The 70,846-nt window shown below is 39.6% G+C and overlaps 5 protein-coding genes across 10 annotated transcripts in view; 1 reads left to right on the forward strand and 4 right to left on the reverse strand.

Moving 5' to 3' along the window:
* Nucleotides 1-8,887: 8,887 nt before the first annotated feature.
* Nucleotides 8,888-15,818, reverse strand: tmem263 (transmembrane protein 263). Of its 2 annotated transcripts, none has more exons than XM_017305360.1 (3): nt 15,484-15,818; nt 12,771-12,837; nt 8,888-10,617 (listed from the first exon to the last, which is right to left on the reverse strand). In XM_017305360.1, the coding sequence occupies exons 2-3, from the start codon at nt 12,835-12,837 to the stop codon at nt 10,331-10,333; spliced, it is 354 nt and encodes a 117-aa protein (XP_017160849.1). In that variant the 5' UTR covers nt 15,484-15,818; the 3' UTR covers nt 8,888-10,330. The 2 variants fall into 2 exon arrangements, with proteins under 2 accessions (XP_017160849.1, XP_017160850.1); XM_017305361.1 differs by lacking the exon at nt 15,484-15,818 and adding an exon at nt 14,626-15,417.
* Nucleotides 15,819-16,772: 954 nt separating this feature from the next.
* Nucleotides 16,773-28,348, forward strand: LOC103466083 (NAD-dependent protein deacetylase sirtuin-3). 2 transcript variants are annotated; one of them, XM_008411439.2, is made up of 8 exons: nt 16,773-17,017; nt 24,301-24,523; nt 24,687-24,908; nt 25,077-25,309; nt 26,122-26,222; nt 26,303-26,464; nt 26,543-26,755; nt 27,919-28,348. In XM_008411439.2, the coding sequence occupies exons 2-8, from the start codon at nt 24,309-24,311 to the stop codon at nt 28,081-28,083; spliced, it is 1,311 nt and encodes a 436-aa protein (XP_008409661.1). In that variant the 5' UTR covers nt 16,773-17,017; nt 24,301-24,308; the 3' UTR covers nt 28,084-28,348. The 2 variants fall into 2 exon arrangements, with proteins under 2 accessions (XP_008409661.1, XP_008409660.1); XM_008411438.1 differs by having other exon boundaries at nt 16,774-17,021.
* Nucleotides 28,349-28,350: 2 nt separating this feature from the next.
* On the reverse strand, nt 28,351-38,151 carry ric8b (RIC8 guanine nucleotide exchange factor B). Its single transcript, XM_008411440.2, has 10 exons — nt 37,933-38,151; nt 36,992-37,039; nt 36,276-36,905; nt 35,892-35,986; nt 35,568-35,718; nt 34,808-34,903; nt 33,900-34,044; nt 33,621-33,765; nt 33,422-33,541; nt 28,351-30,641 (listed from the first exon to the last, which is right to left on the reverse strand). The coding sequence occupies exons 1-10, from the start codon at nt 38,014-38,016 to the stop codon at nt 30,533-30,535; spliced, it is 1,623 nt and encodes a 540-aa protein (XP_008409662.1). The 5' UTR covers nt 38,017-38,151; the 3' UTR covers nt 28,351-30,532.
* A 3,188-nt stretch (nt 38,152-41,339) lies between these two features.
* rfx4 (regulatory factor X, 4) lies at nt 41,340-62,524 on the reverse strand. 4 transcript variants are annotated; one of them, XM_008411443.2, is made up of 18 exons: nt 61,141-62,524; nt 59,572-59,658; nt 59,351-59,411; nt 55,970-56,093; nt 52,720-52,781; nt 52,341-52,554; nt 51,818-51,895; nt 51,574-51,737; nt 49,928-50,028; nt 49,783-49,841; nt 49,529-49,673; nt 49,159-49,253; nt 47,967-48,084; nt 46,462-46,581; nt 45,594-45,755; nt 45,338-45,503; nt 45,120-45,252; nt 41,340-42,438 (listed from the first exon to the last, which is right to left on the reverse strand). In XM_008411443.2, exons 1-18 carry the CDS (start codon nt 61,181-61,183, stop codon nt 42,166-42,168), a joined length of 2,205 nt encoding a protein of 734 aa, XP_008409665.1. In that variant the 5' UTR covers nt 61,184-62,524; the 3' UTR covers nt 41,340-42,165. The 4 variants fall into 4 exon arrangements, with proteins under 4 accessions (XP_008409665.1, XP_008409664.1, XP_008409666.1 ...); XM_008411442.2 differs by having other exon boundaries at nt 45,120-45,258; nt 45,594-45,752; nt 61,141-62,521; XM_008411444.2 differs by having other exon boundaries at nt 45,120-45,258; nt 45,338-45,464; nt 61,141-62,521.
* Nucleotides 62,525-64,046: 1,522 nt separating this feature from the next.
* polr3b (polymerase (RNA) III (DNA directed) polypeptide B) overlaps nt 64,047-70,846 on the reverse strand; it is a 25,058-nt gene continuing 18,258 nt past the window's right edge. Inside the window, exons 24-28 of the mRNA XM_008411447.2 lie at nt 68,822-68,925; nt 67,655-67,821; nt 67,109-67,222; nt 66,294-66,467; nt 64,047-64,372 (exon numbers count right to left, since the gene is read on the reverse strand). Coding sequence (XP_008409669.1) covers nt 64,243-64,372; nt 66,294-66,467; nt 67,109-67,222; nt 67,655-67,821; nt 68,822-68,925 — 689 coding nt within the window. The 3' untranslated portion in view covers nt 64,047-64,242. The remainder of the gene's footprint in view (nt 64,373-66,293; nt 66,468-67,108; nt 67,223-67,654; nt 67,822-68,821; nt 68,926-70,846) is intronic.

Below are 70,846 nucleotides of genomic sequence, written 5' to 3' on the forward strand. Positions count from 1 at the left end.
ATATATAGGGCCCAACTAGTAGCTATCAGTCGAAGCTGAAGTTAGCTTCCGAATCTAGCTTCTAATTCGGATAATAGCTAAACGATTACACTTTTTCACTATCTTCAGCATTTTTAATGTGTTGTATTATAAAACCTACAACACCCAGACATTTCAAACTTAACTGGATTATTCTGCACTAATAGCAGAATAAATAAAACATTTGTGAAACTTTCTAATTGATTTGTGAAATTTGTAAAATATCACATTTCAGAACGTTTTTTGCATCTGGAATGCATTAAATCTGAATTAACAAATTGGCATTATTTGTTATTTTAACTTTCTGTTTTGTTTCTTTTTTATATCTTTATTATAGCTGGAGTTGGACAGTTTTGTTTGGTGACTTCCTGGAGGGAGGGATCGGCTGTGCTAATGTTACCAACAGCTTTTCTGCCTCCTGCTATTAACTTATTTGCTTTTCTTTATATAGAAAGTATTCCTATCCGTAGCTCTGTTTCCATTTTGTATATTTGCTCTATTTTTTATTTTTACCTTAATGCTTACCTGGTCAATCGAAGTGGCAATGTACATCCTCTTGATTACTGGCAAATGGAGAAGGACCTCGCTGCAGCAATCAGAAAGGGGCGGGGACGGACCACTGGCAGTCTCATACCTTATTTGGAAATGGGACCATTGCACTCCGGAAGTGAAGGGGGTGCTATTTCCTATATTATCAACGATCTCCCGTTTTTATTTTCTTTTGATATTTGTGATATATCTTCACCTTTAGAAAGAAGTTGTACTCGCGGCATGTATATAACTTGTCCCTTTTATTTCATTTTGCGCAGTTCACAGTTTTTTAAAAAAAAACAAATTATGTAGCTTTCTGTGTACTTCTAAATCTTTTCTTAGTCGCATCTTTTCGAGCCTGCTACTGCCACTCGTGGCGTGGAGGTGGTAACACAACTAATATAATTACATTAATCAGAATAGCACAAAGTCTTTATTATTTATTCATTTTTCATTTTCTTAAGGATGTAGAGCTAATTAAATGACCTAAACAAGACATCAAAGTGGTTCCAGTTTCTCTCGATGGCCAACCTGTTGAAACTGAGGCAAATATTAAATACTTTGGGTCATTCCTGGATAGTCAGCTCAACTTTGCTAAAAACACTGACTATATTTTTAAGAAATGTTTTCAGACTCAGAGACTCTATCTTTTAAGGAGACCCAGTGATCTTGGGGTCACCCAACTAGAGCTAATGTAGAAGACAATGTTGAGTGTTTTAACTTTTCATCTCCTCAGCTGGTTTAGTCACATGAGCTGCACAATAAGTGAAACTTTTAAGAATGCTTTGAATGGCAGGTAAAACAACTCTGTCAACTGTTTGCTGAAAGAACATGGAAGACAACAAGAAATTTCAGCAGAGAACATCCATCCTCTTTATTCATCAGTTTGAACCTCTGAGCTCATGAAAGCATTACTGTTTCCCTCTGGTACCTAAGAACATTGATTACAAGTAATTTATTGACAGTGCAATAATAATTTTTAACCAAACTAAATGATAACATTTACCTGTTGCATTCTAAGTGTTTTACTCGATGCACAAATTGTTGATATTGTGATTCTATGAATATGTTTTATTTTATAGTTTTAGACTCTAAGAAAAATTTCCACCTCGATAGACTAAATAGTTTCATCTTATTTTTCTTCTATATAAGACTCTACCAATAAAAAATCTCTTAAATAATACATATAGCACCACATAAACAAAAATCCAAATTTTTGCTTATCTGTTTAACAATCCTAGTTGTTACAACCAAATTTGTCATTCTTTTATGAACCTAATTCATTTGTTTGTTATTGACTTTTGCTCAATTACGTTTCTTATGTATTGTAAATGGTATTTTTATCATAGTTGATCATGTTGATTTTCATGTCTCATTTAATTTATTTCTCCTATAACTGATGGAGATATATAGATATTATTTATAATATATAACGGTTTTGTTTATGTCATTTAATTAGCTTTACATCCTTAAGAAAATGAACAAATATGTTGTTTTATAATTTATCTTTTACGGTGCCAGTGTTGTGGAATGTTGTGTGTGGGTGAGTAAGATGTGTGGCAGCCGTCCTACGGTCGGAAGGGGGCGCTGCGTGCTGAAACCCGCATGCTTTAGGAGCGAGTGAGAGACGGTATGTGTGGCAGAGAGTTGACCATAAACATGAATACGGTGTGGACGACGACCGGAGCAGCGGCTGCTAAAAAAAAAAAGTCTGTGCAGCCTTTACCTGTTAGTCGGAGCTATTAAAGTTAACTTCCAACCACCTCCGTGCCACCGCGTGGTTTATGTACAGGGCGAGTGTTGAGCGGGCAGAGGGGGTTGTTGAAACTGATGAGCGGCGGGAGGGGTGGCCACATTTGTCTTTTGATTTTTACCCAGGAAGCACATCGTGAGTGAAACAGCCATTGGGACTGACTAGTATATATTCCATTGAGGGAAAGTAACTTTAACATTAAATACATCTTTCTTAACAGGCGAGGGCGCACTATAATCAGACATCTAAGCGACTAGAAACCATTCCTACCTCCCTGGCACCCACAGACCCGGGCCCCCAAAAAAATGCAACGAAAGACCAAATTTAGAAGTATACAGAAAGCTACAGAATTTGTTTAAAAAAAAAAAAAGTAAGCTGCGCTGAATTAAATAGCGAGAGTACAACTCCTTCCTAAATGTCAAGATAATATATCACAAATAAAAGAAAATATAAACGGGAGATCGCGGATAATATAGGAAATAGCGCCCCCTTCACTTCCGGAGTGCAATGGTCCCATTTCCAAATAAGGAATGAGACTGCCATGTGGTCCCTCATCGCCCCTTTCTGTTTGCTGCAGCGAGGTGTAGGGGGGAAAAGTTAAGACAATTCCAAGGGCCCCTGACCAACAGGGGTCTTTCCCACAATATTTTTTTCTTGTGGACATAGAGAAAAAGATGGGGCCCCTGTCAATTACAAAATTAATCATATAGTGTTTTTAAAATTGTTTTAGCAGTTAAAATTAAATGTTACCATTCCCAGACCAAAAAACGCACTATATTTGTCCTGAACACCCCCCGGATCTGTATGAAATGGTTCGTTCCTGCTTGGCGCGCTTGACCGTGACTATGTTCAGCAGCAGTCAGTAGAAGACAAGAATGACTGTGGCAGTTACTATGCTGCCAAGAAAAACAATAAAGTTAGGGTTTCAAAAAGAAAGAAAAAAGACAAGAGCCCAGTTTTTCGCCAAGAGAGGTGGGTAGACTATGCGAGATTGTCAAACATTTAGCTTAGCTACAGACTACTGTTTGCCTCCATTTCACTAACATTTAATGAACAAAGGGAAGAATTTAACAACATACTCATATATTAAACTTTCCCCTGTACCTCTTACCACGCTTAACAACAGATGAGTCGGTCAGCAGCAGCTCTAACCCGGATACCAGTATAACCTTTAACCCTGTCCCATTGAAAAAGGTGAACAATCTGTGTGGATTTTTCCTGTCTATCCTCTTTTTACAGTTACACAACAAAGACTATTTATTTATTACTCACAGAAATTCAAACAATCTTTACAAAATTTCCCATTAGCACACTAAGCAGTGAGTGAATGAGGTTGATTGACAGCACTAAGCCTGTCCTGGTTCTGATTGGTTGTTTTTGGTCAGAACCGTGCATTTCTTCAGACAAGCAATAGCAACTTAAGGAGGAGGTGGAGGAGATTGATTTTTTTAACAGATTATATGGTTTCATAGCAAAGTGTCACGACATGGTGACAGCTTTAACAAATGTGGAAAAAACATTTTTTATTAAAGTTATATTCTGCCACTTGAAAAAATACAATGTAGCATTTTTTGAGAAGTCTGGATTGCTTCATGTATATTTTGCACGTTGCTTGTGAATGTTGCTGGAGGAGAGAAGCATTTCAATGAGCTAAAATTAATTTAAAAAATTAAGCAACCTATTATTTGCATGCAGTGTGTGGACTGTTGCATGTAAAATTCACTAGCAGTGAAACGTTCGCTGGAGCTAGGTACCAGCACTCCTCCTGACCCCACTAGGGACAAGGGTGTACAGAAAATGGACGGACGGATGGATGGAATGCTCCCTTGTACAACTACCATAAGAGATTATTGAAATAAAGGCACTTTTTGAAAGTATTTTCTGTAATTTTATTATAGAAATTGAGGATGGGAGGAATTGATTAAAATCAAATTTCGTATGAAACAAATATTTTAAGTCATATCATCCAGCCTTATTCAGTATATTGAATTACACGACTAACTTCATATTCCTTAATATTCACATTTCTTTGCTGGTATTACCTAAAAGTCTATTTTAATATCTGATCTACATGCAAATACTTGCATGTCCAGGCAAACCTGAGAAAAGGGTAACAAAGGTTTGTGAAATGCAGAGTATTACAAAAGAGATTCGATTTTATTTTAAGTATAAACAGGATAACAAAATGATCAGCAGTTAGTCAGACATTAGACTTGTTTGCCTTTACTATTGATGAGAACACGTCACTCTAGAGGAGAGGGGAAGACCAGCTCAGTCCAGGATCACTGCAGTGTCAGGATAGCCAATAAAGTCTGCAGGTAGATTTTTGCATATCTGATCCTCCTCGGTTTCCAGATCCTAATTTAATCGAGTACTGTAAATAAAAAGTCGGTCCGTGATGTGATGATCCAGCTGACCGTGGACTGATGGACACCCTACCAGTCAGTAGGTCCAAGTGCTTGGATCCAAGGGAAAGGTAATTGGTAGACCGGCTACCTGTGTGGTTTGGATCTTGTTGCTCGGTGTTGGTAGGACAGAAAGATGGAATAATTTTTAGGCTGAAGCGTTGCTGCCCTCAGCTGTTCTTAAATTACCTTGCTCTCCGACTGCATGTTAAGTGTATTTTATATACATTTTCATACAAACAAAAACTAAGGAGTTGCCTAAAAATTATTTCATACTCTGTATAACACAAACGCATATCAACACACACATATTGACTGACCTTGTGCCGAATCGCTGCCTCTGTTCTCAGCCTGTTCCCGTAGCAGTGGATTTCCTCCCGCATTATTTTCCTCCAACAAATTATTCCACTGAACGAAGCAGGTACAGCTTCCTTCCAACTTACGTCTTCCCATTTCTGACACTGGATCTTCAATATCCTCAAGTTTGAACTACCAGGCAGCTACAAACCACGTGTTAGCTTTAGTGGCTAAATGAAAAAACTAAGCACTGGACTGTATCAGCTAATGACTGGACACAACAGTACAGTACAAACTCAGTTGTTGTACCAGTAAGATATTTTAACTTTTGCATCTTGTTCATGGTACAGCTTTTGCAGAGATGGCTAAAAACAGTAGGAGCAAGCGGTACCCGGAAACGATCTATGTGGCGAAAATGTAAACGGAAGTACGTCACCACTATTTGTGGCATATTGGCTATTGTTTGCCATCCAGAAGAAGAAAAGTCACATTTCTCTATTGCAGCATCCTATCCATGTCTCTGATCTTGCTTTAACAGATTTAGGCACACTGCCAAAGACTTCCTGTTTTTATGTTTGTTTTTTTTCTGTCAAGTTTTCCAGGAATAGGTCACTGAGGTAAATTCTGTAGTTTTCAGTGTAAATAACTTTATTTGATGTGCATTACTTAATATTTGTTTCATAAAGTGAACTGAACCAAACTGAATGTAATATAATTAAAAATGTTTGTACTTATTTAAAATTCAAAATTAAGCAATTCTTATCGGACTAGATTGTAAATCATGTGAATGTGTTTATTAAAATGCAAATTCATAATCTGGAAAAGTGTTCAAGAAGTTTATTTTTAAAATGATTTCTCTGCTTTTTTTTTTTTTTTTTCAAAATAAATAATTGGTCAAGTCTCTCTCTCCTTGCTCTCCTGAGCCCTTCTGTCTTCTGCTTCTCTTTGTAATCGCACATCTTCTTTTATCAGTTCAAGAAGCTCTAAACTTTCGCTTCGCCTCTTCTCTTTTAATAACACCACCTTCCTCTTCCTCTTGAATTTTGGCCACTGTGAACAAGTGGCTGTTTTGGCCCTTGAGGGAGATGACATTTCCCATCTGGTCCTTGGTCCCTAAAACAAATAGGCAAATTAGGGTAAAGTGACATGTCTTGATTAACATTGATACTGCCAATTACGTTTCTTGGCTACCAGGTTTATGTATAGATAAGGGTTTACATTTCTGTGAAAATACCAAAATATCACAAGTGATCTGTTTTATTCTGAGACTTACTTAGATTTCAGCATTAACTTTTTATTGCGTTCGGTAGAGAAAGCTGTTCAAAAATAACAATAAAAAAATAATATATAATATTATAAATTGTAGGACAGTTCTACAACAAAGAATAAAGGAGGAGATTTATTCATTGTCAAATACAATCTTCAGCTTTCAGTAAAGACATTACAGTTTTATCTTAGCTAAAAATATAACGAACACACTTTTATGGCAGTTAAGGACTATGATATGTCAACAAAAATGATTTCGTGAGGAAAAAAATCTTTCAATACAACATACATTAACCGCGCTTAATTATATATGTTTGTCTTGCATTCATCAGTGAAAAGCCAATTGGATTTTCAAAACAATGTGTGGTGAGTCATGCGTTTCCTCAATCGCCATGCCAGCTGATAAATGTCAAGCTGCGTTGGATAATAATGTAACGGTAACAAAGGTTAGGCTAACATTAGCATGTTGGCTAATTTTAGCTTATACACCAGTTTTAACCTACTGAATGGATTAAGTCCATGTTAGTCAACATGCTTGAGATTCTCCAAATGCCATTAATTTTATCTTAGCTAAGTTTAGCATTGATGCAAATGTTTAGCATCAGAACACTGGGTTCCGACCGACGGGCACAGTTTGGAAGGCCCCGGTTAAATTTCTTCAGAAATTTAATAGTTATGCTGTGCTGTTTGTCTCAACACATCCACGTTGACCCCAGTATTACTCTGTCTCCATCCAGATGTCCATATGCAGACGATCGCTACCTCTCCACACTGGTTCCAGTGGGTTCTTCATCTGGTCTGGAATTTCCAACTCACTACCGACGTTTCATTTTCAAAAAGTTTACCTTTGTGGACACCAATTCAATGGAACCCCTTAAAGAATACGTAATGAATGCAGCACTCTGACAAAAACAACCACTTTTATTACATATTGTTATTTCTAATAATGTTTTTCTTCTTCAGGTGTACATTCATTGTAGCACAGCTGTGTGCGTTCCAGAACATGGTGTAAGCTGTGAACCATTATGTCACAGTATAGGAAGTAAGTGATTCATTTAAAAACCTACAAAAATGTAATGATCAACAGACACCCAGATGTGACCACAGTTTTCATGTTGTTGTGCAGAAAGAGACACCAAGGCTGCAGAGGAGAGGAACGTTGACCCAAAGGTTGTGGTTTCATCTGGACAAGTGATTATGACTGCCCCTCAGGGGTGAGCAGAGACAACCTCAGCAATTCAACCGGGAACATTTATAAAAAAAACACTTTAAAAATTAACGCAGTTGTTGAACAGTAAAAAAAAAAAGTAACTATGTATTTCTAAGTAAATGATCGCACAATATATAACCAGCAGTTGATTCAGTTTTGAAGATAGTATGATTGGATTGGTTCATGTTAGTCCTTCATATAAAAGTTGTTAACTGTGGTGTTTGCAACTGTGATGTTTGCACGCTTATAAAGAAATACACTGAATTGGAGTTGATGTCATTTTACTAGTTGAGCCATGGTTACAATCCGTCTCTGGATGTTATCTGTTCTCTACAACACGCGTGCGCACTTGCATCTCAGTCTTTTCTCTGGTGCGTTCACTGACAGTCTGTAACATAAATATATAAGCACTACTGTATACATTACAGCAACATCTTTAAAATTGTATTTAATGGTTTCATTGTACGAATTTGAATTGTTGTATGAATTCTTCAAATATGTCAAGCATGGAAAAACCAAACTGCATCGCAGGAGCGCCCCAAGTTTAAAAAGTAATAGTTTAAAACTTGTTGACAAACTGCATGAATTAAAATGTAAAACTAATTTTAAAAAATCACCAGCTTGTAATATTGATGAATAAAAACAGGTTAATAATATTTATGCTAAAATTTGCCTTGATAAAGATATGATTTTTATCTATCTATATGCAAAACATAATAATTTGTATGTGTGTTATGAGCTCACATATACGAGATCCAGTCATAACAAACCTGAGACTTTCTGCGAAAGTCTCAGGTTAGATTAGATTTACAGAGTTTAAATTACACATGGGTGGACTCTATTTACGAATTATGTGACTTCTGAAAGAAATGAATTGCACTGGGTTTTATTTTTGAGTATACAGTTAATTGACATGAGCCCCACACTTTTCAGACTTTAATTTGAAAACCACTCTTTTTCTTTCACTTCACAATCATGCACTACTGTGAGGTGGTCCAACCCTTAAAATCTATGTATAACACATTGATATTTGTAAATCCAATAAAACAAAATGTAACAAAAGTTGAAGACAGAAGAGTTGCTACAAAATGTTTTATTTATACATTGAAATAAAACTATTTCAGATGTAAGTTAGAGGCAGGGGGATCAATATTCTTGCTACTGTGACTGAACAAAATAAACATTTAGGAGCAAACAAAACCCACGGATCTGACTTTTAAAAGGTTACTGTGACCCAAAGAGTCAACAGAAGACATTGGGGCAGATCAAGGACAGTCAGAGGTGGCTTTCTGCCCAGGTCAGAAAGTTAACTGAAAAGGCTAATGTTTCTGCTTCTTACAGATTTCATTTGGTTTACAATTTTACATTTAACCTTTCAGTGCGCTGAACAAACTTTTTAAACACAACTTGAGATTCAAAAAACATTTATTTCATTAAGGAAAACATACAAAACAGCATTTCCAAAGTAATTTGGCTTGAGAACCATCTTAGGCTAAAACAGAAGTGAAGAGCACAATATACAGACCGGTCGAACAAGAACTTAAGTAATCTACGATGATTTGGACACTTCAAATTTTCATCCACATACCCTATCCTATCTCAATTATTACCAGATTAGTTCTAAATATTTCTGAATAATTACAAATATTTTTTTTTTTTTTGATAGAATTGGATACATTGGCTGGTGGTATGCATTTGATTGTGTGGTGAAGGATGAAACGACAGAAGAAAGAGTGTGGCGCGTGTGCTTCGTATGCAGGAGCATTAACTTTGTTTTCTGCTGTTATTACCAAACTGTAAGGCTGGTAGGTGTATGGTTTTTAGCGAGCAGAAACCAAACATGCTTTATTGTGCTGCAGGAATTTTTTTTTTTTTATGTATCCAAGTATTGTTTTGGGGGGCTTCAAAAATGGTTTATAATTCACAGTTAACTAATTCTTATGCACTAACTACAAGTGAATTGCTATATTGAATCAGTATAATGCTACCAGAGTCTGAATTTACTGCAACTAATACATGAGTTCTGAATTACTGAAGAAATGAAATCTCATTCCAAATATTAAAACATACAATTTTGCAGTGAAATATCAATCATTTGAATTATATATGTGTTTTTTTAACCTAAAATAAAGAAAATTACCTCCATAATTTAATTTGAAAAACTTTGAAGCTTTATTTTACAAGAACAAAAGGAAAGCATACAAATAAGAAAAGATTTAATTACAAAAAGTCCTTTGCACAGTAATATAATGCATTTATTGTAATAATAATAACAATAATAATAAAATGTCTAAAACAACAATCTTCTACGAAGGTGAGATTACCACAAGAAAGCCATACATCTGAGAAGCATGCACATTGAAATGGAAGACACCAAAATGTTCAGGTTAAACACAATAAACCAACCCATAAAAATCTATATAAAAAAACTGGACTTTATCTGCCATGTCCTTGATCAGATTTATCTGATCATTTGTCAGTACGTGTGTTTATCTGAAGAGGAATAATCAGAAATCAGACTCGGAGTGTTTCTAATATTTACCTGCTGAAAGTGAATTATTTCCAGATGAAAGTAAACAACTCCTTATAAGGCACAGATCATCATCGATTGTCTTGAATCAGAAGGAATGAGAACAGGTGTGCTGTATTGCTTTCTTTTTATGTACAAATTTTGAAAACATAATTAAACAATTGTGGAATTTTATCTCTAGTTACATAAAAATAACACAAAAACAACAACATAACTTGCAAACTGCAGCTCTAAGTCCTTAGTTGCTTTTTTCTCCCGCTTACAAATGTAAAAACATCAACAGGAGTGTGAGCTGTGTGTCCAGTCTCCTCTGCTCCATGTCAGTCTGACTTGTCTTTCTTTTTGCTGCCTCCTAGAGGAACTTTGTTGACTACTGCAGACCCGACCGCGGTCACGCCGCCAGCCACGGCACACACTCCCCCCTTCACCAGCCCCACTCCCATTACAGGCACGGCAGCTACAGTGCAGACAGCTGTCTTGGTGAGGTCCAGGCTCTTTCCTCCTATCCAAGTCACACCACCCACTGTAGCTTTGGTGGCTCCATACAACCCCCCAGCCAACCTGCCGAACATCCCCGGTTGTGTCTGTGGGTGGTCCTTGTTGGCGTCTGATTTAAAACAACAAAACCAACATATTGTGAATTGGTTTAGTCAGCGACAAAAAGTTATAAATACTATTACTTTTACTTTAATTATCAATTTGATTTTGAAAGACGGATTGTTTACTCTGTGACTACGAGAGAATCTCCGTAAATAAAAATATCAATGAATAGTTTAGTGATTTATTCAAAAGCATAAACACAAAGTGAAATGCTTCAAGTGTTTGCTTCATTAATTTTCAGGCTAGCTAATTAAAAACTTTAAATTCTGTTTCTAAAACAATAGGAATAGATAAAGGCAATAAAATCTTTTTTTTTTTTTATTACAGAAATGTTATATTACAGCCTCCACAAACATATGGAAGACTGCTAATGTGTCAGTTGTCCAGCAGGCAGCCAATAATATGATGTACTATATATAAAGAAGGTGAGCCACAAACAGATTTTGGTAATTAGGCTGGCTGTTCACAAGAATAGAAGATGAGTGGAATAAAGAAGGGTAGTGGAGAAAGACGCAGAAGCAAGAGGGATCATTTCAGCCTTGAGACAAATGTGAATCAAAGCCCATTCAAGAGTTTGGGGAATATTCACCAGACCTGAATTGAGACTGGAGTCAGTGCTTCAAAAACTACCGCACAGGTCCAGGGGTGAAGTTCTCACAGACAACGATCATTTAGGACACCATGCCATCTGCTGGCGTTGGTGAGGTTTTTCCTCTAAACATTTAAACAGTCTGGGAAAGACCAGTTAAAGAGTTTGTGTTTTTTTTTTTTTAGTTTTTGATAACTTACCTTACAACATTTGAGCAAATTGGAGGCATTTTTGTGGCGTACTTTAAAGCAACTTCTCAAACTGCTTTCTTGTGTTACATCTTGTTTAAAAAAAAAAATCAAAAAAGCAAAATAAATCAGCAAAAGTATTAGGAAGAGAAGCGTGAACCTCCACAAGTCTGATTCATCCTTGGATACATATTCCAGACGCCTGACAGTACCACGTTCTTCTGTTTAAACATTTATATGGAAGTATAAACACTAGGGAAATATCCAGCCATTGTACCATTCAGGAAGGATGAATGTGCTTTGGTGCCAAATGTACATATCACCCTAAGGACAAACGCAAACAACCTTGTCAGGAGGCTGAAGGTGCTGAGAGTGTCAGTATCCACAATGAAACAAGTAATTCACCAACACGACCTGAAAAGCCTGTTAGAAAAGTGGCTAAAGCAGCAGCAACAACTAAATAAGATTACAGTTTTCAAATGCCTTCAGGGTTGAAGACATGCACTGCATTTCTACTCTATTCTGCTCTCGTCCATGGGAGTCCAGTTCCTTTACTCAAGGCCTGGTATCCTGAAAGTTTAGATGAGCCTCTGCTTCAACTACCTCAACACGATGTCAAAGTTCTGGAGAGGCTCGCAAATGAACCATTATTTGATCCAGGTGTGTTTGAACCCAAGAAAAAAAATTCAAACACTGATTTTGAACACCTCTGCTATTACATTTGGGGGAAAGAGAGGGAAACGTGCAAACCCTGCTGTGAAGTAGTTCATTGAGAAGTGCAATTAATGAACGTTCTAGCAAACTACTGTGATGTTTGCACAAGGACATTCTGAACAACTGACCAAAAACACACTTAAAATGCAATGCTAAAAAATATTTCATTGTCTGCTAAATTCTGGCTTGGAGGAATACGTTCATGAAAAACGTTTCCCTCGCATTATTTTAGAAAAGATAAATAATTTTGCTCATTCAAACTGAATCAAAGCGGAAAAGTTTWGTTTTATTTTATGTCTGACACGGTAAAYAAACATAGTTTCTGAAACATGATGGCGCTTTTACTTGGAGAACAGTGATAGAAAGTATGTTTCCATAACAGAAACAAGTCCTGTAGTGTTTGCATATTTTTTCAATGCTATTCATGCCTCTCCGTATCTGACTCCTTAGATATGTCAGAGAAGTTCATTAGGTTTAGGTGATTCTCAAGGCTGCATTCCTGCATTGTAATTTAGACTCAGCATGCCTTCACATTAATTTAACCAAATCCAGCCTGATTATTTTTTCCTTCATTAAATATTAAAAAGTCAGTTTAAGTCAAAACTTCAACCGTGTTCTTGCCCTYGAGTGTCTTATGAGGTGTCAAAGGAGATTTAGAGCTCAGCTTACCTGTAGCTTCTGGCTCATCTGTGTGGCATGCAGGCATGTCCTCAGGCACCTGCTCGGCCTGACTCATCTGAGAACAAAAAYAACAAAATTACCAAGGTGACTCAACTAGTTACACGTATGCAGTGACAATTACAGCTGGAGGGATTTTTTTTATCTTCTTCAATTTACAGGTTTTACTTTAAAAATGGAACTTTGTCAGAGTGCTGATTAAAGTCATGGTATAAMATAATGTAAGTGTTTTACATATTTACCCATAAAACAAGCAAATACAACTTATTCCTCAAAAACCTTAGAGGTAAAACATTTGGAACGGACTATAAGGTCATTAGAAAACAAATTATGTTTATCTATTTAAAGAAAAGTGATTTTTTTGTTTTTTACAATTAGGACCTTTCAGACTTTTCYGGGAGTTAACATCCCACTATAATCCCCCCCAAAGGTGTTTTTTAATGAAATGTCCAGAGAAATTTAATAAAAACAGACATGTTAGTATTTTGGCTTTGATTTTGCTCAATAAAGAAATCAAAGTTAATATTTAGGTATTGTCTATTCTGAATTTGTGCTAATTCTGTCAGGTTTTTACAATAACATAAAACATTAAGAGTTTGCAGGGTAGTGGAGAAAGACACAGAAGCAAGAAGGATCATTTCAGCCTTGAGACWGTCTTTCATGACTGTATGCAGTCAAAAGCCTTCACCAGAATAGACTAAATCTCCGATGTGACACTAGTATATAAAATGAAGTGAAGTTGAAYGTCAGCACTACACAACAGGCTGCTGTGAGCACACAATGTGTCAGAAAATAAAGGAGTGTGTTTTGGGTGTGTTACTAATACCAAAAACAAGGCCGACCTGTTTATAGTTTGAAACTAAGCTGAACAACATGTTGAAATGGGATGATTAAAATCAAACTGACCAAAAACTCCTTTTGGGGGTCATTTTGCTGGGATAAAATAAATTTACTAATTCATTCTGGATTTTGAAAGATGTCCAAGTTTCACTTTAGCATGATTCTATTTTTTTTATTGAAAAGTTAGGCACTGAGAAATTCAGTTTTCATTTGTGAATCTCAACAGGATTATAAACTTCTAACCATGTGCAAGTTATTTTTGTACTACTACTCAATTACTACAGTTTACATAGAACAAATTGACACAATGTCAGTCTTTCACAGCATATTAATGGCAACAAAATTAATAGACAAAATGATAATAAAATATTTAATATATTTAGACAATATCCATCCATCATCTTACATGYGTATCCCTATTAAGATTGTGAGGAGTATCTCCAGCAGTCAAAGAGGCAAGAGGCCCGGTGTGTTGTTCATTCTCACAACAACACACCATAAATTCTTTATGGGTTTAGATCAGGTGAGTTTGTTGGTCAATCAAGCACATCAAGAATGTCATGCTCCAAAATCCCTGACTTGATACAACAATAAACTAACATTAGAGGATGAAATTGTTCCTCAATTCATCATAATCTGTGGAAGCACAATACATCACCAAGCAAGTTGGGTTTTGTGCTTTTTCACTCTTCCTCCAAACTCTTGGTCTTTGATTTCCAGATGAAGAGTAAACATGGTGTTTATATGCAGAGAGGATTTTGGATGACTGAACAACATTGCAGTCTTCATTTTCCTGAGGCCAGGTAAGATGCTTCTGAAATGTGGCCTTATAACACCACAGGTTGGTCATCTTCGTGCTGCACTGAAGCAGTATTCCCAGATCGAGAACTGATTGCATGTAACGTACACTACATGGGCATGCTTCTCATTAGACTGACATTTCTGTAAATTATTATTCTTTTGTAATATGTTTTTCATACAAACTGAATTTCAGGTTTCCACTAACCTTTCAGCCATAGATATTAGAAATGAGCATATATTCTTCTTTGTGTAATAAATCCATACATGCTGGTGTCACTTTTTGGACTTAATAGACAGAAAAAGTATGACAACCCTTCTGACATTAATAACAGATAATGGAAGGGACTGCAATAATCATGCAATCTCTGTCGCATTAAGAGATGACATATTTTGCTAACCTGGACATCTAACTTCACGTATATGAAATCTGAAGGCAAAAATGAGCATTTTAAAAGGCTGCTCTACATAACTGTCGCGGTATTTAAGTCCAGGTCAAAATAAAAGTTGCGTAGTGAATTAACTGATGGACGTTAAATCACTCTTTGAGTTGATTTTAAATATATAATTGTACGAGTTTACCCCTCCAAATAAAGTACCAAACCCAGTCAAAACAATTTATGCTAGCTGCCTGCAACATTTTACGAACGTCAACTTCTACACACATTCTCCTAGAGTCGGATATGCGTTGTTAGACGGCTTCTAACGCAATTAACCCTAAATTATAGGACTTTAAAGACACGTTATCGCTCTGCGTGTGGTCGACGCCTTCAAACACTATAACTGCTCGCGCTTTAACGTAAATGTGTAGAATCTTCTAGCTGGTACGTCACGTCGCTCGAGGATTTTTCAACGGTTTTACACGATAACGTTCGACATCCAAACATCCGTTTACTCTGCTGAAACTGAAATAAACGTCCGAGTTCGCCCTGAGTCTGTGGTTATAACGTCATGGCTCTTAGTTTTCGAAAAAAAAAACCAAAAAAAAACACTGGTTGTAGTCAAGTTCTCATGGCTGACTCTCGTTAAACAAAACTGATCCCTAACGGTGCAAAATAACACTTACCTTGCTGTAACGGTGGTTAGTCGAAAAAATAAATCCAATGAGTTATAGGATGATTGTGAGACTTAAGTAAATAAAATGATGAATACAAAAAAATATGTTGTAGTCCCAAATTTAGAAATAACAAAGGTGCTGCAGGGAGTGAAGCTGGCTGGTGTTGACTGTGTTTTTAGGAGGAGGTTCTCAATCTCCACCCACAAAGCACACACAGAGGTACAGTCTGCAAACTGGATCTCTGAATCTGCTGAACTTCACATGCATGAAATGATTACATAGATGATCGTGAATGCCTTTTTAAAGTGTATTAATAAAAGTGCGTTCCTTTTTATTTAACTAATGATTCTGAACACATACTGCGGGATGTTTGGGGGTTGCAAATGAGGAGATTAAATGTCTGTAATCTTTTAAGACCACCCCCCGACCCTCACCCAAACTGTCACTCAGTGTTGGCGGGAGGGTACAAAATAAACCATTCAAATGAACTGAATCATTCATGCGTTACCAAACTGATCAAAATACAGCAGCCCCGCCTCTTCCTCAGGGAGGAAGTGACGATTAAGGTGTTTTTGCGGCCTTCAAATCAAGATCGTCTCTTACAAGGAGATGAGTCTCCACCATTCCAAGGGAACAATGTTTCTATGATAGGTTATTGGAACCTTAGACATGAATGCCATGGTTGGCACAATGTGATCGGGTTCATTAATAATCCCCAAACGAGATATAAAATACTTTTAAATTGCCCATTAGATCTTTATTTAATTATAGTAATATAGTAAAATTAAGTATGTCTTCTAAGGTATCTAAATGATGTTAGGTTATTGTAGGACTCTGTATCCCTTGGACAAACCAAGGTTTTTAGATGAGTCTACTTTCTTGCTATGTTTTTTTCTGTTCTTTAGTAGATCTGAATCTGAAGTTTATTTATTACATTCTGTATTCCTTATGTCTTATAAATATGTCAGAGTCACATAAGATACAGAAATCACCACAAATTGCATCTATTATGTATAGAAATTTTGCTTACAACATGCTGGAATTAAAAGGCAATCATTGTTCATTCATTCATTTATTCATTTATTTATTTAAGATCAACACATTGACAAAAGATCCAACATCAGTTTATCATCAAATTAGAATGACATGCACGAACAAGCATATCCACTCTTTTAGATTTGAAAAACGCTGAGAAATTGGTGTTAAAAGCGGAAACACTGCGCCATGTGACGCCATTCTCGTTTCCCGCCTGTATTAGTTCTTGATGACTTATTTAGTCCACGGAATAAACAGCGGAGTGAGACCTCTGCTCCCTAAAACTTAGACTCCATGCAGATTTCCTTTCCTGCGTGTGGCTGAGAGGAAGACAGACTAATTTAAAATAAGTAAACCCGATTCTGCTGACCTGACCGCCACAGGTGACGGAGTTCCACTGTGGATTTTAGCGTCACAGCCGCTGAGTGAGCTTCCGTTTGGTTGTTAAAGCATTCAGGCTGAAGCAGCTCAGTCTGCCTGCATCTCTCGTCGAGCAATCTGGAGACAGGCAGGTAACTCCTTGTAACACCGCAATGGGAAAAAACCCAAGCTATGATTGGTCTAGGTTTCAATCCCTGTTTACCCTTTTAAAGTATTTCAGCACCATCTTACCGAAGAATGGGGAAATATTGTATTCAATTCTCCAGTTCCTTATTGTCATTTTTTTTTTTTAGCGTTAACTTAACTTATTGTGTATCTGTAGTGCAGTTTATAGGGGCGACCMAAAACATTCTGCTGTTGCAGTTATATCCTTACAGCTAAAAGTGTTTGCTGAATCGTCAATAAATCGGTGATAAATCTGTGGACAGGACACGACATGTTTTTTTTGTATAATTTAAAGTGACTCAAAGCACAGAACGTCTGAACTGAAGCTTTCAGAAGTACTTCATTTGAAAAAAGGGTAATTATCAAACAAWCTGTATGTCTCTTCACAGACAGACAAACATAAATTAATTTGTGGGGCAGGTTTATCAGAGTAGTTTGGAAAAGAATTGAAATCCCCCCCAGAAAATATGGAGAAAACAGAAGTATGGAAAAATATTAGTGTTTTCTCGATCCCCCCCACCCCCAAATGTATAACATGTTTTTCTTTTGTCCTCGCTTTCTTGTATTCTTTTTTCTCTTCCTTATGTCTTTGCCTTTCGTTGGCTTACTTTCATTGTCTCTTGCCCTCTGTTTTTCCATCTTTGTTGGATGCATGTTTTCTTTCTCCCTCCATTTTTTCTTGTGCCTGTATTCATTCACTTTTTGTCTTCTATCCTTCCTTTTCACTTCCTTTTCCTTCCTTGTGTTTACTTCCTTTTCCCTCTTCTGCCCTTTCTTGTGTCTTTTCCATCCTTGCTTCCTTATATCCTTCCTTCCTGCCCCCAGCCGTCYCCGCCTACAATGACCCACCGAAGAAATGTAAATAATTCAAGGCACTACAACGATAAYGTTCCCTTTGGGATTAATAAAATATTTTTAAATTTAATTGTGAASATTGACCAGAATTTATCATTAGAGATGGCAAGGAAAGTTAACTGATAGTTAGCAGTAAACTCACTTATGGCTAACAATCTAATACAAGCCGACCATTGTGTGGTCAGTAAATTATTTTATGTAGTTGTTAGTTTAATTTATGTATTTGAATAAATGTTCTTTTTTTTTCATGTTAGGCTTCCTCAGAATTGAACAGTTTTTATGTAATGACCTTAAACTACCAGCAGGTGTCAGTGTGGGCTTACACTGCAGACACTCGGCATGCTTTTGTTTTTGTTCAGGATCTAGAAAAGTTTTACACATTTATAATATTGAGACATGGTTGAATATTGTAATTGGTAATAACTCATGTACTGCTTGTTTACATTTTATAAAAAAAAACTCATGTTAGTTGAGGAAATGCAGCATTTTAATTCTCCAAGTGAAGATTTTTCCCTTCACATATGTTTGTATGTAAACGGGAAAAGTGTGTGTAGTATTTTTAAAGAGTATCATCATAAACATCACTTCTACTCTTTATYTTCTGCAACAAGATCGACTGRATAATTACTCGTCAAGAGTACTTAAAGTTGGAATTTGCTAGAGAATTTTATTCTCTTGTCTTACACCTTGAGAGAATTAACATTGATTTCTGATATGTTATTAATTAAGTGCTAGTGTGTCTTTTGAGGGGCAACAAGACAAGTCATTACTTAGCCATCGACCCACTGGGCCAGTTTAACCCCGCCGCCACCCACCTTCCTCTGTGTGTGAGCAAACAACATCCTAACACAAATTAGGACTCAGCGCTTTGTGTCAATAGAGAGGCCAACAAAGATGCTACACAGAGTGATATGTCATTAGTGAGCAGGTGGGGAGGGAGAACACAGAGCCGTTGCCTCTTCAGCAAAGTAATGAAGAGCTTTCCATGGCGACCAGGCTGCTGGTCGTTGTCCCCCGGGCTGGGGGTACGGGGGGAGATCAAAGTTGGCCGTCCTCGACTCCTCTGTGAGTGGAGGGTTAAATGCTGGGGTTGCAGCAGAAAAGCACCTCATTAAACTTAGCCAAACCTGCTTTAAGATGCAGCTGAGCTRGGCTCACAGACTCCAGCTCCACATTTTAGCTGTTTCTCTTTAAACCTTTCTGCAACAAGTTGCAGAAAGTGGAATCKGAGTAAAGTTGCACTAAAATCATCCTTGTAATGACTTTACAAGGATGATTTTTTTTTTTTTCCCCCATCAAAATAATGAGGGTTCATCTGAAAATATTGTATGAGTTTATGGGGTTGGAGTTCATAAGTTTCTTTCTTCTTCCTGCTCCTTTTCGAGCAAGTTAAGATTATTGTACAAAAATATGTCTTTTGCTTTCCTTGTTCATGTGTGTAATTTTATACTTCTATCATGTTCGAAATAAATAAATAAAAATAATCCTTAAAAATTGTCATGAATGCTCAGCGCTTTACAAAGTGGAGGCCACCAGCAAAGTTCTGCCAAACATACAACAGAAAGTTTAAAAAAATAATAACAAATGTTGTCAAACCAGTCTTGACCATCCATCCACCATTTGCTTGCATCTACCAAAACTGAAAAGTATTCTTTCTTTGTAGGTATCAACAAATGATGTATCCTTTAAATTTTGTTTAGAGTTCAATAAAAATCAGATAGTGTTGAGGGATAATGGAAATGGTCTTGTGATTCTTTAAYTTTTGWTAAAAACTGTGGGTTTTTTCAAAAGGAAAAGAAAAGAAAGGTTTAATGGCCACTAAAAGTCTGACTTGTGCATCTCCTAAATTTCATCTGCATAAAAAGATGGTATGATAAGATTGTGATGAATTCTTGTATAAAAAAGGATTTATCAATTTAGTAGTTGATTCATCCTTAATTGGAGGATACATACTCTAAAATGTACCATTTCCTGACAGAACAACACAATCAGAGCAGTGATTTAAGTCAAACCTGTTCAAAAATATATACATTTTGCATTTAAGATAAGTCTGTAAATCTGTTCCACCCATAACTTCTCACGCGCCTAGTTTTAGCTTCATCTGTGTCAAATTCTGCAATAAAATGTTTATTTTCTCAATAGGAATTGAATTATTAGTTTTTTGCATCTTTTAATGTTTTTCTACAATTTTAATAAAAAGGTCTTAAGTGGATCAATGAAAAATCTGCAGAATGTGCRAATTTTCTCCTTTTTTCTTACCACTTAATCGTCAGAATAATAGCTAATAGTAATCAATTGCTAAAATAATTGTTTTTTCCTCTGCATGCAGTGTTAATAATTMTACTACTGAGTATCTTTTAGGTAAACACATCAGGATTTGCTTAAAGCGTTCTCCGGTTTCACCCTGTTAGCTTTGTCTTTGTTGCTTTAGCACCAACTTGTTGCCCACTTTCTCTTGCCGGCTTCTGGCCTTTGGTCTGAGCCTCCAGCATTTTGAAAGGATTACCAGACAGCATGACTTTTTAGTGGAGGAGATGGGGTGGGGTAGTTTTGAAGGTGATCACTGAGGTGTTCCCAGTGTTGTGAGGCGCTCTTAATTAGATAACTGTATCCCCTCGTATGAGCAGCCGCTATCCTGGTGGTCCTGTTATGGGACACGCAGATTTTCGATCTGGGAGATCTGCGAGAGCAAGTAGTGTGAAAGGGCAAGCAAGGAGGGGGGGCTTCTAAATCCGCATAATGCCCTTTGTCATTTATACAAGGATTTATTTGTCATTAAAGAATAATAACAGCATCTGCAGACATTTAGAGATTTATCTAATAAAATGGTAGCATWTCAGACGTTCTGAACAATTGTATTTACAAMAAMAAAAAWTACTTTTGTGCTCGTGCAAACTAAAAGAAATTCAACTTATCCAACTGCGACCATACTTGGAGAAGGTATTTGTCCTGTTAAGATGCTGTGTGATGGTAGCTCTCACCATCTGTGAGAAACCTTAATAACTGGGCCTGTGATTTATTGCCTGTACTCAGCAGTGTCTTTTTGAGACCAGACCAGACAAAAGCAGAGACCCTCACCCTCCTACTGTTTTTAATAGTTCTGTAGGATGTRAAGGGGCTGGAGGGGGCTCTAGTAACGCAGGGGCTTCAGTCTTAAAGGAGGAAAAAAGATTGAGGACTTTAAATGAAAGTGAATTGGGATGGTTGTCTCTTCTATTTCTTAAACGCGAGATTTATCTGTTTTAAGCTCAATAAATAACTTTCTAAAAACTGAGTTTGATATAATTAAATTAGGGTTTTCTAGCATTGAGGCTTTTATCTAATAGACTTTTCACATCCCTTAACTTGGTCTAGATTTTCTATTCTAAAATAGCTTTATCGGCGTTGGGTTAAAATGTTGTCAAAGCGTCTTTGGGAGCAATTCCAGCCTCGAGTCTTCTTGGGTTTGTCTCTACMAKCTTTGCAAACCTRTASATCTTCTTAAGCTGTCAGGCTAAATGGGAACAGTCAGTAGAYGGCCATTTTAGCTCTTTCCAGAGAATTGTATTCAAGTCCAGGCTCTGACTGGCTCACACAACTCAAATATGTCCAGTCTGCTTTGTCACCTTTGCTCTGTGCTTSAGGTCATTATCGTAAMAGAAGATTAATCATCGCCTTAGTTCTCTTGGCAAATCTGTCTTTAGACACTAATCACCAAACTCTTGGGCTGGCCGATGTTGCTGATAATCGTATCATATATGGTACTAGTGACTAGTGTTCTCCATACATGACACCTTTTTTAGTTCATCACATCAGATAAATTTGTCTTTTTAGGGTCCTTCCATACCTATGGTGGGTTTTGGTCAAATTAAAGTGGGTGGCCACATGTGCCCTTTAATGAGTTTCTTCTGCTGTGAACTCCTGATTGGTGGAATGAATTAACAATGGTTGACCTCTGAAAGAAACACTGGAGCTCCATGTCAGCAACCTAGAACCTTTTTGGTTATAAAGGTTCTTGGTCATCTTTCCTTCATTGTCTACTCAGTTTGGCCCAGTTAAATACAGAGAAGGTTCTTTCCAGGTGTTTTCCATTTCCGAATACTGAAGACCACGGCCCTTTTTGGGATGACAGTGCAGCCAAAATGTTTTTTTTGACMGTTTTTCTAGCTTCATTGCCTGGTAGAAACCAGATCAGAAGATCTTGTATAAAGTCAGCTGTTGGACACTAGAGACAGGTGCCTCCTTTTCCAAATTATGTCCWGTCAACTAAATTTTCCACAGCTGGACTCCAGTCAAGCTCCAGAAGCATCTGTAGGTTGATATTTGGAAATCAGATGCACCTGAGCTCCGTTTTGAATCCCTTAGGAATGGCCTTTACAAAAACTCGGGAATGATCGGTAATGTGAAATGGCGTGAATACTTCCTGGTGGTACTGTGGAAGTATTTTTCTGAAATAGAAGGGTTTTARTTAGGAGTGCACTGGTTTATCTTGTGGATGGTTTCCTTAATTTTGGGAGATTGGTGATCGGCCGATCTCATCCWCCAATCTTATCTCAGTAATAGTACCCAGGTCTAAAAATCAACCACTGTCCTCTGTTGCTCTGCTGTGAGGTTTGACTGAGACCGGCACACCAGGTCATACCTGCACGTTTGCAGTTAACAATAGTCACCCTACAGTTGCCAACTCAGTGACTTTCTTACTATATTTAGTGACATTTTAGACAAAAGATTAGTATCGGCTAAAATCGGAAACGGCAGCTCAGGCTTTTTTAAGATTGGTAATCTAGGATAGGCCAAAAAACCACAATCGGTACATCCCTACTCTTAACTTTTTCTGATCTTTTGTGGCTTGTCTCCTTTAAGGTAGACAAGTTTGTTTCATGAAAGCTTCATTTGTTGAAACCCTTTTGTCCACTTCTTTGTTGTCTCTGCCGGATTGCTCAGTCTTTCCGACTTTCTTTAAAAGCGTGGAATAGTTTTAGGTGAACCTTCTCCCTCCTCCTTGGGCTCCGTCCTTATTGAAGCTCGCCTATGTATCATTTATCTCCTCTGCCCCCGCAACCCTCAGCTGGTTTTCTCAACGTGATTGGGGGGCCGTAAGGGCGCCTTTTCCMCGCTCACCCAGCTGGGTGTGTTGACTTTTATCAACTCCTCTCTTTTTCCTCAACCCACCCCTGTTTTTAACTCTCATCCCTCCCCTTCACCTCTCRGCGCTACGCTCCGCTTTCCCTGAACAGTAAAGCTGCCACAGCTGTGGACTGTATTAGCATAGCAGCTATGGAGAGAATGGGGAGYGGAGGGGGCTAAATATATTGCAGCCATTAGCTTTTGTTCGGCTGTTGACAGTTTTAAAACATTTCAGCTTCCCCTCTGTGTAAAGAGACTCGGGAGAAAAGGATATCGGGATGATTTCAGTGTAACAGCTTTTTAAATACAAGATGAGGGAGAGGAGGAATGGTAACTGAAAATTAAATGACTGAAAACATTTTGTATCTAATAAGTCTGTTAGGTTATTAAAGTGAATCAAAAAAACTTTTTAATTCAAGTTTGTTTGGAAAATAAAATGTCAAGTTTAATCTTTGAGTCTTGCTTTGCCTTCTGGATCAGAACTTGTGTGTTTAGCCGCATTTCTTTCCAGGACAAAAACATTAAAATAAATTGTCCTGCCATTTTGTTTGTGTGCGCTCTTGGTTTTTACTTTGCCATAGAAAGTACTACTGACCTGGTGCTTATGTGTTAAGCTGCAGCAGAGCTATTGTTGCTATAAATTTTCACTTTTTTTCTTGGAGGGCACTTTTTGGGGGGTTTTCTCATAGAAAGCACTCTTGCTTTTTGTGTTGCTCTTCTCCTTGGTGAGAATCAGATCAAATGTATTTTTGTAGCACATTTGAGAACAGCTGTGGTTGGACAAAGTTCTTCACCCAAAAAGCAACAAATAATAATAATTCTAACACAAAACGAAATACACAGAATGACAGAAGAACAACCGTAAGAAGCCCAACAAATTATTCTCTGAAGAGCGACTCACAGAGATATTGTTTGGATTAAATGTGTGAGTTTTTTTTATTTTTATATTTTTTTCCTTTCTTCTGAGATATGTCAAGCCAGATCGTTTGTGTGAAGTTGTTTTTCTCTACTGGACAAACCAACCAAGAGAGCTTTTKATGCCATTATTAAGTTGTACTCGTTTTCTACTAGCGCAGTGCTAATTTGCTTAGCTGGGTCTCTTTCCTGAATAAACTGTAGACTGAGATCTGACTTCAACTGGATTGAGTTCAGATTAACTGAATATTAATTGGGAACTGGGTTTCTTAAAAGTGAAAGTAGCTAGAGGTAACCTTTGTTGTGAATCTGTAATGTATAAAGGAACTGGATGGAAACTAGGACTGCTTGTTCTTGCGTTTTTACCAGGTATTGGAATGAACAGGTCCAGGCCCAGTAGGGATAGAAAAGTTCCCCAGCCTCCGGGCACCAGGTCAACCCGCAGCTCCAGCTCCCAGGCCAGGCATCCAGAACCTGCAGAACCCCAGGACTTGTGGCAGGGTCCGTATGGAAAGCAACGCAGGAAGCAGCCTGACTCGGCTCTGGCTCAGGACCTCAGCCTGATGAACGTGAGCAGACTGGACTCTGCAAGGTGAAAACATACTACCTGCAGCCTCACGCTTTGAAAGTAGAACTAACAGAACAGGAGTAATACTGGATTTATTCCCCTTATTTTTTGTCGTGGTACTAAAATAAGAATAAAACCTGTCAGTGTTTTGGTAAACTACACCAGGACCTTCTTGTTTTTCCTGCAGGAAAGCAACGATGTCCACAGCTGGCAGTGTTCCCATGCAGGTCTGTCCGTCCTCTGAGTCCACATCTGACCAGATCGTTCCATCTTCATTCCCGGTGAAGTCCTCTTCTTCCCGGAGCGGCCTGTTGTCGGTGGCTCGGCTTGTGAAACTGGGCCGCTGTAAGAACATACTGGTRGTTGTAGGAGCGGGAATCAGCACGCCCAGCGGCATCCCAGACTTCCGGTCCGTATCTGTCCTTTATTTCCTGTTTCTGATTATTGACTTCACTCCTCGTCAGTGTGGTCTCAGCTGTGGAGTTTTTGTTTTTTTAAATCCTGTTTTTTATTCGTACTTTGTTTCTTCGGATTACTTYCATGACATGTCTTGAGGAGAGCTCTACGTTGTCTCCAGGACTCCAGGAACGGGTCTCTACGCCAACCTGGAGAAGTACAACATCCCWTACCCTGAGGCCATTTTCAACATCGACTACTTCTCCAACGATCCCCAGCCTTTCTTCTCCTTGGCCAAGGCTCTGTATCCCGGCTGCCACCGTCCCAACTACATCCACTACTTCATCCGCATGCTCCACCACAAAGGTCTGCTGCTCCGGCTGTACACCCAGAACATCGATGGGCTGGAGAAAGGCGAGTTAGGACACACACAAACGTCCAAATGTCTACCGCAGCGTTCCGACGCCATCTCAGACTTCATTTACGCTTTTGTTGTCCATCCCACCTTCCATCCTTCTTTCCATCTTTCCTCTTTTTTTCTTTTCAATTTATTTTCACAATTGTCCTTTTGTGCTTTTATTCTTCCCTCCTTTCTTCCTCATAGTCTGTGGTTTTCCCTAATTCTATATTTCAAGCCAAAAACATTTCATAACCTCATGTACCTAAACTTTAACTAGGACCTTCATCACTTCAGTAAATATATTTAATAAGGTACATAAAAGTGAAAAACATCTTTAAGAAATACAGTTCTTTATAACTACCAGTTATAATTYACATACTTAATGAATAAATTCCTTTTAGGTATTCAATGTTTTTATGTGTGGCATCATTTAAATATATTGAATTAATAAATGTACAGCATTATTTAARCAGGTTTGTAATTTATTAAAAACATTATTAAAGAGGTTTTTGTTTTGAAGCTAAAATTTATACTGTTTCACATTTTCTTAATCATTTCAAGTTTAAGTTGTAATTTGTTATGAATTAATAGAAACTGTCATTAGAGACTCAAAGATATGGAGGTTCAGTCATTGCTTTGACTTTTATAAACATGGAAATTTACAAAGGAAGTAGTTTTTTGAAACCACTGAGATTCGTTTATAGAACAATAACTCAGTAAAGGTGATTTTAAAAAGCGAAGTATTCATTTGAACTGCTTTCTCCTGCCTCTTGCCTTGATTTTCTGCCTTGGCCTCAGTAATTTAACGTGGCCTTCCTCTCCTCAGTGTGCGGCATCCCTGAAGACAAACTCGTGGAGGCCCACGGTAGTTTTGCCACAGCTTCCTGCCACCTGTGCTACACGCCGTATCCTGCCGAGGAGGCTAAAGTACGTCAAGTCCACAACCCGCCAAACGCTGCCCGCTGATTTATTCGGCCTTGTGATGTTTTCTTTTGTCTGTTTTGCAGGTTGCTATAATGACTGACAACATCCCCACCTGCTCCTTCTGCGCCGCTACTGTCAAACCTGACGTTGTGTTTTTTGGAGAAGACCTCCCACAGAAATATTTTCTCCACACAAAAGACTTCCCCAAAGCAGACCTGCTCATCATTATGGGGACTTCTTTAAAGGTGAGCTTCAACTTGATTCGTAAACTCAGAATCGCATCCCTTTAGAGTCTGATCTTTAATAAAGTTTTTTATTTTCAGATCGAGCCTTTTGCTAGCCTGGTGAATACGGTGCGCTCCACTGTGCCGCGACTGCTCCTGAACCGGCATGCTGTGGGCCCCTTCGAGAGGGTCCCGCTGCGGAGAGGAGACCACATGGAGCTGGAGGATCTGGCGGACTCGGTCAGGAGGTTCGCAGAGATCCTTGGCTGGAGCGGTGAAATCGAAGAAATGATGAGGACTCAGGAAAAGTCGGTGAGTTGGTCAGGAGACACAGCATCAGCAAAACGTTGATTTATTTCATTAAATGAATTCAAAATTCTTTTAAATAGATTAATTACACAGTCGGATAGACATTAAGTTTTATTTCTGTTAACTTGGATTATTATGGCCAATGAAAAATCTGGAATTCAGTTTCTAAGAAATAAGCATTGCTGAATTAAACATCTGCTCACAGAGCTCATATTAGCTGTTGCAATTGCACCATGATGCAAACATGGGACAGCTGTTTTATTCAGTTTGTCTATGTCGATGTGTGTCTGTCCCTATCAAATAAACTTTATAATGATAATATATGCGTTTCAGTACAGCTATTTAAATGTAATGCTGATGCAAACCCTACTTCCAAACCCTCTTAGCTTTGTAAATCGCGTTCTGCACGCATTTCCAATAGTCTTTGGCTGGTAGTTTGGATATTGACTGAAGGTTTTCACTCTTCTACAGTTTTTTCTATTTGCGTTTTGTAGGATTTTGCTTTATTCTGTTGCTTCAGTTGACTTCAACCGCTTCTGCAGTTTTCACTTAAAACATTCAGCTTACATTCACACTGCATTTTTCTCAAGCTCTAAAGCATGCTGGACAGTGGGACCAGGTTTGAAAACCGTTGTCATAGAAAATCTTAAGTTGTGAAGTTGAACAGCTTGAAAGCCTTCCCTCTGCCTACATATCCCAGAATGCTGTTCGGCTCAGTAAATATTCTTTGTGTCACCTTCCTAAAATAATGGCCTAAAGCATCTTTTGGCAATTAAATGAGGTGATTTTTTTTCTTCTGGTCAAAGTCACATTTGACTAAAATTGACTTAACCATTATTTTAGRAAGGTGATGATTTTTAATATTGACAATTCTATGAGACGTATTATCTATTGATATTATTGATTTATAGTTCAGCTCTGATACACAACAATAAAGACCAGCCAAAGGCTTAAATTAAAGCAATCTGTGTTTCCTCAAAGCAGCACCAGAGCCACTCTAATGCAAAAATTAATGGAAAATGCCAACAATTTTTTTTATTAGAAACCCCTTAATGATGGGCCTTTACTGTAACTAATGTTATCCATAATTAATCAATATAAGTTTCACTTTTTAATAAAGTTTACTGAGATAAACGTGATTATTTGAGATGAAATCCTTCCTGCAGGGCATCCCTCCTGTGGTAACCAATGGATCATCATCATCATTATCATCATCATCAGAGACTGAAGACATGCAGGCCTCCAGACCAGGAGCTGAAGGAAGCTGCAGCGAGGATACAGACTCAGAAACGGACAGCAAAAGCTCTGCGTCTTCCAGAGCAAGCAAATAACTCCTCAGCCTGTAATACGACAACGGTTCAGGAGAAATTAATTTCAGCTGCTCTGTAAATATGCAGGTTGTTTTGCTTCACCTGTCATAGTCAATGTGAAGTGTTTGTTTTGTTTATATGTAGATATAAGGTGGTTAATCTAGTTTCCATCCAGAACACTAGTAAATATTCCCCAAAGTGATTTTATATGTCCGAGGCTATTAAAGTTGTTTTATCTCAATCATGCACTGTTCAATATTTAATAAATGCTTTTATTTGCAAAGGAGACAGTGTTGTTCTTCACTTTTATTAACTTTTCAGTGGAAAAGTCTCACAAAATAAGTAGTGCTGCCTATAGTATACACAAAAAAAGTGCAAACAAGATATTCTTCCCACGTTCATGCAAATTTAAAAAGGATCCCAGGATTTATGTGTTGGAAAAATAACATAGCATAACTTACAAGCACAAAGGAAAGTCTGAACAGTTTAAATACAAAAACATAACGGTAAGAAAATACAACAAAAATCTGACGAGGCTTAAAAGCATTTCAGTTACAGTAAAATCTTTAGGAACTGGACTTGTTGCTGTACCAACAGTTTACTATAAATTCATAAGAGCAGTCAGGCTTACACACAAAGATTTGTATAAAATTCTACATTTTCTATCAGGGGCAAAAATAACATTTGATCATTGTACAGATTTGGCAAAAAAAAGTAAAATAGATTAAAGGCAATCATTGTAGTTTCCATATTTCATAGTCATAAAGTCCACAAGAGGTGTGTTTCAGCAACTACATATCAAGTTGCTTTTTCTTTTCCTCTAAGCTTCTTAAAAAAACGAATGTCTGTTAGCTAACAAGCCTGAATTTAAAAAGTTTCAGTGGTCACATCGTGCCTGTGGATGGGCGGCGAAATTTAAAACCAAAGAAGGGGTTTAACTGTCCAGTGTTTTATTAAAAATGTACCAGAACATAAATGTGAGGAACCAAACCAACACAAACAAAAGGAATGATTTTTTTCTTTTTTTAAGACTTGAAACCTTGGCATCTGTGTTCACAATAAAAAATAAAAAAAAACAAGCGATCCAGCAAGAAGTTGAGTTTCATAACTTAAGGATGCAACAGGTAACCATAAAGGCCTCAAATGAACTCTGAGTAACAGCAGGAGCCTTCAGGACCAACTCTTCCTACTTCCATCCGTCCAATGCCTGTATCTGCTAACGGTGACGGCAACGGTGCATTTCACATTATAGTTAAATACTTTAATTATAATGCTCCAATCTGATCATTTATTGTATCTTTTCTGAAAAGCCTYGATTGAATTCCAATAGTTAAAAACCTAATTTCATTTCAGAGGACAAGAATCTGGAAAATAAGCTTAATTTGTAGTCGTGGCACAGAAGGTATGAAATGGAGRAGGAGGCTAAAATCWGATTTTYCTTATTATTCACATCTTCTCTGCAAACTTTCAGTCCCTGTCGAGTCATTCATTTAAAAGATAGTATCACTTTAGACGTATCCCATTGAGTTTGTATCAAAGAAAACACCCACACAACACTAAATACAGTGCCTCGCAAAAGTATTTATACCCTTGAAAGTATTTTTTTGTTACATCACAACACAAAATAGTGCATAACTGTGAGGTTTAGGGAAAAGGATACTTTCTTTTACAAATACAAATCTGATTAAAGTGGCACTCTGCCTCCTTCATTTGGAAACTAAGAGTTTAACATCCCCCAATCCCCAAAGTAGTGGCGGTTTCAYGCTGTGCAGATGCTATTCTGTTCAGTCAGAGCTGACGGTAAATCCTGTTTGAAGGCGACCAGAACTTCCCCTTCAAAGTTAGACATCGACCCTAAACATACAGGTGATGGTCGAAGCTGGTAAATACACCACAAGACTTCGCAACTGTAAGTGAAGCCAAAAAAAGTTTTTAGAAAGTATTAACCAGTGGGGGTTTGACACAAAAACACTTCAGATTTTAAGTTGCATTTTTAAATCCCATCTTTGYTTCAACTTTGGAGTTGTGCTCTACTTTGTGTCGGTCTATCACGTAAAATAGATTTAAGTTCTGACAAAAAGAGACTTTAAGGGGTGCGAGTACTTTTGCAAGAAATCAATAACCGTGTAAGAAGCAGAAAAATGACGCCTGACAGACTTAAAGGCGCACTCCATGTTTTCCATCATTAACATGCCTAACTATGTGCCAAGAGGTTCAGTATCTTACACTTAAACTCATCACAGTCACTCTCCCAGCTCAATCCACAATGAACTACTTTCTCCTCTCTTATCACACACGTTGGTGACAAGCTGGACTTTATGGGTCATCACTGGAGTCCAGGATGGTTTTTTTTACATCATATCATGTACACGTAATGTGAAATGTGTAAGTGCAGCATGTCACAGTTCAGTTTCACTAGCTCTAGAATCGGGACGCAGATCCRGAAACCGCAGCCCAGACGTGTGGCGCACTAGTCAGAGTCTGTGTCAGAGTTTTCTTCTGGTCGACAGATGAGCGTCTCTTCCAGAGGCGCCAACGTCCCGTCCGGCCTGACGCCCATCGGCCGGATCACGTTTTGCCTGTGGAGAGGAAGAAACGAGAAGAATCAGAGGACTGAGAAATCTGAAACTCCGCTCAGGCTTCTTTGTGTCTCTGGACAGACTTAACGAGGGCCTTGAATTTGTCCTTATTCATACACAAACTGGAGGACCCTCATACAAACCCCCTCTCCTCACCCGTTCAATGACAATCRGCCCTGTCTGACCGTCGTTCTCTCCCTCCTCCTCTTCCTCTCTCTTCCTGTGGCAGTTTAATTACAGGATCAGTGCTCAAACTAATCTCCTCAAAGCCAACACTGGCCCTTTATCCTAATCCAATTATACCTGCACTGTGTGTGTGTGTGCGTGYGTGTGTGTCACTGCTCCGTCCAAGATGATCCATCTGAGAATTATCCATCAACAGTTTAAAAAAGGATCCTTAAACGTTAATTTGACAGATTTGAACACAAAAGACAGATTCCTGAAAGTAAATTTGATTTAGTGTGGGAAACATTTTACAACCCWTTTGTTGTAAAATAAAAAATAAATAAATAAATCACCTACAGCCTTAATAAAAACAAACATTTAACATCATTGCTCCTAATTAGACCCCAAAATATCTCCTCTTCTTCTTCTCGGAAGTGATGGAGGGCCCGGCAGGTGTAAACGGGTCGGAGTGTGTGTCCTAATTAGACGACCAGTCGTGCTGTCAGTAGAGCACATTCCTGCCGGCCGCTGAGCAATCTCCTTAGCACCTGTGCTGATGGAAAAGCACCTCTCTCTTTCCTTGGAAGGAGAAGAAAGACGATGCGGCCTCAGAGGAGGAATCTTCTTATTCTGGCTGCACGTGTCTCATTATGGCCCCGCGGCCAACAATGACGAGGTCGCCTCCCTTATGTCGCCGTTTTTATTCAGCCGTGTCTCTTCCTCTTCATCCACGTTCCACCCAAATTGGKTCGTCTAGTTTACGCCTGTGTGTCGGTTTGCTCCTCATCTGGCCAGCGACTGGCGCCTCCAACACGAGTYGGGACGCGTGGTAAAAAAAAAAAAAAAAACTTCAATGAAGAACATAAAGGAAGCGGAGCCAACAAGCCGACTGCGTTTGCCAATTAGGTGATAATTAATGTGGAGGTAATGATGCTGCAGCGACGCGCGGGCCAGCTCCTATTTTCCGCTGCTGAATGTGACGGCTGCCAGTCAGAGGCTAATTGAAGACTCGCGTGGCAGAGGGAGATTCTTCCCGCGATGAACTGGTTGGCCGGGAGAAAGCTCACAGTCACCTTTTAGCAGGTAACATTAGCCTCCGCTCGCTAATRAAAAGGTCAACACAAACGCAGAAGAAGCCTGGAGCTTTTCAAACAACTCCTCCAAAACAGACTCAGTCGATCAGTCAAGAGGAGGAAAGGAGGAACATCGGTCGTCCCTCCTCATGCGTCTCTCTCTCTCCTTTGTGTCGAAATGTTCTTTTGAATTTCAGTAGTTTAAATGTGGTTTCTACAGAAAATGTTTACATGGAGGCTAAATTTCCCCAATTAAAAACTTGTTTTTTTCATATTTACTCAAACTACAGGCCATCGAGCAAACTGGTTAAAACTTACAGCTATTTTCATCAGAAACGAAGCTTGTTAAGGCATAAAAATGTTGAATGTTGCCACCAACATCACGATCCTACTTGGCTTCTATTGTTTCACCTCTCCTTCAAAAGGCTTCAGAGAGGTGAAACATTTTCAAGAAACAAGAGAAGAAGTCCAGCTGCCTTCACTTCAGCACCAAGAATCAACCGGTGAACCGAAGTTGTTGATTTTATTTCAAAATCATGTGAACTACCTGAGTACTACCAGGTCCACAATGAACGATGTTACAGAGCTCAGGTGTAGCCTTTTATAGCATTAATAATCTACGTCAGAGGAAGCAGAGGCATGAGGGAAGCTGTGCTTTGTGTGGCATGTTGAGAATGTTAAAGGTCACGGAAGAGAAACAGAGAGCAAGAGATTTAGCAGATAACAGGAAGGCCGAACACGGCACAGCGAAGTTGGTCTGTTTTAACCTTTATTAGCTTTTGCTTTTTGTCTGCTGTTTTATTAATGAGCTAATTGCTAATCTGAGCTCTTCAAGACAGTTTAAAATGTCTGTAAAACAGATTTWGAGCCACTGCTCTCTCACAGCAGCATTCCTCACCTCTTCTACAGATTTAAATAACCACTATAGATATTACTGCTAGATTTATTATCTTTCGGTTGGAAGCTTTCTGTCTTCTCATATTTTAGGGAATGTGAACGGGCTAAAATCAAAATCAGCARGTCAAATATTTACAAAAATTATCATTATTCATTAGCATTTATGGGAAGCTTCTATTCATGGGAGAGGAGAATTTTACCAGATTACATCAGCTTACTTACTAAGCTGAAGCACTGCAAGAGAAAAATATCTCATCTAATATTGCATCTAATTCTGCGGACGCGTTTTCTCCACAGATCATGCAGGAGCTAAAGAGTTAAACTGAGTCAAACTGGTGGGAGGAGAAACAAAAACAATATTTTCTGATGTCCTGAACAATTACTGGCTCTCCAGGTAAAATGTGTAAAGAGCTTTAAAGTAACATGTGTTCACAATAAAAACATTTTTGAAGTCATTCTTAACATCTTCATCTGCTACTTTTCATGGCCTCTAGAGCTCACTAGGTCTCCATAGCAACTCTACATTTTAGGGACTTTGCACATATCTCCATCAGTCATCCGTCGTATCTTTAAAACCGAACCTTTCCTGCTTTTTAAACGAAGCTTTTAGCAGCGCCAAATCCCCGTTTTGCTTCAGAGTCTCACCTTGACAGCTTGTCAAACATGTCGACCAGTTTCTTAGCTTCATACTCCTTCTGCTCCTCCGTCATCTCCTCGATGGGGTTCGGCATCGGCTCCTCCACGTGACCAGTAATGGGGTTAATGCTGGAAATATAAACATCAAAAAGCCTAATCTACATCTGCAAACTACTTTCTYGGAATGAMGCGAGCCCGAGAAACTCACAAAGGTTTGGCGGATTTATACTCATCCGTATCCGAGTCTTCGTCTTCAGAGTACTCCGTCTCTCCTCTCCCGCCGGCCAGAAGCCCCCGAGCCACCAGGAGTCCGGCTGCGTTTCCGTATCCCGTGTACTTCAAAAGATTGTCCACTAAAAGGCGACGTCACACATGCGAACTGATTAATATTTCAAAAACCAAAACCAGGCATAAATGTCACAGCCGCGGTCTCACACGTCCTGCGCCGAGTCGCTGCGCCCGACRCGTCTGGCTCTCCTTCACTCACCGCTTTCTTTGCAGAGGACAAACAGGAACTCTGCGGCCGTCTGCTTCACGCCCATGTCCACGTGCGTCATGAGGCGCACCAGCTTGTTTCTGATGGTGGTGCCCACCTCGGGCCTGTTCTTCACGTCCTTCAGCGGAGGAAGTACCTACAACGCACAACAGTTTCTATGTAACATTGCCAAGGAATCCTCAGCAGATATAGATATCAACACTGGCTGTTTCTGATTGGCTTGCAGTAAGARGGAAGCAATGAATTAGATTGATCATGATTAATTGATTATCGAAATAACCGACATCTGATTTAGTTATTAAAAAATTGTTAAATGGCGCATACAAACTCTTAAAATAAGGACATTTTCTGAAAGAACTACACAATCRGAGCAATAATTAAGCAAAAACTGTACAAAAATATACAGATGTTGCATTTAAGATGAAAAACCATCTTTGTTTGTAAATATGTTCTACCCAAAACTTCTCCAGTGGCTCAGTTTTAGCTTCACCTCCTTTAAATTTAACACAAAAAAACTCTTAATATGCATCGTTTTCCATCCAAGTTTTAATTGGTCACTCAAAATCATTAGATAAGCCGTAAGTTCAGCAGAAAGGGCCGAGCTTTTCACATGCTGATGTTAGAAGTATTTTTTAGCTGCAGATGGTACAAATGATCAAGTGTTCACCAAAGTAATACCATGTTATTGTATTGTAGGCAATTCTTATTTTAAAAAATGAATTAAAGTGTTTATTTGCATTTTATATGTGTTTTTAATATTGTATAAAATAAGTTTAAGTAATGGAAAATCTGCAGATTAGGCCAATTTAAAAAAAAAAAATCTAATTAATTGATTGCAATCAACAGAATATTCAACTACTAGAATAATGGTTAGCTGCAGCCCCKGTTTGCAGCTTTACCTGAGTTTTGATGTATCTGCGGATCTCTCTGTGGCACCTGGATCCCTCAGTCAACAGGCTGAGCACTGGAGTCAGACCCTCTTTGTAGTTGGAGCCCTTTGTGAAGCGACACGAGACGGCAAACGAGTCACATCATAGACCGAAAGAAACTGTGCGTCTTACCATCATAATACACACAAAATAATTGGCATTTATTTTTGGAAACTGTTACAGAAACTACAGCTGGGATCAATGCAACTTTGGTAACCAAAAGATCAAATAAATGTTCTTGAACAATGTTCTTTTAATTTAAAAGTGTGGACCCTAATCCTAATCCTGCTTTGTAACTTTAGATAAAGCTAAAGTTACAAAACCAGACAGCTGCGCAGCCTTTAGCGCTCAAAGAGCAACATAACGGACGTAACCACAACATGCTTTATGAAGCAACTTAATGCAGTTAGCTGGAAATGTCTAATGTCTTCAACAAACTGCATCTGGTCAACAAGCAGCCAGATCAGAGGAATATTACTCTGTGCAGGAATAACTTCATATCTGTGTGTTTCTTTGCAGGAAGCAATTATGATGAAATATGTAACAGAATAAATGTTTTGTCACAGCTGGGAACAATTAAACAATTATCAATGCTGTGTTAATTGCACATCCAACTTGCCATCCTGGATCTCATTGTAAAAAGTTAATATTAGTGAGTTTTTCAGACATAAACTGTAAAAATGACCCTCACCAGAGCCCTCCCCTCGTTGCTCCTAAAGGTCGTCTTTACCTTGTCGATTCTCCTCTCCATGAAGTCCAGCAACACCTGAACTGCGTCCATGTTTTTCCCTCCGTACTCCTCCACGCCTCCCTGGACCGGCATATCGATCAGCACATCCAGGCAGGAAGCAGGCAGGTTGTTCAGCAGGTTGACGGTGTGGCTGAAGCAGGAACACGCAGCAGCATTTTTACAGCAAGATTAGAAAAGTAAAGTCAGATGCTTAAGACAATTATTAAGTGAATAATCTTTTTTTTTTTTTTTTAATATGATGGTGGTTTGGGTTGGGTTTGTCCTGTTCTTAGCAGCCGTTTGGCCCATTTTACAGATTCCTACCTGTGAACTTCCTCTGTTTTCTCCTCTGTCTCTGTTTTCAGCATCAGCAGATGACGCAGGACAGCAGCTAGGAGTCGGAACTGGTGGTTGTCCTCCTGTAAAAACGCAAAAAAAAAATAAATTATTGCATAATTAAAACCTAAAGAAACAGATAATAAGAAGAAGAATGTAAAAGATTCTTAATGGAAAGCAAAACAAGATGCAACAAGTGGTATCAAGAAATGTTAAAATTAAAATTGGCTTCATTAAAAATGTCCTTGCCAAAACGCCACAAAAGTGAGAAATTGGAAAATGTATCTATAGCTTTTCGTGTAGCGATTTGAACAGAAACCCAGATGTTGACCCCTGTACCGTAACTGCGAATCASAGTCATGGCATCCTCACCTCGTTCCGACTTTCTGAGAGAGTGAGGTTGAACAAGGCTTTAAGGGCCTCCATGGCTCGCTCGTTGTTCTCTGTGGGCAGGGGCAGAGCCTGCGGGTCTGGTCGAGCCGCCTCATAGGTGCCGACCCAGCGAACGTCCAGAGTGTGCTCCAGAACCTCCGACAGCAGTCTCACAGCGTGACAGTCTTTCCTGAGTATTCCCCTCAGATCAGGGCGCAGGGCGGACAGCAGGAAGAACAGGCGCAGGACGAACAGGCCCACCTCGTGTTGCCACGTACGGGCGAAGCGCAGGCTGGCACAGAGGCTGTGAACCAGCTGGATGTCCACACACACCTGCTGAGCCGCAGCGCTGTTGTACACAACGTTGCAAAGGCACTTCAGGGCCTCCACCACCACCCTCTTCTCCTCCTCAGACTGTAAAGCATCCTGAGTGGTTTCCTGTTTATCCTCGCCTTCCTGTCCGGTACRCAGCATCGCCAACCCCGTCAGAACCAGCATGCCCTCCCTGGTGGCTACAGGCCCCAGCACACGCTTGTCTCTGGACAGGATGCGGAGCGTTTCCAGACACGTCTTCTGGCAGCTGGGCCGCACCCGTCTCCCAAGAACCGTCAGCACACTCTGACAGAGTTTCTGAATTACAAGATAGACAGGGAGGAAGAATGTCATCGCTGTACAAGATTATCGAGTAATAACATGCGCCGCCGGGATCTACTCACACTCCGCAGGGCTTCTTCTTTTTGGTTAAACGTGAAGGTCTGAGTGTTCTGAAATTAAAAAAGGTTTTATTTCTCTTCACTTATATTTGAGAATTCAATTACTCTGCAATATATAATCACTGCTTCTTAATTTCCCCTTTACTCTCTGTCCAAAATGCTGCTGCCGGAGTCCAGACCAAAACCAGGAAAATGGATCACATCACTGTTCTGGCTGCCTGATTATATCCTGTTCGTGCACAAATGGCATTAATTTAAGTCTTCTTGTTCTTGGGTCTAAACGTATTTCTGAGTTGTTGTTCAGATGTGTGTTCTCAATGTTAGCACCAAAATAAACAGGGAGTCAGACTTTGGTTTCTGTCTTTTTTCAGCTCTGGATCAAACTCCCTAAAAACTGTTGGCTCCTATAAATAAAGACTGAACACTGTATTGATGACAGCAGCTTTTTCACCAAGGTTACAAAATACTATAAGTTTATTTCTATCATGTCTCAACTTTTGTTAGCTAGCTTTTTAGCATTTTCTTTGAATATGTCGTTTCAATTTTTACTGTTGTCGTTTTGATCTGTTTCGTGTTTTTAGGCTGATTCGTTGATCTCTGTTGCCTTGTTATTTATGAGCTGTATTGAACGTAAACAGTACTCCTGTCACAGATTTGCATTAGAAACATAAAGTCTCTCATCTTGTTGGCAGGCAGCATATCAACTACAACTGGGTGGTTGTTGTTGTTGTTGGTTTCTTTTTTAGCATTTTTCTGTTCGTTTTGTTCGTTCCCAGACACGATGCGGTTTGAGTAAAGATTAAAAGTGATTTGACAGAGCACACGTCACATCTCAGCTCAGCTAGCAACTCAAGATGTAAAGCTAACTCAAAGCTAGCTCGCTATCTAGCTTTAGCTGCTTGTTTGCTTTGGTTGAATAACATCTGACCAAGCCGCTGGCTCACCTCTTCACTGTACCGATGTAAAAGCTTCTCCGTGTCCTCTTCGTTAGCACTTTCAAGCTGGGACAGAATGCCGTTAAGATCCATGATGTGGAGACTGTGTGAAACACGGACCGCTAGCTTGGTTGGGACGTTGCCAGTGCTAGCTGTCAGGCTAAGGTGGTGTCATAGAGCCGCTGAGAGCAGGGAGACTCCCCTGACCGCCTCCACCTGCAGCCTAAGTCACACTGCTGTTAGAAACTACACGCTGCTCAACAGTCTGCTAACTTAGTTAATATTCATTTATTACAAAAAAAGTGTATTTTTTATTATTATTTTTATAGATATTTTAGATTTTATTGATTGGAGTTTAGATGAATGTATCGCAGTGGATTCTTAGGATTCAATTTTGTTTCTCCCAGAGTGAAATTAAATGTTGTAGCTCATATATCTCAAGTAACTTCAAAGACTTGTTGTGGATGTTGATACATTGGGCAGGAAGTATCTYCTGTACCAGTCAGTATTGCAACAAACCTTAAGATGCCTCTAACTGAAGTTTGTTACTTTATGACAGTCTGTTGTGACKTTCTTACAGCTCAGTTCACCATCAGTGTTTTTTCCATGCAATACTAATCCTCCTCATTTGCTCTTGCAGCTCCTTTTTWAATCTCTGCTGTGTGGYTAGAAAGCCAAGTTTAGGTTGACTGTTGGATGGTTTTCCCTCTGTGTTTTCATCCTGCTCTGCATCCCTGAAGCCTCTTTTCAACTCCTTTGAGCTTTCTGGTAGTTTTTAATGTAATTTTTAAGCTTTTGAGATACTAACCAGGTTCTCCTAGTTGTAGAAATAATACTTTGTTGACATTGTTATGTATCATATCAACTGTCAGAAAGTGAAGAGCAAAAATACTTTGCTGCCATAAGCAATGCAATCATAGAAWGGTACTTGAATATCAAGAGCAAAGTGAGGTGAAACACACAGGTTAATAAGACAATGGTAATATATAAATGGAAAAACTAGAGTTTTGACARTAATACAAGTCAGGACTTTTGCAGATATGAAAAATAGTACATTTAAAAAAATACAAGTATTAAGAGATGAAGAGCTTTGATGGGAGCTGAGATAATGTTCCTTTAATGTAGCAGCTCTGAAATCACACAAATAAATGAAATAGGTGAAGRTCGTCTTACATTCTAGAAACTTTTAAGAAGTGATTGTTTGTGGAAGCTACATTTTAATGCGTTTCAGTTGTTTTTACTGCACTATAATTTATTACGTTTAAAAGAAATGTTCATGTTTATTCTTTATTCTTCCYTCTGGGTGGATGATGTCATCATCTACATCCTGCACTGGGAGTTTCTGGACGCACCTTGAGAATCAGGTTCCTAGATTTCCTTATTTTTATGTCACTTCCCAGAYGTCACCTTYGGTGACAGCRTGGTTCTCACAGCTGCCAGACAAGACGGCGTAAAGATCTCAGTAAAACACGRCGGATATTGCTGTTGACATTAAGGTCAGGTGATTATATTACAATGAAGGGCCGACGTCTTTATTTTCTTCTTTGCAGCAAACAAGTCGGCTGTGTTCAATGTCTCGGCAGTGAGTCCTGCAGGACTTCAGAGATACATCAGGATTCACTCTGATGTATAAAGAAACGCAGTCAGGGGTAAAAGGTTAAAGGTTGTGGGACTAAGATTCAATGACCTCAGCACAGCAGGACACTCGCTCAATTGAAATGGACTTTATTCAGCAGTGTGGCTCTTCTTGCTCAGACCCWACCCCCATTCAAAAGGTTCCCACTGAGTTTATGAAGATGGAAAAAATAGATTAGCTAAAATGATTCTAGAAAAAAAAAAAATCTACTCATTGATCCATGTCCGCTTATGATGATGCCACTTTTTAAAAAATGTTGGTAAAGTTGCTTTTACAGTTTTCTTAAGTGCTTAAAAGCCGTTTTGACAAGTATCAGACCATTTTAAACAAACAAAAAGAAGTATTAATAAAACTGGAATAAAATGAAGTTAAATCCATTTTGCATTAGTTGGATTGATAAAAGAAGTTACGGCAAAAATGTAAGCAAAACGGCACACTGTGAGATTGTTCTTATGGTTTATAATCTGTAATTTTCAGAGTTTATAGGTGGTCAAAGTTTTTTCACCGACAGAAAACTGTTTTAAGTATTTAATGATAAAGTATCACGGACACAAGGTTCAACATTGGAACCTCGCGTCTTCATTTCTTTAATAACAGGATTTGCAAAGTCTCTAGTAGCTACAAAGTCTTTTGTTTGCAGAGTACACCAATAGTTTATTTTTCTTTCTTAAAAATGAATGAATAATGCTTGGTAAAATTGTTCAGGTCAAGAAGTGATAAGCATTTATGATAACTGGTGACAAGTATTTTTCTATTGCTGCAGAGGAATCTGCCCTACTCTACTTTGCAGAATTGTTTCACATTTAATCACACCAGAAGGTTTTCCATGTTTCTGGTGATGCCACAGGATCTAAATCTGATTTAAAGATAAARTTTTGGAGTGCTTTGGATGATTGTCCTGCTACATAACTAATGAGCTTAAGGTCACAAATGTCTTCAAGATTTACTAGTTATAAAAGCGTAAATCATRGTTGTATCATGATGCTGTACAGGATCCTGAAGCAACAAATCAGTCCCAGAAAATCATACCAGCACAACTCTGATATTTTTGTGAAATCATGTTAGTTTCACATTAGGTGCAATAAGGTGCACACTTTACAAAATAAATCCACTGTTTTCCCAWGAGTCCACAAAATATTTTGCCAAACGTGTTGAGGATAATCAAGAGGTTTTTTGGAAGGATTTTGTATGATCACTGCAACACGGATACAGTTTCTTTTTCTTCCCGTTTAATCATAGACGCTGCTCTTAACTGAGAAGAGTGAAGCCAGTTTTGCTTCACATATTGTTTTGAGTTCTTTGTGACCTTCTTGGTTTAGTTGCCAAAGGACTCCAAGTGATTTTGGTTAGTTGGTGACTGTCCCACGTTTTCTTTATTTGTGACTTCATGTTGTCAAACTGGTTTTGTCTAAGTAATTTCTTATCTCTACAACTCTGACAACAATCAGACTCTAGGTGTGGCGACTGAAGTAAAAAAAAAAAAGAAGAATTTTCCAAAAAAATGCATAGTTTTTTGTGGATTTAACATGGGCGCCATTTTGGTTTGGATTTGGCCTTTTCCCTTAACAAATGTAACTATTTACTTTGGCTACACTGGTCTGATCCTAAACTTGTTTGTATCGTTTGAAGCATGTAGGTGTGACCGAAGCCAGAACAGAACTCTGTGAAGGCCAAATACGTTATTATGTTAAGTATATCTGAGCAAAAAATAGCTGTGTGTTGGGTTTTCTCAACATAAAACTCATGAAAACAGTAGAAAAAAAAAAAAAGACTCACTGTTTTGAATTGTTGAATTATTTATGGGGGCGGAATATTTCCAACATAATTTAACCGTCACCACAGATGCTCTCCAGTGCTTTTTATTTACAGAAAAGTGACTTCATKTTACTGTACACTTTGATATTTCCCTTTTTAATAAATACCCATAGGGTAATAGGTCCTCCGTAGCTTTGAGTGCATTATAAAACACACAACCCTAAGTTAATGCATCCTTTACTAACCATACAAAACAGACAACATAGAAAATATAGCATTACACCATGTTACAAAGTTACAGAAAATACTTATATATATATATCTATCTTTATAGATATATAGTAACAGAAAAACAGCAGAAAAAGCTTGCGACAGGATACATTTGTTGTGTTTAAGTTAACTATCTGAGATGGAAACACGCGATGGTTGTCAGCTCAGAGTCACAGCCCTGGAATCCCAGGAGGTGGTTAAGGCGGCGCAGCTCATCGCGACAAGATGCTGCAACAGTGCTGAGCAACGCCTGCAGGAAAACCCGCAGCTGCACTGGTATCCAAACACAGCGCTGAGAGCAGCAAGGGCAACTCTGGCTGAGGTGTACATTCCTTAAAACAAAGGCACAGCTTGGCAGCAGCATTGCACTCTTTATATGATTTTGCTGCAGGTTCAGACAATCAATATGATTCGTTTTCCTCCATCGTGTTTGATGGAGGAAATGATTAATCGGAGATCTGGTCGGGTGACGCCTCTTCAAACTTGTCAGTTCGGCCTCGATTTCTTTCACCTTCCTCTTTGTCTTTGAGAGACTTCAGAGACTGCAGCTGCCGGTTTATCAGGTAAGGAGTAATCAAGCCCTATTTGGCCCAGCCTGTGGTGGCCTCTCCGTTGATGTAGGCGAAGCCTGGAAAATGCTGCGAGTGTTCGTACTCAGAGTTTCTGCGAGGGCCGAGAGGAGAGTACATGTCCCCAGAGGTGGCATAGCGAGAGGAATGCATAGGCGGGCTGGAGTAACAGCTGTTGGCAGGAGACACATCTGGCCAGCGGGGGGCGATGGGCGCAGGGTGCAACCGAGGAGTGCTGCCCATCAGGCACGGCTCCATGCGGGGCATCTGGCTGTTGAGCTGGTACTGAGGAGGAGAAAGACAGTAAGGTTGATCAATGATTATTTTATAAGCAATTAAATAAGGTTTAGAACTGATCTTAGATGCAAAATTAAATAAATGGGGAATAAAATTGGAATTTAAAGACTGAATTTTGTGTTCGCCTGCGTTTTCCTTTACTAATATTTACATTAGTTTGATGTCCTGAAACGGTTAARTGTGGAAAACATGYAAATAAACTGGAAATCGGGAAGAGGGGCAACAATGATCATCATAATAAAATAAAACAGCAAAACCAAATATATATCTGAATAACAATTGAAAAAATATTCCAAATTTGTTTAAAAAAAACCTAAATCGTTATGCTGAATTCTTCTACCTGTGGTCCTTAAGTTTAGATTGATAATACGCTTTTTTCTTACACATCAATAAAACACCAATTGAAAACCTTGAAGGAAGCATGAAAAGCTTCCCTCCTTTCGGAGACGTCACCTCGGTGTCGTCTCATCTGTGAACCTGTTTATATGAGCCGACCCCATCCATGGTAATTTCCTGTCAGGGGAAATTGTCTCACAAGTTGTGCCAAAAATGGTCAAAACAGAAAAATTAAGGCTCTCACAAAAAAAAAAAAAAAATTGTCTTTTCCTTAAAAAATGGCTTTTCTATTTTGTTATTTGCGTTGCCTGTGGTGACGGCGCAACAAAGAACAATGAGTTAATCTGCCTGCCGATAAAAATACTCTGGACAGATGTGGATCCGGATGAGGTTGTAGCTCCGTGCCCGACCTCTTGCTCTGACAAAGTGGAGTCATTGTGCTTCATTTAAGCTCAGACGGGTCTAAAAAAGAAAAGTGGAAGTAGGAGCCTTTTCCCTTTTTCTAGCTAAATATAAACACGACAGTGGATTCCATTGTGAAGGATCGCGGCATGGAAAAAGATGGTCAGAGCAGAGCAGACGCCTCAGCTGCCTCTTGTTCACAGGCAAAGAAGGGGGTYGTTGCATAACAATATTTTAATAAACGCCCCTTCTGCCCCGCTCTGAGGCTGCTGGCTCAAACACATGAAGAGACCATTGAGAGCTGGAAGGAGGAGTAACAGAGCGGGGCCCCTCTTGGCCCCTGGTAGAGCCACCTTTCACTGTCTGCTTCCGCCGAGCGGAGAGGGTTTGATTCAGAAACGTTTAGAAACACTGCGAGCTCTGAAGTCCGGCCGATTTCCCCCCCACCACCTCCACCATAAAAGCAGCGGAGGCTGGCGCTCCCCCGACAGGAAATTACCACCAAAAGAGCGAATTTACACCACAAGCTGCAAGAACGGCAACATCATGGCCCAAACCTCTTTTTAAAAAAATATTTAAATCTTTTGTTTAAAACAATCAATTTACCAAACCGATTTCGTTTGCAGTCAATCAAGCTGAGTTTCTTGTAGATTTCAGATAAATTAACAATAAAACAGAGCAGATGGGAGATGTGTGTGTATTCACCCAGTGGACAATCCACCACCTTAAGAAAGTTTTAATATCACCTGAACCTCTGCACATTTTATCACAAACAACAAACTCCAAAGGATATTAATGGGATTTTATGAGATAGACCAACACAAAGTAGTCCAGAATTGTGAAATAAAGAAAAAATTTTTTTCCCAGGCTCAGTCAGGTAGGATGGAGAACGTGTTGACGACGATCCAGCCAAACTTGCATGATCGTAATTCCGCCACATTTTGCGCTATCTGAAAAATGCCAACGGTTTCTGAAAGGGGAGACGTTGTGCTTTCCAGCCAATATCGGGTTATTATGGTAATTTTCAAATTTCTCTGTAGACGAAAAGCTGTAAACCAGGAATCATTTTCACAGTAATGGGCCACTTTATGTTAGTCTGTTGAGGCAGCAACATAAAATGTGAAAAAGTGGAAATTATGCRAATAGATTTGGAAAGTAAAGTAAATGTTAACGCGACTTGAAATTRCTATAAATAATTTGAAAAGTTACATTGTATAGCACAGAAGAAATACTTTCTGTAAAAGCGCTGAAAGATTTGCAATTTAGCTAAGTTGCGAATCTTAGCTGAAAACTTTATTACACAAAAAAACGTCCTGAGTGTTAAAGTAGGACAGTAACACTCAGGATGTTCTCATGTTTTACAAATAGGTTTTTCAGTAACACTTCATTTGAAGGGGTGTGCATAAGACTGACATGACACTGTCATAAACAAGACATAACACCTGTCATGAACACGAAGAAGTCTTTATAAATGTTTATGACAGTTGTCATGAAGTGTCATTTGGTAAATAATGACATTTTTAATGCAAAGTTGCTCTAAACATTTAATTAAAAGTCCATTAAAAGTGCCAACTTTGCATTAAATTGTCATTATTTACAAAATCATGCAACGTTTTTCTTAGGGCATGCTTCTGAAAGCTTCGTCTCTTCACATMTTTTTGCTTTATTTGTCATTTTACAAATTAAATACTAACGGTGAGTCTAACATAATGACATGAGTGTTTCTCATCTTTGGTGCCTATATTTTTGACTTTTATCTTTCTCCATCAACTCAATTATTTAAATAAAAGAGAAACCCATAAAATACAGAACGCGTCCAGAACACTGTTACTCTTTGGTATTTTACACAAACGTTTAGTTGTGCTTAAAAGTTTTTCTTTTTTTATTATTCAAACAGTGAGCTGACCCGATCCTGCCTGTGCAGCACTGACCTGTGCAGAGGAGCGGTGGTAGGCGGAGTAGTGAAGTGGGGCGGGGATGGCCGGCTCGTGGGCCAGGCTCGGGTACTGGCTCTGGATGGAGTGGGGGTGCTGGTTGGTGTAGCTGCCATAGTTGTAGCTACCGCTGTATCTGAGACAAGACGTGCCTGATTAGCAGTGAAACCGGTTAAATCTCCTGTGGGTGCGTCTAGCAGCAGGGTGGTATTTACCCGTGCTCCTCCCTGTGGGCGTACACCGGCATCCTGTGTGCGGAGGACGGCGGCGGGACGGGAGCGCTGCTCCTCATGCAGGACAGCTGCTGCCCGGCCTCCGGAGCGGAGCCGCCCGCTGTGGTCACTGTGTATGTAAGGGACCAGGTATATGACTGAACAGCGCCTGGCAGACACAGAAACAAACGTTTCGGCGCGGAGTAGCTAAATAACGTGGAGCATTTCGAAAASCGCTTCGTTTTCTGTCCCGTCTCACCTGTGGAAGCGGTGACCCCTGTGTACTCTGGGGATAGGGCGGCGGTGGGGGAGCTGGCCGACGAGACGTCCACAGACTGGACGGAGCGGGCGGGAGAGTAGGACCCCGGAGACGGGGAGGTGGGGCTGGTCTCTGTCAGTGTGAATTCCTCCTCTTGCTCTGCTGGAAGAATCAGGAGAGGACACATTTGTGGAATCGCGATTCGCTGGACGCCTCCACGGTTTCCACACAACTCTGATTTTCGCTCATTTTTCTTTAAAAATTTGCTCAATTGCTGTCATATTGGACAGAGAGCCTTTCTGAACATCAGCTTTCAAGTCTTGCCAATTATTCTCAATTGGATTTATTGGTAGACTTTGACTGGGCCATTCTGACACGATGATGTATTTYAACCAAAACCGCTGCAGTGGCTGCATGTTTAGGGTCATCATGCTRCTGGAAGGCGAACCTCTGCTTTAGTCTTCAGTCCTTTGCAGCCTCTGACTGGTTTTCTTTCGGGACGACACAAACTRCACAGCTGAACTGAAAAAACAAAATCATCCCAACCAATCATGCTGCCACTACCGCGCTTTAACATAGGGGATGGTGTGTTCAGGCAGGGTGATGTAGCATGTTCATTTTTGCCACTCTTTCAAAATACAACCCGAGGCCTTCCTCTAATTTACTCAAATGATGTTAAACTAACCAATCCAAAGTCTACAAAGACATTACACCATCATCTGGGCGTTGCCAAATAATTTAACAGCWAAATTATTTTGGTGAATGTAAACCTCTAAGTTTGAAGAAAGTAATACAGAAACAGTAAATAACATTTGCTGACTTTGTGTAGCTTTACTCTTCACAGGTAGCTCAGCGCCTGAGGCCTCACCTGTGCTCCCCTCCCCTTTCATGGCCCTCATTAGGTCGTTGGCCCTCTCCTGGAAGTGCAGCGACTCCAGCAGGTAGAGGACGTAATCGTCAAACATGAGGTGGATCAGGTGGAAGGAACCTGCAGACACAAAAACACAGCATGCTGTCTCTTCCTGCTAAAACTGCGAAACGTTTTTTACAGATGGGAAAATGAATGAACTAAACGACGACTGTCTGGGTGGTGATGACTTCACATCCTGACAGGAGAAAACGAACCAGCTCAGCCTCAGAAATATGTCGGCTGACCCCACATGTCACAGGGAGCAGATGAGGCAGCAGCATCACAGACGTGTCGTTGTGCCGCCGCCGTGCGCATAATAAAAACACTTGTGGTCATTCAGGGGAGYGGGGCGCAATCCTGAACACTCGTAAAATGGGGGTAAAAAACAGGCAAACGCATCGGGAAAGGGGAGGGGTGGCCTTTGTTAATCAGCTGTTTGTGCACAGAGACCTGCTTTATCAAAACACCRCTACCAGCTGTGTCTTTCGTATTCAAAGAAAGGGCGAGGAGAAGACGGAGAAGTCTTTTTTTTGTCCCTCTTTCACTTTTACTGCTGTGTTCTAACTTTGGCTTGTGCACGGCAGGTTGTAAAAAAAAAAAAAAGGCAGCCATTTTTATTTCTCCAACTTTTTTTSTGAAGCCTGCAGGCCTGAGCAGGAATTCAGTTTCTGATATGAGGRTAGGAACCAGCAGATTGACCAACATCTTTCTCCTGTCTGGACAAAACGTCAACATTTTGGAACAGAACAGCCAGAATCCCAAGTTAAATCTGATGCAAAAACTGGGAGGAAGCTAAARATTAAGGTGAWGSCAAGAAGGCTTTCCAACAGATTATCAGTAAAGATAAAAGGACAAAATACCAGTGAAAGTTAATAAGAACCATGATAAGAAGGAGTTGATTATGCCAGAAGAGATTGTTTATTRATTATAGAGAACATCATGAACTTTAATTTTCWGTAAAATGTCAGTATAAAACAGATTAAATGTTTTATTCCAAGCYGTTATTCCCTTTACATGCCTGCCTCATTTCMTCCTAGAAACAAACTTCTTAATAAATGCACAAGGTAAACAGTAAACAGTTCAGGACCTACAATGTTTGGGTCCTATTTTCACTTAAAATGATACAGTTTGCAAGTCTGAACTTTGAAAGAGAAACAAAAAGTCATCACTTGTCAGGATAGAAGGTTGGACCTTTTTAACCAACCCAACCTGCAGGAGAAAAAATACTGCTGACTCAACAAATCACAAACACACCATGTTAATAAATCTCATTCTATGTCTACAACTGACATGATGCCACTTCAACTGGGTTCCAGTGGCTTTGTAATGTTTCATAAACAGAATGGATTTTAACAGGTGGGTTTATCTGCAKAACTTTACCACAAAATCTCTAAAACTGCTCAGAATATTTGGTTTCAGGCTGTGAACTTTGTTCATGTCGGCGTGAATCGCTCTGGGCTCACCAAAGCTGGGCGCGCTGTGCAGGGTCATATCCCGGATGACTCTGGTTCCAAAACACGACCACATCAGCAGGAACTGTTGGGCCACCTTCTTCAGCGAGCCGGGCCTCTTCCCCGCCACCTAGAGAGAGAACATTTCCATGAGAAAAAGATGGAGATGGGGGGGGGGAGGGAGCGCCAGAATTAACCCCTGGGTCCATATTGGGGCTTAACCCTCAGGAACGAAAAACATGTCAACAAGTCAACTATTTAATTTGCCCCCGGGGACACGCCTTCCTATTGAACTATTGTCTGGGCGGTGGAGGACGTTGCCAGGGCGACCAAATTTTACAAGCCCATATCTGGCACATAATGGGTGCAAATGGGGAGCTTGAAGACATCATTAACTGGGAGGATTGGGAACTAAGTGCCTCTGAGTGAGAAAGGCATGCAGAGGTGAGCGGATTTTAGGACTTTGCTGCACAAACAGGTTTATTAAACTGAACTGATCATAATTTTTTTACAGGTGCAGTTGGAAAAAATATTTCAGTCTGGTTTGTGTGTTTAAAATTTTATACATTTTTATTATTTATTTTGTTTTGTCTTTCTTTATAGCAGCCAAACCTAAAGTAACAGTGCTGTTTTTTAAATATATTTTTTCTAATTATTATTATTTTTAAATTAAAAAAATATTATTGCTTTCATTCATCATCAGTTTATTCAAAGTTATTTTTTAGACTCTAAAACCAGAAACCAGATTATTATTTTCTTGTTAAAACTCTGGCATACTGGTGATGCTCTACAAAGGTTTTTTTTGTAAATTGTTTTTAAAATTAATTTAAAATTTCTGCTGTTTTGTCTGACCATTTAAAAAATATATAGTTTCGATATTCAGTTAATATTAAAATTTTTATTTTGCTGCAGTGGCATGCGACCTTGACCAAGCAGCAGTCACTGACCACGGAGTGAAAATCTCACCAATATCTATAAATAAAACGACAATTTTATTCATTAACTTCTTGAAACTGAAGGACATATTCTAAAAGGCTGCTAGAATTGGATTTTATTTATTTTAGGTGCTATTTTTAGACCTTCTGTTAGGAGGAAAAAGCTTCAAAAGTGTGAAACAGATGCTCTACTCTTGTTTTGCAGCTATTCACATGTCTGATGCGGAATCATTCATAAATCTTCGTTTATCTTCGTCGCCGTCTCTCACCTTGACGACGCAGCGGTCCACCATGGAGTCCAGCCACTCGATGTAGGCCTCGATCGGAGACTGCTCTTCCAACAGGCGGTCAAATTCCTGATACACTGAGACAACAGAGGAAAAAAAAAGAAAAAAGGCTTGACACAACTTGAACAACAGCCTCGTAATGCAGCATCGTCCACACATCAGCGACCTCTGCTCCTCTCAAGAGCTGAATGGCGGCGGCTCGGCTCGGCGGGGCGCTGGAGAGGAGGATGAACTTGTTTAACCTCTTGCTCTCCGTCCTCGGTGCTTTGACTCCGCCGGTCGTGGGAACGATCGTCACTGAGTGTGTTGTTTACGCGGCGGCGAGAGATTGAGCTCCAAATGTGACACTTACAGTGCATAATAAGCTGCCTGTGCTCCTCCTGCGAGTCCTCCATGGTGTAAAGTGTCTGCTTGGTGATGCTGTTCAGGTCCACGTTCCTCCAGTCCTCCAGCATTTGGAAGGTGATGTCGGCGCTGTTTATCACAGTCCGAGACGCCTGGGGGTCGCATGAAACGACAACACGACGCCTGTGTTTCGCTTATCTGATTCGCTACTATGTTTTTCATATGGATTTTAATAAAAACATTCAGAAACACGACATTCACCTGACAGAGATGGTTTAATGACGTTTGCCGCTTCAAAATCTGGGAGAATCTCCTCGACACTGGAAATGAAATCATAGGAAAACTGTCAATATCAAGGATGCGGCTTGTCGCATGAGCACATATAAATCATTTGCGGTTGACTTGCGTTCAAATTTGATGTTCCTCAGGTTTTCAGGAAGGTCGTGAAGTGCTATTTTAAGCCACTCATCAAGCTGTTTGGCAAATTTCCGAATAACCTGAGTCAAGCTGTGCAGAAGAGAGACAACAGAGTGGATTTGTAAGAGCCGCAGCTAATGAGATTTTATCCTGACGTTTCATCTGGAGGGCATCACGTAAAAAAACAATCCAAAGCTTAAGTTGGAGCAACATTCTCAAAACATTCATCAAAACAACTCATTAAATATTTTTCTCTGCCATTTGCAAGGTAAGCTAAAGCCACAGATGTACTCTATATTTAGCAGTAAGTGGAGACTACTGTGGGGTAAAACCTGCACTATTATTATAATAAAACATTCTTAAGAAAAATGTCTATAATTGGTGACGGTAAAAGTTTAACTCGTCGATTGGCAGCGTTTGCATAAACAGCTCGAAGTAGAGACACACAGAGAAATCAGTTCTCCACAGCAATTTGAAACTTTTCAGCTCTTTAATTCCCATTTAATATTTATGAATTAAAAAACAAATATAGTTTAAAACATGCTGTATTTGCATTTTGTAACTAAAACAAAAGTTGAGAGGCTGAACACCATCAGAAACTGTCCATTAAACACGCCAGAGTTAGGTGGTGCTTAAAGAGACAGAAGGTCAAATTAATTACAGCAAAGTTGATGTTTTTTTATTCCTATATTTCCACCTTTGTTGTTTGCAGAATATGCTGGATTTTCCAGGTCTTCAAGTTAAGGTAACATTCTCAATCGAACCATGTTAGTCTGTGATATAAGTTGCTAAAAATAACAACTCTGAACATGAAAGAACAACAATGACGACACACAGCAGGAAGATTAGGAAAAAATATCTTGAATTCAGTCCGTCTTCTAGATAGAACTGTCTTTTTGTAAACTACAGATCAATAATTGGCTCCAAAAATGATCAATACATCTCTAAACTGACCCCAAGTTCTCAACTCTGAGGAGGTCGAAACACTTCTACAGCTGAACATGAAGTTTTTCACACAACACACACATAAAAAAAACAACAAAAAAACGTTTTTCTTACTGTCTGACGTTAAATCAGACGAATCTTTTTCTGTTTTAGGTGACTTAAGATTCCCAAAATGTTTCCTAGATGCCAGAATGCTGAAAGGTCATTCAGGAAATGACCCCAAAATCAACGTACAGAAGGGAGATTATAGTTTTATAATATACACAGCAACAACTTTACTAAATAGGTGAGGAAGAAATATTGAAGCAATATCTTCAAAATGAACAATGACTCAAAGCAAATTAGTTGACATAAAGACAATGAAGTCATTGTTGGGAGTGGGGATTATAAGGTCTGATCTCAGTCTGTTAGAAAAAAAAAAGTGTGTGTGTAGCGCTTATGAGGTGTGTGAGAGCGAGACATCAGGAGGAATGGGCCAAACATCCAGCAAACTGCTGTCAGAAGCTTTTGGGAGGCAGTTCAACCACATACAGAGAAAACGTCCGACTTTGAAGACAAACAGAAATAATTTTCATAACGCAGCCAAACATGTCTGATTTAGTCTCAGACAGCGAGAAATAAAGGGTTTGTGTCTGCGTGTGAGCATCCAGCTGTAATCCCGTCAGACTGAAGGTGGAAACAGATGCTCACCTGTCAGGTAGTGCTTGCAGGACGGTGGGCATCAGCACCCCGGAGATGGCTTTGTAGAGGATGGAGTCACAAACGCCGACGATGTTGACCACGKTGGGGGAGCCGAGGACGGGCAGCATGTGGGGCGGCATGCCCTGCCAGAAGTGCAGCAGGAAACTTTGGACCTGCAGGCGCCAAGCAGGCGACGTTACAAGAAGAGGTTTGTGCTCATGTTTCATAAAGAGGGTGGAGTTCAAAACCTTGCCTCGTCAAAATTGGCTCTGATAACCGTGTCCAGTATCCTCTGACAGTGCGTTCTGTACATCATGATGAACGTCGACACCTGAAAGCAACGACAGAGTATTAATCTGTTCGCAGCAGAAAGTTCCACAGCCTTTTTTTTTTTTCACCCCTCTTTCGAGGTGAAACTAAAAAAAAAGCGTTGCAAAAACAAGAAAATAAATCTGCCTGTGAACCAATAAATACATGTTACAGGTCCAGGCTGGAGCAGAGCGATATAAAACGAGCTTTAGAGATCAGCAAAACACAAACCATTTAAAATCATGGCCCCCCTTTTAAGAGCCGGACAGCTAGTGCCCGTCTTTTGTCCACTGCTAGATCTTATTATCTGCCCCCCGAAGATTAAGAGTTAGTGAGGAGCCAGCACATAAATCCTTAAGGTCCCTCTCTCAACGCAAAGCCAGATAAAAGAGTCAAAGAGGGGGAGCAGAGACGGTGAGATGGGAGGGAGTGGAGCTGTAAGTAAGGACTTAAAAAACGTCGTTTACCCTCTCCTCTGGCAGGCTGGCAGGCAAATTTAGGTCTTTGACATTTGGAAACTCTGGCAGGAGCGTCCCCAGCTTGGAGCGCGGTGAATACGCCACTGTCTGCTTCGTGACCTCTTTCTTCCCCGTCTCGTTCACCCACGCCGCCCCCTTTTTGGAGTACATCACATCGTAGTAGGGGGACGTCTCCTTCACCGCGATCCCGTAGTAGTGGTACCTGAGGAGGACAGGATGTCTTCTAAAATCATGATAATCTACCACTATGAACAGCTGCTGAGTGAATTTGCTACATCTTAAATGAAAAGCTTTCCGTTTAAGTTCGGCGTGTCCGTGCCCGCTTGTTGTTTGTGATGCGAACAGAAGAACAAAAGTCCAAACTCACTTGGACTGTCCTCTTGTCCCCAGTCGTCTGGTTGTCAGTGCTGGGAACTGCTGCCTTATAATCTATTTATAGAAAGGACATCAGAGCTGTTAGTACAAACATGTTCAGTCATGAACGTTTAAATGTCAGGAGAACTAAAGATGCCCCACTTTGTATTGAGTTCAGGTGAAACATCTAAATAAATCAATTTTCTTTCCTCCGTTTATAAAAATAACCTTGAAATGCGTCAGCATGGGATCGCTCTGGATCCAGCTGTGGCTCACCTCTGTGCAAAACGTGGAAATATTCAAATACTTGCAAAGTAGCAATAGATCCTTTGCATTTGAATACTTTTTTTTAAGTTTAAAGTACTTAATGCCAAAAAAGCACCTAAATAATGTTTGTTTTTACATGTTGCAAGCCATTACTTCTTAATGTCAGACGTTAGGTGGCACTTCATCACATAACCAAGTACCTTCATTGGCAGAAAGAATCTSTTCAACACTCATTTACTCTCAGTTTGTTCCAGATCAGGAAACAGTTTTCAATATTAGACTAAGTTAGCACAACTAAACACAAAAAGCAGGTTTTAGCTTTTCAAACCAACCTGACTCTATTTTCATAAGTAAATGCCTCTCTTGTGAAATCATTCATTGGCCAGATGAGCCCAATTTTTCCACATCCAGGCCTAGAATCAAGAAATGACCCAACAGAACCYGTCTGACAGCATGAAGTAGGATAAAAGTAAAAAAAACTTACATATGGCATTTAAAAAGGATGGGGAAGCCATTTCTAAGGTATTGAGACTCTAATGATTAACAAATTGATGGGGAATCTTCCTACGACTGCTTCAATGACCCAAACAGGAAATGACAAAAAAAAAAAACCCAGAGCAGCATCAAAAGAACTTAATTCATCACTTTCCTCAGTTATAGTCAGTGTTAAAGTCTCAACAATAAGAAATAATCAAAACTGGTGTTAAAGTGAGAGTTCAAATGAGAAAAGAACACAAAGGCTTTTCTCACATTTCTGGAAATGCGACTTCATGATAAATACAATTTCTCTGGGCTGAAGTGATAAAAGTGTGACTTTCTGGACGGTTTGTGTCCCGTTTCATCTTTTACAAAACTAACAACGCATCTCAGAAAAACGACATCACAGSRAAGGTAAGRCATGGTGGTAGCACTGCGACTTGATGGACCCGTAGATCCTRCAGGAGAACGTCGTCAGCTGTAACCTGGAGCTTATTTAAACTGTGCATCAAGAAGGACAACGACTTAGAGGAAACCTGCAAGGACCTAAATATGACTGAGATGCTCTAGTGTGAGCAGAGCGTCTTGTTTCATGTGTAAAAACTATCAATCTCTGCAGCATACTTGATGCGGATCCACTGTTCTCTTTTAGCAATTCTTAGTCACTTTAAATGCAGCTTTCCTTCTAATTCTTGTAATTTGATTTTTAGATAAGAGTATGGAATATTTATCATTTTTTTTATTTATTTAACCCTTTCATACAAAGCAGTTGCTGCACTGGACAGCTATCTAAAAGTAATTTTGTTGYGTTTGTTGTGGATTTTTATGTTTTAAATGCATCACACAATACACTATTAACTACTGGCTATACACTGCAAACATTTTTGTTAAATCCAATTTGGCAGACAGGCAAAAAAGCAACTCATGACTATCCAGTCCCTCTTTCTACTGCAGAGGACTCAAGTGATGTGACATCAAATAACCCTTAAACACTAAAACTACTGGTGTATTTTCCATATAACAACTTTGTATTTGGAGAAAATTACATCTTATCACCTAGAAAAAAAAAATCCTAGAATGCCTTAAGAAAATAAAAAAAACTTTGGAAAAATAAATCCTGACCTAAAGGATCATAATTGGTGCATGAAAGGGTGAGGTTGCTGTCATTTCTTTTATAGCATTGTTGATTTAATTAGGCTTATGACTTTCCAAGTCTGCATTTCTGCATGAAACTCCCCTGCTGCTGAAGTGACTTTCAGCAAGACATTAAATACAAGCAAAATAAATTCTGTCACTTCTGTGACGTCCAGTCATTTGACTCGTTCCTTTCTTCATCAGCCTCTCCCATCCTCGCTCCTTGTCCTTTTCATCTCCCCTCCTTCCTTCTTTCMTCTCCCTCTCTCTCTCTCTTTTTTTTTTTGTCTGCAGAGATTGGCTCCTCGGTCCGGCTCCCGGTGCAGAAACTTTAGCAAACAGTGTAGCTCTCCATTGTGTGGGATGAAAAAAGGGGCCAAGCTGTGAAGTTTCTGTCAGGCCCCGCTTGATAAATGAGCAGACAGGGAGGCAGCCCGGGCCCTCTCTCGTTTTTTTGTCCCGAATCAATGAAGCCTTCCTAAAGGACACCCCACACTGCTCCAGCCACTGATCTAACATTCCGCAACATCTCACCCTTCCAAATTTCCTTTAATTACACATTAATCCAGGCCCCTTCTCTTTTTCAATATCTTCCGACAGGAGCTGGCGGAGGGGCGAGGCGGGGCGGGGGACTGGGGCCGGAGCCCGGGGTACAGGGGACGGCTGGGGGGCAGGAAGGCTGAGGAACTTGTTGGGGTTGTGGGAACAGACGAAAGCACATCTCCTTTGGCTCTAGATTAAATGTTCACACTGAGCTGCGGTCGACGGCGCTTCAGGAGCTGCAGCCCAAAACCCAACCGTGCAGGAAAATCTGCACTCAGGAAAGAGTAGCGCTACTTCAGCACATTTTGACTAAAAAAACTATCTAAAAAGGTAACTCAAGTGCAGAGTAACTGTGAAGTTATGTGTAAATGATGGTGTTTTTTTTAATGACCAAATGAAAACAAGTCATTTAAATAACATAACTGCAAAATAACAAAATCAGGCAAAAGAAATAAATTTCTTTCAATATTGTGAAACTTTAACAAGTGATTTTTGTTGTTGTTGTTTAAAACAAGCTGGTCCTTCAGTCAGTGAAGTTACTCACAGAGGGGAGAGCATCCAGAAATCTTACTTAAGTAAGAGTAGCAATACTTTATGATACAATTACTGGGGTAAAAAGTAAGACGTAGTAAAAATACTCCAACCAAAATGTTCAGTAAATGTAACTGAATCAATGTAACTCTGGACCATGACTGGGATTACAGCCCTTTTTTTTTTTTTTTTTTACCTCACACACAATCTGTGAAGTCACTTTAGGAGATTCGGTTAAAATACCTCAGGAACATGAATTTAGCGCAGCTTGATGGGAAGCACTGGGAATGATGGTAAAATCCGGAGCTCACCTTTCCAAAGCTCGCCGCGTTCACAGGCTGCGTGTCGTGCTTCTCGCTGAAGTCAAGGTAGTGCATGTAGAGCGCACTTCTGGGGATGCACACACCTTCTGCTATTTCGTAGTTTTCCTCTAACCTGTGGCACAACACATATGAGGGGGCTGCAACCTCTGAACGAGCTTTTAAGCAACAATGTCAGGCAAAATACGTGCTGAGATTCTCAAATTTTTTACTGAGATTCGACACTGGAAAATTACGTGGAGAGAAAACGTCAATAAGAGTAACCTAATAGTGGAGGATTTGATTTAAAAGTCTTTTTTATCGGCTTGCAGCTGCTTCATCAGAACAGCAGTTTTACTCATTCAGACCAAACAGTGAAAGTTTTCAATCACATACAGCAAACAGTGAAAGTTGCTCAGTCAGCATGTTGTGGTACCTTTCACCAGTTAACTTTTCATTATGTAAGCAACGAGGAGCCCCGACGTTATAAAGTGAAATAATGGATTTGAAGCAGCGGCTGCATGTTTTTGTCAACTTTTGTCAACATTCAGAAGAATCTTCGCTATTATTATTATTAGCCGGTTTTCAGAGTTTTGTCTGCATTAAGCTGTTCAGAACCACAGTAAAATAGTTTGGATGTACATTATTTTATAGCTCATCAAAGACTTTGTGCAAAGCAAACTAAAACAGCCTTTCAAAATAAAATAATTCTTATGATTATTTATGGGATGGCTAGCTAAAATTACACCTGTTTGATTTTAGGACAATTGTGGATGTAAATGTAATCCATGGTCTATTTGTGTTGCTATGACTACAATCACTGCCATTAAGCATAATTTTCCTTCTCTCCTCATTACTCTCAGTCTGATTTAAGCCAAATTAATCTAAATCAGGTGTGTAGTGAGACTCAATCCATCTAAATATATTTGATGGGTGTTAAAAGAAATAAACAGTGCCTACCAGATATTAGTTCCCAGCACTGGGTTGCAATTTTGACATTCCAAATGTTGATGAAGTTTGTAACTTGTTAAATTGTACAGAGATACTGAGCAAAGCTTCGATTATCTGCTTGAATGCAAAGCGAGTTTTTTTCCCTCCTCCTAAACTGTCGTAGCTCCCTTTATTACAAAAAGAGGAAAAGAAAAATGTATCTAATACTGAACCCTGAGGAACACCATGTGCACTGCTGTCTAAGAATTTAATAGTAAAAATAAAAAATAAAATAAGCAGAGACTTTTCTTGACATTGACAGTTTCTATATTTTTGTAGGTGGAGGATGTATTTGTTAAAATTAATCTTTAATGAATAAACACTTTACATTTCTACTAACATTGCACAATGTCTGCAATTTTGCACATTTGCTTGCCAACATTTCTGTGATCATCTTGACGCATCATGTTCAGTCATTGTGAAAAGAAAGTAGAAGCGTTTACGTCACGTTTTGTTTAAATGTTTAAAACTAAAGCCATGTGATCTGTAGTGGTTTTTTTATACAGGAAGTTTAAGATTTTAGTCATTTCAGAACCAGATCGCTAATTTGCTCAAAGTAAAACCCATCACTGCCATGACAGTGAAAGTACAGAATCCCTGCAGTATTTTTATGTGAACAAGTTTATAAACTTGTTAAATGTTAAAGACTTTTATTCATCGCTTAATTTCCACTTTGTGTTAACATAAATTCTCGACAGACCCATTGTGATTAATCTTTTGTATTCACACAACAAAAATGAACTAAACTGAAAGCTAAATGAAAGTCAACAGGAAATGATTTAGTCTAAAACTGAAAAGTGACAGATGGTACCCAGCTGGTTCCCTTAATATGCTTTTTGCTTTTATTAGCTAGAAAAATAGATGAGTTTGATGTCTTTAATCAGGACATCAACACATAAAATAATTGTTTCTTTTTTTTCTGACCATTGTAGAAGTTGATACAAACCCACAGCAGATTTAGCTTTACGTTTATTTTTATTCAACCAAGTAGGAGTTAAGATAGGCACTTTTTACCAGATAAAATATATTATTATTGTTAATCTAACATTTTTTTTTACATATTGCTTTCAAACCTTAAAGAACTTTTTGTGTTAACCTTTATATTTGTTGCTGCTGAAAATAAAGGCTGTTTCTATTTGTACTTTTATTTCTAAGTCAATATAAGGAAAATATAAATTTTGCATTATATTAAGATTTTATAAGGAGAATTGCATGTTGAGAATTATTCCTAGCCTTATAATACATGCAAAAATCCTTACTGGAATTACAGAAATCAAACCTCTTTTATCTGTTTTGAAATTGCTGATCAGTTTTTTAAAAATGTTTTCACTGGTTTGTTGATAATTTATGTTTGGAGCTGGAAGTGTTGGAGGGCCTCCTTGACATCACCCTAATTTTAACTCCCTTCACAGATTTCCTACAAGATTCATATCAAATAAAAAAATTCGTATTATTTGAAATAATATTTTGGTAAAACAAAATATTATTTCAAACCGGCCTGGGGTTTGAATAATTTCCAATGAACGAAAAAAAGAAGTGGTGATAGGAAAGCAGAGGTTCCCAATCACTTTCTGACTCTGTCTAAATAAATCTAAATAAAAGGGAACTATGCTTGTTAGAGCAATTTATGCTCAGAAATGAATAAGTTGGATATTAGGAATAAACTCTGCAAACACAAACACGTTCATCTCCTTCCCCCTCCCAATACTTACCCAGCAGCTGACAAAAATAATTTCAAATGTTTTCATATTTACAGGACATTGGAAACAGCATTACAGCTTTGGAAAAAGCCTGCATAAATTAAACTAGTTCACAGCTACGTACTTTATACTAATTGGTCAAAAAGACGAGCAACAACAACAGTAGTGGCACAACATTTGGGACATTTTTTTAACCAAAGGAAAACCAACAAACATGCAGAAAACCCAACTTCTCAAAAATAAGAAACTGTCATGTAAAGATAAAACTGAAGAGCTACGAGAAGAAAAAATACCTTCAAACTCAGCAAGACTGAAAGATAAAATCACGTCTTGTTTTTGTTTAAACATAAAAGTTTAAGATCTGATGGAAATTAAGAAAACAATCTGATAATCTGAGTGAGTTTTTAATGTACAGCAACTAAAATTCACACACATCTGATTTAAGATCTGTCAGATTCAACCTGTCAGATTCCCTTCATACCAATGAAGTTGGTATGAAAAATATGAGGGTTAAAATTTTTTATTCTTTAAGAATAAAAAAGGTCAAAACTTCATATTCAACACAAACATCCCGTGCTTGCATATTAATTGTTCGTCCCTATTATTTTTATTATATTATGAGTTTTAAATGCTCTTCTTCCTTTGTTATCATTATTATTATTTTTTTGTTTTAAAAGAGCAATATTTGATTTTGGTGACTCACCATTCCAGAGTAGCTGGTGTCGAATGTGGTTTAGTTGCTCTGTTATTCTCCTTTTCCTCATCTGCAGCAGTCAACAAGCATCAGAGTAAATCATGTTATTACAGGGGCAGAAAACACTCTGATTCTGTGCAGGTAAAGTGACCAAACAGCAGCAGGTGAAGGAGTCTGAAACAAACAAACAAACAAACAAACAAACAAATGTCTGGAGGTTTGCTGCTTACGCTCGTCGTTGGACATGTTCCCCAGAGACGTGTGGCTGGAGTATCGCTTGCTCTCGCTCTCATTGAGGCACCTTTCGATCCAGCTCTCTATGAAGATTTAAAAAAACAAAAAACAATATTTATTCTCTAAAAGTTCTTTTATTTCTTTAAGACAAGATATAGGTAATCTAAAGGGCTAGTTTGTTTTATTTCTCTAGACCTTCTCGGCACTGAAGGAGCTTCGTCCGGCAGCAGAACAGAGCAAAAGCTGTATTTACATAAACACGGTGCAGGACACTTAAAAACGTCACTAATGTGACAAGGCCGAGGCCACAACAAGCGATTGTGTGGGGCGGCAGTGCAGCCGTGGGTCCCGTTTGAGATGTTTTCAGCAAGACGGCAGGAATCCAGCATTGTTCTCCAGAGACGACGAGATGAACACACAGAAGCTTAAAAAAAAAGAAAAAAGAAGAAAAAGAGCCTGGGCGCATTTTCTGAAGCGGTCTGCTGGAATAGAGGCCATTGTGCTCATTTGATTTCTGCTTAGAAAAAGCCCGACTGGTGTGCTTTCTGAGAGCGAGCAGCAGCAAAAACAACAATGCTTTCATGTGGGAGCTGCACGATAAAGTGAAAATCCTTTTTAAAAAACACGGGGAAAAAGTGAGTCAGCGGTCAGTAAAGAAGGAAAACGAGATTGGTTGATAATCATCTTCTCTTTAGTTTTTATCAGAGTATTTTTTTTTTTATGCGTTATTAACTTTTTTTTAGTGTAGCTGCCGTTACAGAGAGCATCCAGGTCACAGTAAATAATAAAAGGTTTTAGAAAATAGCATTAAAATTTACTGAAGGTGCTTTTCAAAAAGACACGTCAAAGTTTTTTCAACGCTACTGCATACAACTTTTACCGAGTATATCTGTTTGAAATAGCTTGAGCTACATCAAGTTTGAATTATTGTCATTATTCCCATTTATTTTGCTTTTCTTTAATCGAAGCCTCGCAGTTTGCCCAAACTGCCAGTTTGTCCTTCTTTTCACATTGAAAAGACAGAAAAGAAGCAGCTTGGAGATGCATAAGTGAATCCACTGAAGTGAAGCTAATTCTCCACAGAGACTCGGAGCTCAGGCTTCATTTGCCACAAGAACAGATAAGTTGGGGGGATCCAAATAATTGGATTAAATCCGATCAACAACCGAGATGGATGTTGGCCCGTTTATCAGCAGGAACAAGCGACACTTTCCTGCGAGAGCTGCCAAACCTCTACAACTGAAAAAAAGAATGGAGAGTATCTACGTTTTATCCTTTGTATTTTGAACTACCAATCGTTTTAAAAATAATTGCCATTTTTCACAGTTTTTTTTGTTTTGTTTTATACTCAAAACTTTGGGAGCAGGTGCACCTCTCTGACCGCCTTTTCTGAAACAGATCCTGATGAAAAAATAATAAAATTAAAATTAAAAATCTGATTCCTATTTACCCAGAAATGAGACCAAAATGCTCCAGAGCCGGTCCAGAGAAAGTTTGAGACACTACCAAAAAACAACGGGCGCAGCTAAGAAGCGGAAGTTTGCGTCCAGTTTACCAGGACTGACCTGTGGAATCCATGTCCGGCTCCTCCAGCAGCCCACAGTGCATCCTCTTCCCATCAACGACGCCGGCTCCTCCGAGTAAAATGGCTCAGTGCGCRCTCGCTGTCCCCCTCCTCCGATGGTCTCCTCTCGGCTCGTCCTGAGGCTCCCTGACCACTGCCCGTCACGGGAGATGTTGAGGCTCTGGGGTTCGCCCGGAGAAGGGCGGTGTTGGCGGAGGAGGGAGAGAGAGAGAGGGAGAGAGAGGGGGGGGCGGGGGGGTTGGAGGGATGGAGGGAGGGTGGTGGGTGTAAAGAAGGGAGCAGGAGACTCCAGAAATCCAGCGGGGGGAAAGCCAGACCCGTCAAAATGTTTGCTGATGTTTCATGGGAAAGGGGCTGATTTTATAGGAGCCCTGATGGGGACATGTCATTGATAGGCTTGGAAGGCTGATGAATGGCCCCAAGTCAGATGGGGATGTGGCAGAGCTCACTGGAAGTCTTTTGTGGGGCTGTTTTGAATAAGAAAAGCTCCCTCCAAACCAGGAAAAAAAGAGGCTTAGATCTACATCCTAACACTGTGGCCTCCCCGCTCTCAGTTATGGCATTTCATACATTTTGTACACCCTGAAGCTCCAAATGAACTCACCACTCAACTTTACAGTTTTGTTTTTTTTAATCTGTTCTCTCCTCCATGAACACGTCCCACAGCCACCTGTTGCCTCACTTGAGTCGCTCCTTCAGTAAAGCTGCTTCTCGATGTTCCTCTCCTTCCAAACATTTTGAAACTTTACAGAGGCATGTTCAAAGTTAAAGTCTTCGTCGTTCTTTTTTTTTTTTTTTTTTTTTGCTCACTCTTTCGCCTTATTTTCTCTTTTGGTGTGCCTCTGAGAAGAGGGAACGGCCACAAAAGAAGACGGGGGGGTTGGAAGTAAAAGTGCAAAGCCCGAGGCTGGGAGGGCTCTGATGGAGTGCCTGAGAGCTGGAGAAGGGAAAGCTGTGATTAGAATATGAATGGAACGGCAGGAGAGGGGGGGAGAGGAGACGGGCCGAGGAGAAAGGCGGATTATGGCTGAATTACTCACCACACCACGGTAGGCGAAGGAGGACTTTCTCTTTCTCGGCTCGCAGGCTGATACTTCATGCTGCTGCAGACACCTGATGCACGGCAGGGCGACGAGGGGCGGCTGCACCGACAGACTCTCGCCCTGCGTCGCTCTCAGGTGCAAAGCAAACAGGATCTGATTCATTTCAATCATTAAATGATGTACATTTTTATTTCCTCGTTACAACCTAGTGGAGCAGAACAGGTGCAGCCTCTTATTTGGACACTCTCACTTACAAATGCATACATCCTTGCTTTTGTTGCGTAAAAAAAAAAAAAGGCCCCAGTTGAGCGTGCGAGTGTGTGTGTGTGTGTGTGTGTGTGTGTACACGCAAGTGGGGAGGGGGGTGTGGTTACGCTGCAAGCGACGTTGCTGCTGGTGGCTACAGTTTAAAGAGGAAACCATAGGACTCAGAGCAGCTTTCTCTCCCCGCTGACATCAACACGACTTCGGCGCTGGCGCTCAATGTCCCGAGTGATGTCAGCGAGCGCCGCGGCAACCCGAATCCAGCCGTCTGCTCGTCACGTGGCCTTCAAAATGAGCGATCACAGCGCCTCAGCCATCCATGGCTGAGGCGCTGTGATCGCCTCAGATTGTAAACAGATTAAAAACAAAAACGAAACGAAATGAGTTTCATGAGAAGCCGGTCGGTTACTTTTAGGGAATATACCAACATTTAAGTTATATTAAAAATGTTATAATTTAGGAAACAAGTTAAAAGTGGAAAAAGAAAATTCATTAAATACTATTTTTATTAAGTGTTTCCTGCATATGAATACTTCATGCCCTACTTATAGTTATTTCTGGCGTTATCAACTAGCAAGTATTGGAATTAAATGATTTATCTGGACTGTGTTCAATACCAATATTGAATAATTTAGCACACAGGTTTGAATTTACTGTGAATTACATGCGTAGAGTGAACTAATCTATTAAAAGCACCAAATTGAAGATTTGAATCATCGCTGATGATTGGTTGAAGTTTCAACTGGTTTGCATGATAGAAATAAAGTGTAAGAAATAATTCACCACATTGTTTCAACATTATATGTATATTCACTTGAGTTAATTCTTTGTAAATATCTTTGGAGTAAACATCTTTAGATGGTGGTGATATTTTAGATATTCTTAATCATTATAATATATCCCCCAGTTTCATCTGGACAGTTTTTAGACTTGGTTATCCAATTAAACGTGGAAAATTACTCAAACTCCTTGACATTTACTTTTACATTTTGTCACATTACAGTCACAGACATCAAGTTAATCACAAATGTTTCCTGAATTCACTATGATGCACTACTTAGTTTCAATCTGTGGCCTAAAATTTCATCCTAATATATTGTTTTATGTTTATCTGAGAAAAAAAAAAAAAAAGTCATGGTACAGAAAGCAGACACACGTTTCTCTTAGCTACACTGTGGTTTGACACATTTTTGACATTCGCTAAGGGATAGAAAGGTTGTACATTTAATCAGAAATTTAATTTCTGAATGAATGTTGGGTCTTTCTGGTCTATAACAATTTCAATCATCTGAAGAGAAAACAACATCTTCCTAAAACAACAGCCTAAGAAATAACTTTTGGCAAAAAAAACTTGCATAGGTCATTATTTTAGAAAAGGGACAACAGTAAATTTAAATACTTAATATGTATGATTAAAAAATCTCTGAAGTTTGAATATTAGGAGATATTATTGATTAGAAATGGCCTGTACCTATTAATAGAGAGAGACAAGAGAAAGATAAGGGATCCGGTTTATGGTGGAGTCTTAATATTTGTAATAAAAAATGCAGATTAATTCAATTAAGCAACACACCCAAGATGACTGAGAAACATTTGTTTTTGCATTTATTATGTACACAGACAACACAAATACCGATGAGGCAATAACATAACTGAAAACCTCCAAACTGTACATTTGAAGTTCGTAAACTTTAACGTCTCTTTCCCCTCATCAAATCTACTCCAGCGTCTGCAGCTTTCACTCACTCTGCCTGCGTTTCTGTCCCTGCCTCCGCTCACTCGTTGTAGCGCGACAGCTTGAGGCGAGGGATGATGTTCATGGACTGCAGCTCCTGGAACAGCAGCTTGCAGGCGTATGGGATCCTCAGCGATGAAACGTGGCAGGAAGACTTACAGTAATGACACCTGGAGACCAGAAACAGATGCAGAAAAAAATAAAAAGGTTTTCGCCATAAATGTCAAAATTTGCACTGAAACAAAGATGGAACCACAAATAAATTATCTAGACACTTTGATAGCAAAGAATAGTTCATTTGGGGTTTAGTTCCACTTGAAGCTTGGGTAAATCTTTCTTCTTCTGTTGCTGATTTTAGTGTAAATATTTGCTGCAGTGTGGAGTACTTTCTCCAGTGGTGGAGAAAGTACTCAAAAAATTTACTTAAGTAAAAGTACAAATACACAGACAAAAATGTACTCAAGTAAAAGTAAAACTACCACATTAACATTTGTACTTAAGTAAAAGTAAAAAAGTACTGGCTTTTAAAAATACTTAAGTATTAAAAGTGAAAGTACTTGCTGAATGGATTACCTAATYGCTAATATCATTAAGTGAACCGATCGTATTTAATTTTAATACGTTTGAAATGTGCCATCTTAATGAACAATGCCACAGATAAAGCATGTTTTTATTGTGTTTACTCTGTAACATAGTTTAGACTTAGATATGTGATTCTATGCATCATAATTTCAGGGATGGAAACATCTTGTCTCCTGTTCTAACATAGCATGAACTTCACTTTTTTTGCCACTAGTGGCATTTATTTTGAAAGAAATCCAACAGAAAGGGGATGGAAAGAAGGTGGGTGGGAGAGGACAGGCAACCAAGGAGCCACGTAGCAGAGTTGTAGTCAAGACCACCTACCCAAGACCAAGTCAAGACCAGCACCCGCGCTACGTGACACAAAAAAAATTAAATTTGAGAAGGTAAAAGTTATCTGAAAGATCCACTTTCCCATAAAAAAACAACAACTAGATATTAAATTCTTAGAGCTGAAATACCATAGCTGCTGGAGCGTCTGATGAGCAATAAAGATCCGTCCAGAAGAATCGGATCGTTCCTGAATGTCAAATCACTATATTGCACTTTGGTACCAGCGTTGTCCCATATRTGCGACACCTCAGTCAACACCTCCACACAATAATTCAGGGCATGAGTGACAACTTTTTTTCATCGCAGATGCAACATGTGTCTCAGTACAGCTAGCTTTGCTAKCATCACGTCCACAGATCTTACCTTTCTTTAAGCTTTCCTTCCAAGTGACGCTAAAAGTTGGACTAAGTCCCCACCGTCTGTGAAAGCAAAGCGCTGCTGATTTTACATGTCACCATATCTATGATTTATGCAGCGCAATTATGTTACTGATGATTAGACAGACATCTTCTCCTGCTCAGAGGAAACCACTGCCCATGTCTGGAGCTCCGCTTCCGAGTAAAGGAGGAGGCGATGCTGACAACAGACACGTAAGTCACGTTATTGCTCGGATTTTACGGCGCCACCTTAAGTCCCTGAACTTCACATTTTAACGGAAAAAAAGCGCAATACGACTTGGATGTAACGAGTAACGTGACAGTTTTGTAGAAATGTAGTGAAGTAGAAAGTACAGATACTTACTGTAAAATGTAGTGGAGTAAAAGTAGAAAGTCCCCATTATTAAATCTACTTAAGTAAAGTACAGATACACGAAAATTGTACTTAAGTACAATTGTTTCCCACCACTGGTTAGGACACTTAATAAAGAGTCATTTTCCAAAAGCTAACTCACTGAATCAGACAGGGTGGTAGCAGATCTTAACCAGACTGACCTTTGGATAAAACTGTTTCCTGATGTCTGTCAGGATTGATCGCTGCTCGTCTGTATCTGATCATTTTATCAGCTGCAGTTTGGTCGCTATATGCGAACAACGCAAACACCCCTATCAGCTCAAACTCTGTCTTGTTCACACACGGCCTTCCTTGAGATCTGCCCCAAACTTCATCTTTGAGACCTTCACGAAACGACTCGTGTTTTAAGCAGTTGAAGCGCCGAGATCTGTGGTCACGACTCACCATCCAGAGTATCCCAGCAGGCCACACTGTCCGCACACGTCCACCTCGAAGGCGTCGCTGGAGATCATCAGACGCTCCAGCAGCAACATGCTCGCTCCGTAGCCAATCAAGCAATCGCGCTCCATCTCTCCCAGTCGCAAACCTCCGTCCCTGGAGCGACCCTCGGTCGGCTGCCTGTTGGTGGGAGAGAAGAGATTGAAACAAACGCGTTCAGCGAAAGACCATTCATGCAATCCTGACCGCTAAAATACAAGGTGCAGTTCACACCAACCCTTTGTGGTCCGCTTTAGTCGAACTCTAGTTCGTTCGCCTAGAAGGTGTGAAAACGTAATCAAAGTCTGGTGTAGATTAAAAAAAAAAGCAAACTCTGGTCCACCTAAAAGTCAACGTCTCAGTTCTGTTGAAGTGAACTCAAGCGGGGTTTGTGTCCGTATGGAGACTGGAGATCAGTCTGAGGACAGGAAGCGAAGAATAGTGCAGGGCATTCTGGGTAAGAACAGCCAAACCAAATCTGAGAGTCTAACGCTGGCGGGTGAAAGACGAGAGAGAAATCCTACAACCATAAAAAGGTGACACTACTCCCTTTTTGTTTACATTTTGTTAAAAAGGAAGTTGCGCTCCCGTCTCCTTCTAAGGTTTTCGTGTCGTTTCCTTCATGGGGGGAAAAAATCAGTTTGGTTTGTTTGACACAGTACTTTGTGAAAACAAACCGCACCAGATGAAAATGTAACAAATGTTGCAAATTTCTTCCTTACACTCGTGCAGCCTTGGTATGTTATCTCTGAGATTTTATTTTATTTTTTTCCTGTTTTCACCTGGTGAGAACAGCTCTGGGCCCTCGAGCTCTGGCGTGCATCTTGTCCAGAACCATGTGCTTCAGCTTCTGGTAGTAGACCGGTCCGAAGTAGATGTACGCCTCCAGAGGTTCTCTGAGGACAAAAGGCGGAAACACATGATTGGAGCCAAGACAGAAAAGTTTAATAGTATAAAAATATTTCTTTAGAGTGAACCAAAAAAAATTAGATTTGTGACTCTGTTCATGCAGCTGAGTTCTTTAATAAGTAAATAATTTTTTTCAAATAATCAGAAACCTAATGATCCAATTTTGCTGGGGGGAAATTTCACCAAATATTAATGGAGGTGTTTGTATATATTTGACCCTGTGTGGTTAAGAGAAATTCTTCAACACATTCAAACTTGTGCACTTAGTTTTTGTTTTTTATTCATTGAAGTTATGTTTTAGAGTCGCTCCACTAGAACAGTTCAAATGACCCAAAGTAGCGATCATGAAGGGTGAATATAACCGTCTCAGTGTTTTGTCCTGAGCAGCTTTAAAGTTTGCATAAACCTCTTCAAGTTACCCGGTGATTCCTGAGGTGACGTAGTCCTTGCCCTGGTAGTTGTATCCATATCGGATCAGATCCTCGCACACATCTTTCACTTTGCTGCCTCCGAAGGCCGTCCCGTAGTGAAACCGTCCGTCCAGGACCCCCGCCTTCCCAGCAAGCAGCTCGATCAACTTTCCAACCTGATCAAACACGGAGAGGAAACAAAACTCTGATCAGAAGTTGGACATTTTTGAGGATTTATCTGCCTCTGACACAAAGTGTTGATTATTGTGGGTGAAATTAGATTACACATGTCCCCCCCACCCCCCTTCTCCGCTCAGAGAGAGGACATCCGTCCAAGGATGACCGACTCCAACAATTCCTGTGAGGCTGCACCCCGAAGACCCCTGACCCCACCACATAAAGGCAAACACCTACCCTCGTATCACTCTCAGGCCACAGAAACATCCTCCGGAGCCAAACATTTCTGAGCCTTCTCCGAGGCAACGACACCCAGCAAACACACACACATACACATGCAAACACACACACACAACTTCAGCAGTAAAGATTCATCGGGCTTTTACAGCAGCCAGAGAAGAGGACAAGACAAGTCTTCACGTTGTCCACAGTCTGTCCTGCTCTTCAGTTCTGATGTGCTGGGCGTGTTTGATTTTAAAAAAACTAAACAAAAACAACTTCCACACGCTGCCAGAGGCAGCGGCTTCGCTGGCACCGTTTCCGCAGCAACAAATATCTGTTTGTAAAGAGCGAGATTGCTGCTTAACGCCGTGAATGGACGTGTGCTCTGGAAGCCAACGATAAACCGGAGAGCAGAGGAGCGCAGATAATGAGGGCTTTGTCTCAGGAGAGGCAACACAGAGGTTTAAACTTCCAGGTCTGAACTACAAAAAATATCAGCCGCGGGTCAGGAGTCAGCTGTCGAACCAACACCTTTAGTTTAACATGAGAAAGAAAACCAGCAAAAAAAAAAAAAAGATTATATGAGTCACTGCTTCAGAAAAAAACAATCCATTTAAAAATGTACATTAAGCATGAATCTATGCGTTAGGGATGAACCCGTTTTACTCACTGTAAAGAAAGAAAATAATCAAAATAAACGAAGCCCATTGTTAAATATGAAAATAAAATAAGAACATGGAACAAAGCACACAGGTCTAGCAGCAGCAGGCGTCGTACCGTCATTCTGGACGGATATCCGTGGGGATTCATGATGATATCCGGACAGATCCCAGTGTCACAGAACGGCATGTCCTCCTGAGGGACGATGAGGCCACACACACCTGAAACACACAGAGGCTGATCAACAGAGAGAGGAAGACTCCGACTCAACCACACTTTGAGAGGCTCTGAATTAATACTTTTGTTCAGTTTGAGTTGGCGGACAAAAATGAGCTCCTTGCTTTCATGAAGGTTTTATTTCTCCTACAATAACTTTCCACTTTTAGTTTTCTGAAACTTTTAAAACTTTTTTTTTGAGTCAGTGATAAAGTCTTACTGTTAATGTTTGTTCAGTCATTCTTTTTAACCATTTTATCTATAATTGTAAGAAGATGAACACATATATAAGTCGACATAAGTCGAAGCCTTGCTTTTGGATCCCCATCCCTTCCCAAAAAAAATTATCAGTCATTCTTGATCATCTTTGCTTTTAAATTCCTCTTTTAATTGTACTTTTTCCCCACCAATCTGGATTTTATGTTTGCTTTGTTTAAAATCAATAGTCTGTGTATTGAGTTTTCATATTTTTAAGAACAAAAAAGAAAAAACCCCATCTAGTAGCATCTGCCAAACTACCAGCAGGCTGGTGAAGAGCTTTCTGGCTGTTTATATTTTTTCGGGGCATTTTAACAAATCAGATCTGAATTAAATTAATCACATTTAGCCTCGTCCTTCAGGACTAGATTATAAAAGCCTAAATGTAAATCCCCACAGTGCAGTTTGTAAGTTTGAGATCGCTATTTAGTTTTTCTATCTAGCGATTCTGAATAAAACTGATTTGTTTTCAAGGTAAAGCCAAACTGGTTGGACATTTTATCAGTAAACGTCGATATTTTACAGAGAAAACAGTTCGGTTTGGTAAAGTTCGTCGCTGCGAGGAGCCCCAGCAGAGAATGACATTTCCATAGTCATGTGGACAGACAAGGTCTTCTTTTGACTCGCCTGATGTGGGGACGAGCTCCCTGGTCTCCAGGGGTTTAAGTGCAAGGGCAAATGTTTGCTGAGGGGGCCGAAGCACTCTTCCCCGGCCAGCCGAAGCACTCTTCCCCGGCCAGGGCAAACAGATTGTTGCCCCATTTGCAAATGAAAATAAAAAAAAAAGAGAGATGGAGAAAGAGAAGCTGAGGCAGGAAGTGGAGAAAGGTGCTTAGCTGGACGGAGAGAGCAGGATTACACACCCATGACTTTCAGTTTAACTGGGAGGAAGTGGAGGGGATCAACTGGAGAGCAGAAACTGAGGCGATGCACGTGGGAAAAATGTGTTATTAACCGGAGCGAGTCGACTGACTGCTGATGCTGGGCAGGATGTGGCAACAGGATGTGGAGCGGGAACAAGTGCGGCAAGCTGGTGGAAAGTCGTCCAACAGCAGGAAGACGGTGAAAAGAGAGAAAATCAAAAGGAAGAAAGAAAAAAAAAAAAAAAAGGGACCAGGAGCAAAATAAAAAAAATCAGGATCAGTGAGGAAAGATGTGAAAAAGGAACAACGCAGAAAAACAAAGTCTCACACACACGGACTGGTTATAACGGCAGACATCTTTGGTGTTGTTTGTTTTGTGTGAAAGCGAATGATAAAGGAGGCATGAAATCAGTAGAGAAAAGGAAGACAACAGCAAGGGTCCGGGACCCTCCATCACGGCTCATACAGCTCCGCACTGACGCCTCGCACAAAGGGCCCCCCAATACCGACAACCCTGCACCTCCTCCACAGCTGTGTGTGTGTGAGAGAGACTGGTAAATAATTAACCTCTTCTGCTGATCGGGATGTAGGAGTAGCAAACACTGAAAACTGAATTCACTTCCAATTAAATTGCTCTCAGAGTTTATTTAAAATCTCCTAAAAGGCGCTATTAAAATAATCGATGCACTGATCAGGGGCCGATACCAATTTTCCATTTTATTTGAGGTCTGAGCTGCTCTGTTTATCTCCAATCTGACGACTGAAAGAAGGAGAGAAAAATAAGTTTGCTTTAATAATTTTGAGT

This window comes from Poecilia reticulata, linkage group LG6 (assembly GCF_000633615.1).
Source record: "Poecilia reticulata strain Guanapo linkage group LG6, Guppy_female_1.0+MT, whole genome shotgun sequence".
NCBI classification, from domain to species: Eukaryota; Metazoa; Chordata; class Actinopteri; order Cyprinodontiformes; family Poeciliidae; genus Poecilia; species Poecilia reticulata.

What these genes read in the sequence shown, in the direction of transcription:
- tmem263 (XM_017305360.1), bottom strand. Translation starts at nt 12,837, where the DNA reads ATGAGTCAGGCCGAGCAGGTGCCTGAGGACATGCCTGCATGCCACACA. An exon ending in AGATGAGCCAGAAGCTACAG is followed by an intron (nt 10,618 to 12,770) that starts GTAAGCTGAGCT and finishes GTTTTAAATCAG; the next exon opens with ACGCCAACAAGGACCACCCA.